Raw genomic sequence first — 72,089 nt, 5'->3', positions numbered from 1 at the left:
TATGTATGTATGTATGTATGTATGGTAGCGAGTATGTATGTAGAACAGAAGGGTAACTAGTGAAGTATAGATATGTATGTATGTGTATGTATTGTATGGCGTTCGATTAACTAGAACTCACTCAGCGTAGCTGACTTTTAGTATGCACGCAGGTGAGCTGATTATAGAGTTAGCATGAGGATGACACACGGCATGGATTGAACGGCTGGCATCTGAAGAAAGAAGTAAAGATGTTTTAAATATAAAGTTTTGTGTTATGGTATCAAAGAAAAGATTTAATGTTTTGTAACAAATGATTGATGTTTTATATTCCGCGAAAAGTTTTAATAAACTCTGATTTGAAGAACTGTGTTTATGAGTAAATCCGACGCTAAAGTAGGGTCACCGGGTTCGGGGCCTTACAATAAAAATTAAAAAAAATTACGTCATTGTGTCTTTTCTGTTTGTCATTGTGTTTTTTTGTCATTGTGTCTTTCAAATCATCATCGTGTTTTTTAAATGCTAATAATACGGTTGTGTAATAATAATACGTAAATATAATGATAAAATAACAACAAATTATCAAATACATAAAACACAATGATGAATACATATTACACAATTACATGAAACGTAAAACACAATGATGAATATATAACACAATGACCTGAAACGTAAAGCACAATGGTGAATACATATAACACAATGACCTGAAATATAAAACACAATGGAAACTATATATTACGCAATGACATGAACGTAATACACAATGACTAAAACACAATGATAAGTAGAAAGACAAATGATGAACAAAAAGACACAATGACGTATGACGTAGGTTGTCGCGGTCTACTCAAAACCAATTAATTAAAGACTTAAATACCTATAAACTAGTACGGGTAAGTAAGGTCGTCTCCACAGGGACTCAAGGAAAGTGCAAGTTTATATTTTTAACTAATTAATTATTAACTAAAGTGGACAGACGATGTCAAGCGGGTTTTAGAAAAATATTTAATTAAAACTAATTGTTACTTAAAAAGATTTGTAAACAATATTAATTAAAATATTCATTCTAGGTTCGGGTAATGTGACATTCAACTTAATCACATATTTACTTGTCTTGATTGCGCAGTAATTACTAGACCTAGTAGTTTGATTGTGATGACAAACGATACCCTAACCAGATTGTTGACACAATTGAACTCGATCTACACAATTACCAATTTATGTTTTATGACAACTAACTAAGTAGCATGAACCGATGATTATAAGTTCAATGACACAAGAGCCTAACCCTAAGCGTTGATGAACAAAACCAAACAAGTGATGCACTAATCAATAATCGCAAATATAAATTGTTTAAACAACCAAGTAATCAATTAAACAAGATGAAAGCAATAACTCAAATCAAGTTCATAACTTTAAGCATAGCAAATCTGGTCTTGAGATGAATTACACAAAACCCTAACCTAGAATGAACAAAGGACTTAGCCGAACATGATCATAATGTCAAAACACTTATCTTTGATGAACTTGCAAATCCGAGATGAACCAAAAGCATCGGGATGGCTGGAATCGTCTTAGCACAGCTCTTCTGCCTCTGGAAGTCGATATTAGCCGAATCGGGAGGTTAAGGGGTTTATATAAGGCAAACCTAAAATTATGGCCGACTTAAGCATCTTCGCGTATCGCGAAGATGTCCTGGCTTGCTCTTCGTGTATCGGGAAGGACAAAATAGTCGCGGCCGATTTTCTGCAACTTCGTGTATCGCGAAGTTGTCCTTCTTTGCATCTTCGCGTATCGCGAAGATGTAACTTTTCAGAATTTTTTATTTTCTTTTCTTGACTGCCTCGTGATGCGTGCACTTCCAATCTTTCACCTCTCGATCTTCATTCCAAGCCCGTAAATATCCTCGTTAAGCTCCAAAGCTTCCAATATCCTAAAACACGTAAACAATGCTTGAAGTACCAATGTTCATTCATTTATTTACCTAAATATAACTAATTAATATATAATAATAACTAACTTTTACCCAACCATCAACGTAATCTTTGTTTTAATTGTTATCTTTAATATGAGTACCAATTGATAGCACAATGACCAAAATCTATAACACAATGCATAGAAAAACCCAATTAAAAATCATAATGAACAACCAATGACAAAATATAAAAACCCACTATGTTTTTTATTTTTATATAACAATATAATACTCATATTAAAGATAAAAAAACACTTGTTATTATGGTGAAATTTAAAAAAAAAAATAATGTCGCATGAACAAGTTATGGACGTTTTAAAATATGGAGAATTGGCATGTGCCTTGCATGTGGAAAGAGAAAGTCAACAAAAATGGGTTATTACATTTATGCCATACTCATTAATTTATTTACTTAAATTAATCTCTACCATTCATATATAAGATCAATGGATTAGATTCTTTCTCACTCATCTCATTTTTGTTGTCCTTTGTATTTTAACTTTACTCCGCATATCGATACATATAAAATTAGATATAATTAAATTATACGGTCGGTCTAGTCTGGTTTCATACATTGATTTTTTATACAAACCGTAAATCAAACCGTTTGCTACGGTTTGAAATTATTGACACCGACCGGCTGAAACTTAAAAAAAACAACCGTATAACCGAACCGATGACCGGTTTTACGATTTTCAACCGAACCGTGAACACCCCTTATTAGGACTATATGAGTGTGAAGAGGAATATAGTATTGCTGCTATAAACATGTTTGCGTGATGATATTACTTGGATATTACTTGATAATCGAATGTAAATAGTCTAAACGAAGAATCAATGAGCAAGTATAAAACAAATAAAGATTTTGTCATTACTTTTGAATCAAAGCATTGAAACCCCCCTCCTTTTTCTTTTTTTTTTTTTAATTTTGCTCGTGTAAATTTAGCCATTTTCATCTATAGGTATCGAGATCCTATCGGGATGTTTTCGTGCAAACGTCGCCACTAGGTTCATGGAAAATTTTGGATAATTTGAAGACAAACTTTGTGTTATGAGTTATGACTAATCATAGATATTTTGAAATAATATATAGAAATCACAGCCGGATATGTTTGGGCCATGGTTTGATACTTTGATATTTTTGGTCCTTAACGGATAAAGTCAAAATAGTTGACTGCGTACATCCATTTATAGAAAAAATCTTTGCATAGTAACATGACACAATTCACAAACATGGTGACAACCACAGTACCCCATGATCGAGCAGCCGAACTGAAAGCTTTCGACGAAACAAAATCAGGCGTCCAAGGCCTCGTCAATGCCGGTATTCAACAAGTCCCTCGCATCTTCATCAATCAACCAGAAACGATTCCCAAATCTTCCACTCTTTTCGACTTTCCAGTCATAGACCTTGCATCCACCGATAGAGCATCAACGGTGGATAACATCCGTGCAGCCTCGGAAAACCTCGGGTTTTTTCAAATAGTGAATCATGGAATCCCGGTGACTGTGATGCATGAGATGCTTCAAGGAGTTCGTAGATTTCACTTTAAAAAAATGACCCAACTAACATTTAAAACCTGATTATTAATTAAATAAAATCTGAATTTTAAACATATAAATAAAAAAACAATCGGCCTTCAGGTTCCTTGTGAGCTCACTTCTGTTATGTTCGTTCGATCCTTACCCACTACGATCGACAATATTCAATATTTAGCTCGACATTCGATTTTGAATCCGTTTAAAACCGAATCCCACTTGACTCGGAAGTAGGGGTGTTCAGAGTTTAATTTGAGTTCGAATCATACAAAATTCGATTTGATTCGTATTCGATTATAATTATCAAATACGAACCGAATACGAATTTATGATTTATTATTCGATTCAATTCGAATTCAAAATGAATACTTATATATGTGTGTGTATTTTTTTTGTTTGGGCCAAATCCAAAAATAACAAGTGTCAATTACAAAATATTTAAACTCCAATAGCACATATTATTTTTTATCTCATACTATTTGTATTTTAATTTTGAACTTATTATCATATGGTTTTGTAGTTACTTTAAACTAGTATTTGTGTGTTTTACAACTATGATTTTGTTTTTTGAAATTTTAAGCATAAGTGAACTTGAATTAAATCGAATTTATTCGAACTCGGTTCGTATTTGATTTGAATTCGAATTTCAAATACGAATTAAACCGAATTCCGAATATGGCATATAGCCATATACTACGAATAAGAATTCGAATCGAATAATTCAACTTTTATTCGAATACGAATACGGATACTAGCAAAAAAATAAATTATTCGGATTATTTGATTCGGTTAACCTGAAAATTAGTTATTCGATGAACACCCCTACTTAGAAGTTACTAATCAATCCATTACGAATAATAAGGTTAGTTTTCCCTTTTTTTCATGTAGTATAGTTTCAAGCTTGTTTATTATTTATGATTTATGTACATTTTTCAAGATTACTTTGCTAGTTTACATAGGGCCGGTCCAACAATTTTGGTGGTCTAAAGTGAATTATAAAACGAGGCCTTTCGTGAAAAATAATTAATAATTTTGCTAAAAATCTAATAAGTTGAAACGTGGATCAATATTGGACAACGACCTGGGTTTGAGAGGGGGAGATCTTGATTCAAATCACAGACGATCGACAAGACTTGAAAAGAAATTCTCTTCTTCCTTTTTTTTATATTTATTTTTCTTTAATTTGTATGGCTGAGGAGCACTCTGGATATATGTTGAATGTTCAAATACATGCATTAAGTTATATATCAAATCAAACGTTAACTTTTTAATGTAAAAGAGTAAAAACTTAAGTTCTCTACCACATATATTTCATTTTTAATTAAGATTTGAACTAAGTTATTAAGTAAACACGTTCTAGATAACAAGAAAATATGGAATACATACTTCCTAACGAATTTTGAAGAGACGTGTATATGTGTGCAATGTATACTTTTTTATACGTGTAATACTTTTGTGTGACATTAACAAATTTATTTATATGCATATGCAATAGAGATGGGCGATTTAACGTTTTCAAGGTCTAAAGTGAAATAAAAGTTGGTATTCAAAGTTGATGTTTTCACAACAAGATTTCTAGTCGAGTTGACCATTGGACTGGTTAGATTGGTTTTAAATTTGAATGACATCAGTTTGAAGATTAAAACTAAATATATATAGCGGCGAAGGTTAGTGAGGGCCCAGGGTGGCCCTCCCCCCTGTTTTTTTACGCAGTTGTGTAAATTTATCTGTTTTCACCCGAAACTACTTCGTGTTTCTATGTAGAAATTAAAAAGAAATGCAATGCGGTTCAACTATATGCTTTGGTTCACTATTTTAGATAGGGACGGTTACTGATTGTGTAGTTGGTTATCGGTTTGACAGGATGGTCCACCTCCGGTTACAAGCCAATTTGTGATGATTTGAAAATTGAAAATGAAAGAAGAAAATATTTAACACGATACAAAAGTTTAGTGGAGACCATAGCTCTAGGGGTTAAATACTCATACTGAAAATAAACACAAATATTTTTTATAATTCAGAATTTTTGTTGATAAAATGCCAGAAACTACAAACTTGTTTGTGGCAGAATTACATATGATATGAGAACTTAATAAACACACTCTAAGATCAGATACATAAAGCCTAATTGATGATATGATACTCGTTGCCATTCAATTATATTTGGAACTTTTAATATATTGTTTGAACACATCGAACATGACTTGTCAATGCTAAAATAAAGTATGAATATTTATCTACATATGCATTCAATCATCTGATCTTTAAGATAGCACTAGTTGAACATTTCGGCCTGAGCAAATCTGTATCTTTATCAACTCGAGCTGCGGCTTGAGTTAAAATGCAGCTATATTAAGCATATATGAGCGTGCACTCGCTCTTGAATGTTTAACATGAGATAAAGAACTTGATTTTGGATCTCCACAATTGATGAAATATGGGTGTAAGTGTTCAACTATTAAAAATTTAGCTTGACAGCTCAACATCTTTTTAGCCACTGCCCCCAATGGTTGTTACCCATGCCTCATGATCGTAAAGTTGGGTTCACATCTTAATTTGTTATTTACGAAGTCTTTAAGCTTAATTTGTCATATCAGTTTCTACATAAAACTAATCATCAATACTATAATTATTAAAACGAGATACACCCCTTATATATTATATCTAATCGACTTGGTATTTGGTTTTTAGGCATCATACAAAATCGAAATTAAATCATAAGCTTTTTAAGTACGGTATCTTATGATTCAATTCTCCCACTCACTCTTCCTTGAGCAATTGAGGAAGCGAAGCGGGTTGCCTGTCTTGCCTCGAGCCCATAAGAGAAGTACTGCTCTGGACTAGCATGGTGTTGTTCTGCTTAAAACTAGGCTAGAAACCTTTGCCACTAAAATCATTTTTACTACGTTAATTTATAATTACCAATTTTTTATTTAATTAATTTTATGATGAGTAGTGATTACATCGAAATAGAATGCAAACGGGTAACAAGCTGTGCCGCTATCCATTTCGAATTGCGAAACCCAGGTTTTTTAAAAGCTACATTAGCTGATCTTAGAGTCATAACATTACTATGCATGACCCGTTAAACTCGGCTAAGTAACTTCACAGCTTCAGGCACGAGGAAAATAAAAGTGTCAAAAGCAAAATGAATAAATTCATATTGGTTGTCAAGACACGTCTTCTTATATTTAGTCACCTTACATAAAACAACATTTAAAGCTGTTTAACCGACTATAAAACTACTATTTCCTAGACCTACCAGAGTAGAAACACCCTGTAGATCCACACTTTTACTTTGTCATTCTGTTGGGGCAACATCACTTTTAGCGTGTGTTCTCAAGTTTTTTCTTTCTTTCTTTTTTTTTTGAAAGAAAGGAATGGAAAGTTAAAAACTTGTGTTCCCTAGTTTCATTTAAGAAGAGAAAGAAAAGAAATGGAAGGAAAATATGAGGTTTTAGAAGGTAAAATCTTTCTTTCCAATTTGAAAAGAATTAAAAGGAAAGAAAAGATGATTTGGATGCATAAAGCCATAAAGGAAAAAGAAACAAATGGAAAGGAAAAACAACTTCCTTTTCTTTCATTATGTTAACTCGAGAACACAGAGTCAAGTTTCAACTTGATAGCTAACACTAGGGGTATGTTTGGCAAAACTAGCTGGTGGCTGGTAGCTAGAAGCTGGTGACTGGTAGCTGGAAGCTGGTAGTTGGTAGCTGTAGCTAATAGATATATTTAAGTGTTTGGCAGAGTAGCTGAAGCTTTTAATAAAATGTATAAATGACCAAAATAGGCATAACTAAAAAAAATAATATTAAATTTAATTATTTTGAAAGGTTATTTAAGTAATTAAAATACTAAAAGCTTGTAGTTCATTCTAAACGCTATTAGTTGGAGCTTGAAGCTTTTAGATTATAAGAAAAAGCTTAAAGCTCCTAAAAGCTTATAAAAACTCCTTGCCAATCCTACCCTAAATTGATCACATGGTAGCTAACATTCACATTCAACATTTCAACTTGTGGTCAAACTTAAGTAATCAACAAACGCACAAAATACATTATCTTCAAAACTTTTATATCATTTTACTTGTCACCCAAATCCCAATTTAGACAATTAGATCACTACCATAACTTATGCGACTACACATTCTACGTGGCATATCCCCATTGGATAATAAATCAACATGCCACCGGCCAAATATCATTTATTCCAACTTTTTTGTTTAATTGCAAAAATCAGCAGAAAAATTCAACATAAAAATGGATCCTTTTGATTATACTAATTGGGATTTAATCGATTACAATGATCTAATTAACGACGTCGCATCCACTGATCTTTACTGGGCTGAACAGAGGTAATTAATTCTTTTTTTTTTTTAATGCAGATATAGGTATTTGATTTCTGGGTTCAGATTCTAAGGTTGAATTGTTGTTGAGTGAGTGCAAATTGTGAATTGCCAAATTGAGGATTTTGCAGGTGTTAATATGTGTATATGATAGTAAAATCTTGGATATTGTAGGTGACAGTTGGTTGTATGCTTATTTATTGAGATTCTTAGCTGGGTTAATTAGGGTAATATGTATGAACACCAAGTGTTTGATTAAATGCTGGTATGCTATTGCAGTGCTGCGGTCACGATTGACGGTTCGCTTGCACTACCGGAGAAGGAGAGTGCGGAGAAAGAATGTTCAAGGAAAAGGTATTTAATCATATAGTTAAACTCATGACTCAAACAATTGCTATGTTAGCATGTGATCATTTTTCCAAATTATCACATTATTTTGCAACTGCATATTTTGAGGTTTTGTTTATATCATGTATAAAAGCCAGTTTCTTCTTTTTCTCTGTTATTGTAATTATTTGATGTTAAATTGTTTCATACTGTTTGTTTACTTAACAGGGGACGTGGTAGCTCATGCAGCAAGGCCGAGAATAAAGCATGCCGCGAGAGGCAAAGCATAGACTATTTATATTTAGTTAGTCTATTTCTTGAGGTGCTTGAAAGCATAGACTAACAAAAATGTGTTTTGTAGAGGGGGCAAAGTTGACTAATTTACTTATAAATGAGTATATGCGTGTTGTATTGTATCTCTAATTTAAAGAAGCTACTTAGAAGTAAATGAGTTGAAAGTCACACAGAGCGTATTCCTTTGCACAAAACCTACTAAATCATTTTATTTGAAAGCGTTGTTTATTAGTCAAATAAGAAGTTTTTAATCATATTTTGACACTGACTGGTTTTAAAAACATTTATTTTGTTTTGTAAAAATAGTCTTTTTGGTCAACCCAACCTCACTGACCTGTAGGGGTGTGCATAAAACTGAATTAACCAACCAATAACCCAATTAACTGATGAACTGAACTGATATAATCGAACCTAACCAGGAACCGATTGGTCGGTTTAGAGTTGTTTTTTCTTAAAACCTAAATTAGTGGGTCGGTTATGGTTGATCATATTTCCATCTCCAACAAAACCAACCTGAGTCGAGATTTAGCTAAACCACGGTTAACGGAACCGACCCACTATGTACGAATTTAAAATGGCAACTCAAATTATTCAAGCCCAAATGTCTAATAGCAATTTATTAAGTGGTTAAAACGTTAAATGCCCAAACTTTCAGGGGAATCACATTGTTTTGGGCTGTTTTTAGTCAAGCCCAAACATATCCTGACCAAATCTAGTTCATGGTTAACCGACTCATAACTGAATCAAATCAACATGTAAAACAGATTAACCATAACCGATTGGTTATCATTTTGTGGTTAACCCAAAGTTCGGTTATTGTTATGGTTTTGGGCCAAAACTGAAAAGTTGGCCGCTTTAACCTTTTAACAAACCACCCATTTTGTCATCTCTAGATCTTAGAATCAGAATTTAAGTCTAGCCAGCGTGTAAATCAACAACCCAAGTACAAGAAATAATCGTTATCTGGTCTTTTTTATACTCGGTATATGCTTTAACAATAATATATTTTAGAGATAATATTCTCCCTCCAAAGAAATAATTCAAATTCAAATATTGTAACTCTTATTTTATATTTAGATAGTCTTAACTAGGTTTGATGATAGCTTATTTCTTTGGATTTATTCCCGCAGTTTTGATTTATATTTGTGTATATATTGATAATTGATCACTAAGTCGATGAAAATAATCAAGTTGATTTCCATTCTCTTATATAATAAAATGATTCATGATATGGTTTTATTGATGAAATATTATTATTTCTTTTCACAGGTTCATAGAATTAAGCTCTACTTTGGAACCCGATCGACCCGTCACTACTGATAAGTTAGCTATTCTTGGAGATGCTATCCGAGTGCTGAATCAGCTCAAATCTGAATCACAGGATTTCAAAGAAATGAATGATAAACTATCAGAAGAAATTAAAACATTAAAGGTTAGTATTAATTGACAGCAAACGAACTTTCTTAATGTTTTTTTAATTAATTTCTAACGATAGGCAGAGAAGAACGAGCTTCGAGAAGAGAAACTTGTTTTAAAGGCGGTAAAAGCAAAAATTGAGCAGCAGGTCAAAGCCATGGCCAATAACATTCCACCACCTGGATACATGGCACCGCATCCGGCTGCATTTCAGGCTGGGGCACACAAGATGCCCGTTTTTCCAGGATACGGTTACATTCCAATGTGGCAGTATATACCTCAATCGACGTGTGATACGTCTCATGATCATGAGCTCAGGCCACCTGCTGCTTAATAACTTGACCAATGAGAGCATTGTTAGCTCATTGTAGTTTGTAAATAAATGCGCTTTTGCTGTTATGTTTTTGGAGACAAATAGAGTGCTTTGTTGGATATAAGTAATATCCTTCTTTAATCTTATTGTCCCTATGAAATTTGAATTTCTTTTACGATTTGTTGTTTCCGTATGCTTTTAAAGATATAGAGTAAGAAAGCCATTTAGATATTAAGTACTAATGCGCTTCATGGAGGATCTGGCAGCATGATTACTAGTCAAACTGAAATATTGACCTGCTAAGATCCGATGTGATAATCAGGCCATGACAGAATCTTATTTGCTTTATGCTTGCTTCTTGATTCTTCTTTTAGAAATATATATTATTGTTTAGCTAAGTAATATCGTCACACAAACATGCTTATAATAATAACAACAACAACAACAACAACAACAACAACTACTGAAGCTAATAGACAACAAATTCACGAGTGAATGACAAAAAAAGGTAAATGAAATTGTGACAGAACGTCTGTGTGTAATGTCATTTTTCATCTTTGTCTCACATGCATTCTAGGTTTTTTACTGTATCATAAATTAATACAAACTAATTCACTTATGTACAAAAAGTGATGGAAGGAAAGTGCAAAAAGGTAGAAGATTGAGGACTAAGAATGATAGTTACACATATGCACGGAAGATTTTGCCTTCAACGTTAACACAATCAAGCTAGTGTCTGTGTGCAGTTCGATTTTACCATGGCTCGAAACAAAGAGAAATCTCAATAGGTTCATCACCATGTAGCATACTCTCGATTCAGGTGCGTTTTCTATTTATGAAATAGGGTCTATGCTTCGGGTTTTGATCTGATATGCATAAGATTAGTTCATTAGCTGTTAAACACAAATCAGGCCCATTAATAATATGTCCTGAACAAGTTGCTAGTAAAATGACTAGTGTGAAACAAACAAGGTCCACTTGAATATTATTGAGCAAGTTGCTAGTAAATGACTAGTGGGAAAATGTGACTGAGAGCCAATCTAGTTGTGCAAGTAATTTAGTTGTATTAATGAAATAAATCCTAAATTAGTTACTTCTATTTCTTATGAATCCTGATAATAGATTATCCTGCACAAATAATATTGGCTGGTTTTAAAAAGGCCAGAAGCACCACAAAAGCAATATGGTCTATAACTGAGGCGTTAAGCACAAGCTTTTCGTACACGAGGCGCAATGTGCTTACATAGTGCCATTCTGGTACATGTGTGTATTCATATATCATACTTGTATATTATAACACACATCTTATTATTTATATAAATGATCATTATAATAATAAAATACAATAATCATTCTTATTCTTTTTATAATCCATCAACAAAGCCTGCTTCAGTGTAGACTGTGGGTGTAAGTTAGATGTCCTTTTTCAATAATGCAGCTTCAACTTGTTTTTTGTTTTGTTTTATTTTTCCAATATGGTGGCTCCAGGATAAGGAAGCTAGGCTGGCCACCCTTCTTTATCATTAAAATAAAATATTACAATTGTTATTATTATTATTATTATTAATTAAAAACTATAATTAATTTTATTAAAAATGATTTGTTAATAAAAGATTATCAGCTTATGTGTCTTTGAAAGTGATAAAAGTAATACTTATTTTAGTGTGTTGCGTGTGCTATATATGTTTAGCTATATGCATGGTGTCTAATTATCGAATTTCATTTGAAATTATGTAAAAAATATGATAGTATTTTTAACATGCTATTAAATTTGTAATTATGTTATATTTGAATATAACTTATTATATTTATTATTAGCTACAAGAGAGTTATTTTAAGATAATATTGTAAAAAGAGAAATTAATTAAAACATATATGGGCAAGTTCATGGATGGTACCAAATCATTGGCTAAAGGAACTATAAACAGCAGCCTCTGAAACCCTGTCTTTCCTTCCATACCCTTATAATTCCATTAACATATATCTTTGTTATACAGAGTTTCCTTCATCACCAATCACCACAGATTAAACTAACAATGTCTGAAATCATTGCCATTGAACTCCTGAAATCTGTTTTACAGAAGCTGGCCTCTGAAGCCGTCAAGACATATGTTCGGTCCCAAGGAATTCATTCAGAGCTCAACAAGCTTGAGAAGACACTGACCCAGATCCAGTCTCTGCTTAATGATGCTTCTCAGAAGGAAATTACTGATGAAGCTGTTAAGCAGTGCTCCCGGAAGTAAAATTATAATGACAACTCGAAAGGAGCAACTGCTCAAAAAGATGGGTTACAATCATCTAAACCACCTGCAGACTCTATCACATGACGATGCGATGTCTTTATTTGCTCAACATGCGTTGGGTGAAATTAACTTTGATTCACATCCAATGCTCAGACCACATGGTGAAGGCATCGTGAAAAAATGTGATGGCTTGCCTTTAGCTTTAACAGTACTTGGAAGGTTATTGAGGACAAAGAACAAAGAAGAAGAAGAGTGGAAGGAGCTGTTGAATAGCGAGATTTGGAGGTTAGGAGAAAAATCTAAGGTTATACCGGCTCTTAGACTAAGCTATCATGACCTTTCTTCCTGTTTGAAACAGTTGTTTGCATACTGCTCCTTGTTCCCCAAGGACTATACGTTTGACAAAGACGATTTAATTTTACTTTGGATGGCGGAAGGTTATCTGAACCAGCCATCATCAAGCAAGTCAATGGAACGATTAGGTCTTGAATATTTTGAAGAGTTGTTCTCAAGGTCGTTGTTTCAACATGCACCTGATGACAAATCGTTATTCATGATGCATGATTTGCTAAATGACTTAGCCACATCTGTCGCTGGAGAATTCTTTCTAAGAGTAGGCAATGGGATGGTGATGGATGTTAGGAAGGAAGGTTTGGAAAAGTACCACCATATGTCATTTGTTCGTGAGGAATATGTAGCTTACTCGAAGTTCAAGGCATTGGAAGGAGCTAAAAGTTTGAGAACATTCTTAGCAGTGTCAATTGAAACGGAAGATAGTTGGGACTATGTCAACGTATCTAGTAAGATTTTAGTTGACTTGCTTCCCAAATTACCATTATTAAGGGTTCTATGTTTGAGTGGTTCTTTTATATATGAGGTACCACAAACCATTGGCATTTTGAAGCCCTTGCGGTATCTTAACTTATCTCGGACCTCAATCACAAATTTACCAGAAAATGTCAGTAATCTTTACAATTTACAGTCATTAATCCTTTATGAATGCATCATATTACATAAGTAGCCCAACAACTTTTCAAGGCTCAAAAACTTGCGGCATTTGGACATTAGGGGTACTCCGCTTTTGAATAAGATGCCCTTAGGGATTGACAGCTTGAAAAGCTTACAAACTCTCTCCAAGATCATTATTGGACGAGATGGCCTTGCGATTAAAGAGCTTAAAGACTTCACAAATCTTCACGGGAAGACTCATGTTAGGGGTTGGACAAAGTGGAAATGGCAATGCATGCACAGGAGGCAAACTTATCGCAAAAGAGGCTAACCGAGTTAGAGCTAGAATGGAGTGACGTATTTGATGGCTCTCGAAAAAAATTCTTGAAAAGGAGGTCATGGGTGCGTTGAAGCCTTGTAATGATAGTTTGACAAAACTTGGAATAGTGTCATATGGGGGTCTAGAGTTTCCTAATTGGGTTGGGGATCCGTCCTTTCTTCATTTGATTAATGTGTCTATACATGGCTGTAAAACCTGTACATCTGTACCACCACTTGGGCAGTTACCGTCACTTAAGGAGTTGTTTATTGAAGGCATGGATGATATAAAAAATGTGGGTTCGGATTTAACTGGGACTGATCTTCCATTCCCCTCACTTAAAATTCTTGAAATAAAAAACATGAAGAGGTTGGAAGTATGGTCAACCGATACTGGGGCTGCGTCATTTCCATGCCTTCAAAAACTTGTTATTAATAATTGTCCAGTTCTGGCTGAAGTGTCACTTACGGAACTACCTTCATTAAATGATTTAGAAATACAAGACTGTGATAGTGGTGTGCTGAGAAGGGTCGTTCAAGCAGCTTCATCAGTCCGCAAGTTGAAAATAGTATCCGTTCTAGGGCTTAATGATGTGGTGTGGAATGGTGTTATGGAGTACCTTCGGAAAGTTGAAGAATTAATCTTACATGACTGTAATGAAATAAGATACTTGGAAGTCAGGAATTGTCAAAAGTTGGTGAGATTAGGAGAGACAACTGAGGAAGAGGATTGTGGGAGCAACCTCATAACAACTCTAAGGACGTTAGAGATATTAAAATGTGATAGTATGGAGCATTGCAGGTGTCCAAATAACATTGAGTTCTTGCGGATCTCTTTTTGTCCTTCCATTACATCAGTTTCATTTCCAACAAAAGGGCAGAAGCTCAAGTCTCTCTTCATTTATTCATGTGACAAACTGTTAGACAAGGAGTTAGGAGGAGATAACAGTAGCGTGTTTATCAATAAACAAAGCATGCCAATGCTTCAATATGCATTGTTAATTGATTGGCCGAATCTGACAACCGTCATTGAATTGAGTCACTTCATCCATCTCACCTCTTTGGCAATAGACAAATGTCCAAATTTAGAGTCGTTTCCGGACCATGAATTGCCTAATCTCACCTCGTTAACAGATTTGGTAATAGCCAAATGCCCATGTATAGACGCTTCCTTTCCTCGTGGATTTTGGCCTCCAAAATTACATAACCTTGCAATAGGGGGTTTGAAGAAGCCCATCTTAGAGTGGGGCCCACAGAATTTCCCAACCTCACTTGCCAACCTAAGGTTATTTGGCGATCTGTCAGGAGAAGATGGTGTGAGCAGCAGTAATCAGTTGTCATGTCTTATTCCTTCATCTCTTTCTTCTCTTCAGATATCTGGGTTTAAGAAACTAAAATCACTCTCAGTGGGACTCCGACACCTCATCTCCCTCCAACATCTCTCTTTAAATGATTGCCCAAATATCAGGGATCTACCAGAATTTCTGCTGCCTGCACTTTTGAGGTTAAATATCGATGACTGCCCACGTCTAGAAGGAAGGTGTCGTAGAAGAGGCTCCTCCTATTGGTCCCGCATCTCTCATATCCCCTGCATCAGAATAAACACTGGAAGTTCTCCTATTTTTTAAACTACCAGAATGATATTGCTTGCATTCATCCAACAAACCAATGTAAGTATTATTCAATATGAGTACATTGTTACTTCAAAAAAGTGCAAAAAATAGTGCTGAAGAATCCCCTTTGATTACTTGATGTCTTAATTTGTATTACCATTTACCAATGCTAGTTAAACCCATATGTTAACCGGACTGGGATTTTCATTATATATCTGTGCAGTTGCTGAGAATAGAAATTCTATTTTCTCTCTCTGTTTACATTTGATATTTTAGTTTTTTGACAATATTTGATTTGAATTGGCGTCAACAGAATTCAGTTATCTATTACTTGATCCGAGTTACACTTTATTAAAATATCAATTCAATAAATCCAAACTGATCTGAAATTGTCAAATAAGTTAATCATCATGGCGTGCAGGTTGATGAATTTAATACTAACAGTAATTTTTTTTTCTTGTGTAGTCATTGCTTCCAAAAATTCACTCAAATCAAAGATGGATTGATCATAAGTAGACTAAACCTAGGATTTGGAACTGCCAGCTGTCATGATTTGTTTATGAGTGTTAAGAGGCCTATAAGTTGTGGACATGCATAACTAATCACCAAACTCATTCCATACTCGGTGTATGCAGGAAGTAAGACCTTTTACTAATCTTACCAAGTTTGTAGCCCCTCTTATTTGAGATAAATAATGGTTGGAGAACTAAGCCCATATGTCAGAATACATGGGCCTGCAGAAGTAATACATAAAAAAACACAAACTTAAAAACATTATTTTCTTTTCTATTAGTAAGCACCTACCACCTGTCTTGTCTTCTTTTCTAACATCTTAGTTTTGGGGCCTATTGATAATTTGGCAGGCTAGGTGTTATCAAACTTATAGAAAATAAGCTAAAGGGGCAAACTTCAGCTAAATGGGCAAACTTCAGGTTCCAAGGTAGTAAATAGTTAAAAAAGGATTGTTGGAGGCTTTGAGTGGTCAAGTTGTATAAAGTATTAGAAATCAGATTTTGGATATAATCATAACAGTGTTTTTTAAACCTGACTGCACTGCTGGTTATGCCTATTTAAGTCAAATTTTAATTGACCAATAACCAACAAGCTATTATAATATTCTGCCAACGGGCCATTTTTGTTTTAAGAAGCTTCTACTGGATTCTCTTCTTATATAACTTATAAGCACCATCAGTGCTTCCAGTTTACTTGATGTGGGACAGGAAAAAACAAGTTTTGTGGTTAGAAAATAACAACATTTACTCTTATTGTTGTGAAACTAGCCTAATAGCCAAACAATAAGAGAAAGACATGTAGGGAGAAAGATGAAGATTTCATTAATTATGTGTAGAATATAATGAGATACAATAGAATATTATATAGGGATGAGAAAACTTGAAGAAGAAGCCAAATCTATTTTAGGTGTTGATAACCATAATAATTATTATTCATAACACTCCCCCTTGGTTATCAACTTCATACGCTTCGGGATGCTGCCTCATTAAAAACCTTGCTAGGAAAACCCAGTGGGACAAAACCATAGCTAAGGGGAAAAGAGTGCAGCGCGTATTGTCTCCCCCTAATTTATATATTCGTTAAAATGGTAAATATCAATCTTCTGTGAAAGCTTCAAAACTTTTACTTAATCATTTGTGTCTTCGTCCCTTGACATACGAATTGTTAAGTTGAACAATGTTGCATGATCTTCGTCCCTTCACGTGAAACCTTCTTTTGTGTCATCTTGTAACCATATACTATTGTATTGATACCCTGTTGTGTTTCTCTGCATGACAAGACCAACAAAACTTGTTTTGATGGGTTAGTAAAATATAAACACATATCTTTCATACCTGAAATATATGTTTGAACCCATTCCGATGTCTCTTAGCCGGACACGTGCCGATAAATATATAAAAAAAATAATCACTTATAGCTAACAATATGATATAATGCACTTATGCATTTAATTGTGGTATTTCGGAACTAATAATAGTTCATATTCAGGTAGGAAATGATATTAGAGTGCATTGTTGGACATCCTTTAACGTACTCAAAGAATGAATCTTGTCTTCGGTAAAATGTCTCAACATCTTTAGATGTACTTTGGATTGGTAAACATATAATTACACATATACTCGAACTACAGGTCGAGTAATAATCACATCATGTCAAGGTGTTTCAAAATTCTCATTCTAAAAGTTCTGCAGCTTCTCTCGATGATGTATACATCATCACTGTAAACTGTGATTATATGAACTTTTAAGAGTAAAATTTTGATAAAAGCATGGCTAATGACGTCCAACTTATCTCCCTCCTTATCAAAATATTTCCTGATTGTACGTGCCACGCTGAATCCGACTATTTGGTCCATATGCAATATCTTAACCTTGTAGAACATTTATTGATGCTTTCATGCCGATGCTTAGGCGTTTTCAATCCATCACAAAACTCTTTCCATCTTAACCAATTATTGATGTGCATTCACTCCTCATGAGTTTTGCTACATGAACTTGCTCATTTGACACATCAATTTATATATCATATATCAAAACCCATATTGTACAATTCTTTGTTTATTAAGATAAGACAATCATTAGGTACAATTTCTTCTATGTATGCTTATTGGTGCACAAGAATTACATCCTTAAGATATTTCAATTAACATTTTAAGCATTCACGTGTTAGGAACTCTTCAGGAGTTCAGCTATATTTAACATATAAAGTAATCATAACGTATTCAAATATGAATCTGTATACAACATGAGTCATAGTGTTCTCGAGAACATAATTTACATGATTTGATAATTCAAATCCTTAATAGACTTTCATGTAAACTTTCATTATCAACTGAATCACAATATTTATTAGACGCATATCAATTCTCTTTTCGTATTATCAGACTATTTAGGTATCAGAAAGTAATTGCTTCCACCATTGGAGAATGTGTCTCCTCAAAATCAATCATGGATCTTTGCAAAATCCTTGTGCCATCAATTTTGTCTTATATCACTAAATTGATTTTCATAACTTGCATAAAAGACCCGTTCGTATCTAACACATTTTACAAGTTATGTTGTACGGACTACTGGTCCGAAAAACTTTCTGTTATTTAGAGAATTCAACTCTGCCATATTTGCGTCTTTCCACTTTGGCCAATCATTAACATATTTTATTCATAGGCAGATCTTAAATCATGATTCTCATTATTTTCAAGCGCTATCTTATATACAAAATTATAACGACGTCGACTTTATTTTGATTCCATATATATCTTGTAGACATGATAAAATACAATTTACTGAGAGCTCTTTGTTTTCAGGTACCTAAGGTTTTTTCAATAACCATCATGTCTAAGATCTCTCAAGAGACCTTTTTACCATACCTCGACTTGACCATCTTTATTACTTGCTCCAATTTTCGAGGAATCATTATTCTTGGAATCGACTAGTCTACCACGCTTCAGGCGTGCCTTAGACTCACTAGTCATTACCAATGTATGGTTGTCCTTCCGGGACGTTTATATTAATTGGAGCATAGGCAGTTGTTATAGGTGTCTTAGCTAGACACTTTGTTTTGGTCAGTGAATCGTCTGGTAATTGATTCGCTAATCTTTATACATGAATTATTGTTTGAACTTTTAGTTCATATATTTAATTTGAGGATCAATGATAATCAAACTAATTTCGTTTTCCAACTGCTTTATATTTCCCCCTAATGTTGAGAATGTTGCTTCACTAAAGTGAAAACCAATGCGCCATAAACAAATATCTTATTAATAGCTCTAACTCTTTAATCATAGATAATATATAATACCGACATAAATTCCCAACTTCCTTAATGGTCTCATCTTTGTGTCTTGTGGTGAATTAATTTCAATATATAAAACACACGGAATATTAGATGAAAGATACTTGGTTACTGACCAAAAAACCAATTGCAATGGGGAGGAAGTCTCATAATTTGTTGGCTCGATGTGAATGCATGTTAAATGATAAATACCCAAATAAAACATGAACTTTTGCTCTCATGATCATTATCATTGACGTTGCAACTAATTGTAGACGTTTGATGATCGTCTTAACAAAATCAATTCGTCTATTAATAGTGATTTACCAAAATAAATATGAAAATCTAGAATATTGTGCTTGCTATCTCATTAGCTAAGCCACAAATCACACAAACTTCATGTTGTGAAATTGATAACCATTTAGACGATGCATCGATTTAAAACACTAAATGGTGTCATGTTAGGATATGCGTATCCTTTTCTCATTCCATAATATTTAGGGATTCACACTCTCCATTAGTTGGTAAATAAATAATTCCCCTTGAGAGCAATATTACATGTATAATTACTAGAAAGAATCTTTTGGTTCTTCAATAAATTTCACATCATTGACTCGGTGTGGTCTAACCGGTCATGGCATTTGATAATCATGATCCATAAACTTTAGGTTTGTGATCGTTTATGTATTATACTTCTTTAATGCAAGACTATAAATATGAGATAACATTGTATTATCGTTTCGAACGATCATGTTATTTCACTTGGGTATTTCCGCATTTTGATCTCATATAGGATCAATCACTTTGCCACTTGTGGTATATCTCATTATTAGCATGACCATAATTATAATTCCGATGGCCAATCTCATTATTAATATAATCATAATCGATCTCACGATGACCATTATTACAATTTGCCCAATTATGGTGAAGATCAATATCTTTCCAATAATTAATATGTATCACATTCACTTCGCGGAATGAAGTAAAACCAAACAAGTTTCATGGTTTTATAACTTTCTTGAACTCAAGAATATGAAATCATTACAAAAATTCCATATTGCTACTTCAGGAGCTTGCTTGAGATTTGGTAAATGCAAATTGTTTTTTCTAGGCTGTCTTTATAAACAAATTTCTCTTCACATAATATAAAATGAATAAAATGAGACATAGTGACATGGTCGAGTCATATAAATCACGTGGGTCTTAAATTTTATTACTCTTTGTAAAACAATAATGAGATTTTGAAAATATGACATTTCGGGCGTCATAGCTAAGCATATTTCTACTCTTTTATGCGAATGATAAATAAACCATACATTTGGTTGGTTTAATAAGCCATACATTTCGTTTAATTATTCTATTCACTACTCCTATATACATAAATTACACATATAAATAAGAGGTCTGCATAACAAAAAGTTATATGACCCTATAATATGTCATCATATAAATGAGTTATTAATAACTAAATGAATATCTACCACTTGGAATAATAAAGCATATTAAAAGATAAGTTGAAAACACACATCGTATACACGATTAATAAGTGGGTATTAAACCCCCCACTTGTTAATTAGGAGTCTCAAACTATTATTCTAACTCTGTTGAAAATAATAATTACAAAACAATAAAATAGACCCATGTTTAAAATATATCCGTAACAAGAATACTAACACATGATTTTTAAAACTTCCATAAATACTCAATATTATATTCTTAATTAATTTATATATAAGTTCAATCATCCCCATAGAATAACCTCATAAATCAAAGCTTTAAAATTTTAAATCATAAAATAAGATAAAAATCAAAGTTTAGGTATATAGAAATCCCGCAAATATCTGATGAAAACAAATTCTATCATACCAATCAATCCATGAGAAAACATGATAAAAAAATAAGAACGATAAAAGTTTTCCTCACGGAAACAAAAATCTTAGTTTTGCTTTCTTTTTATTAATCAAATTTAGCATCAGTCAATATTTAATAATATATTTGGTTTGTTACAAGCATATCAAACGGGTAAATGCATATTTGGCTAACCACATATTTAAATACAAATATACAAATATATGTAGTATGGCAACAAATCTCATATATTAATCATGCATGATTAGATTTTAGAAACCAAATAATCATACTAATATATAAACAAATAAAGTATGTAAGAACAACACCATTTATTAAAATCATAAACCAATATAGAATATTAAGATGATTTTTCTTTTTTAACAAGATTATATTCATGACTATTGGGATAATTTAGAAACAAATTTACTATATATTTAGTTAGATTCTTTGAGTCCAATAATTGCACCCTGCATTCTATTGTAGGATTGTAGGGCCAATATTCTATGTTGTTTTTAGGATTGTATATGTCGTTTTAGTTTGCTTTTAGTCGGTGTAGTACATACTCGGTACGTTTAGTTTGTATGTTTATTTTGTAAGTTTTGAAGATATTGGGAGACCTACCCATTTCTCCACAACACAACTCTTTCACAACTCAAGAGAAACAACTCTTGGAAATAAAAAGAATTTCTCTCTCTCTATCTTCTTCTTCTTTCTTTCAAGCAAATAAACCAAACAAACTAAGATCCGAGATCCGAGTGTCGTTGGTGATTTCCGCTAACCAACAACACGGATTGATCCGAGTCAAGTCTTGAGATCCATTTAGAGGACCTACAAGTGGTATCAGAGCTTTCGGCTCGACTTTTTGTGGTTTTCGGGTCAAACTTTTCAGATTTTGATCTTAGTTTTTGTTGGATTTGAGGTTGATTTCGTGTTACTCATCTCTTTTGGAGTCCCTTACACCTTGGAAATACACGAAAATCACCAAATCTAAGTTTTTAGTGTTTTAAGTTTTTGTGTCCGAGCTCAGATTCGGTTTAAAAACTTAGATCTAGGCCTATTTATTGATTTTTAGACTAAAGTCTTTTTAACTTTTTGGAAGTTTGGGTGTTAAATTCTCAAAAAAAAAATTGCATCGGGTACTGTAGCAGTCGCTTCCGAGGTACTGTAGCAATCGCCGGGGGGGGGGGGGGGTGGTACTATAGCAATCGCATCGCCGAGGTACTGTAGCACTTTGCACGGGGGGGGGGGGGGGGTACTGTAGCAACTCGGCACTGTAGAAACTCATGCGAAAAAAGGGATTTCGCATGCACTGTTGCAACTCATGCAAAACACTGTAGCAACTCATGCGAAATACTGTAGCGGCTCGGCACTGTAGCAAAAAAAAAAAAAAAAAAAATTCTGGTTTTAAAAGTTGTTTCGCTTCGCACCAGATCATTTCGCTTAGCATCAAGAAAATTCGCTTCGCTTGAGACTGCTTCGCGTCTCATCAAAACGTTTCGCTTCGCTTGAGACTGTTTCGCGCGAAATTCTTGTTTTTGTTAAAAATCAAACTGTTTAAGGACTGTTAAGTGTTTGAGACTGTTGTGACCATGGCTAGTACTGATTCTGAGCTGTTGAAGGGGTGCTTGTTGCTTGAGAACCAAGTGGGAACCAATACTAAACCTCCAAAGTTTATGACCTTAGATGACAACTTTGCTGATTTCAAATGGAGGTTCATGAACTTTATTTCGTTGACTGACTCTGAGTTGATGAGATGTTTTGAGGTAGGTCCTCATGTTCCTGTGGTAGTCACTGCAAATGGGGGACAGGCAAAAGCCGTTGAAAATTATGATCAAAATGATAAGACATTAATAGAGCAAGATAAGAAGGCATACCTCACTTTAACTGTTTGTCTTTCAAATGAAATTACTGAAACTCTACGTGAACACAAAAGTGCAAAGGGTTTGTGGGATGCACTTGTTGAAAAAGTTGAGGGAAATGCTGAGATTAGAGAAAACAAGAAGGCTCTGCTGAAAGAAGAATTCAATATGTTCAACCATCGTCAAGGTGAAAATGTGTTGAACTTGGTAAAAAGGTTTGAAAAGTTGATGGTAAGAATCAGAGCTGCTAGTGTCAACATCACGAACTCTGAAATCAACTACAAGCTGTTGAATTCACTGCCTTATACATGGAGATCAATGTTGTTACCATAAAGAGAACCACACACCTGTATACCATGACACTCTCAGAGTTGGCTTCTACCATCAAATCTTTTGAAATAATGGAAGATAAGCTCCAAATGAACAATCAGTCCAAAGAAAATAAAGTTGGGACAAGTAATAAAGTTGGGACAAGTGCTGCAGGTGAAAGCAGTCGTGCATGTCCTATCATTCCCGACACATCACATGCTGATGAGGTATACAACAATTTATGTCCTCAAGCTTGCATTAACAAGGTCACATATTATAGATACCATCAGAATGAAGTTTTGAAAGAAAATGCAAAACTTCGTGAGTTAAATGCTGAATATGTAAAGGCTGACAAGATTTATGTTGAGAAGATTGAAACTCATCCTGATGATGTGGCAAATCTTAAACTTAAAATTTTTCAAAAGGAGCATGACATTATATATTATAAAAACATAATTAATGATTTAAAAGATGAAATTGAAAAGTTGAAACTTGATGCTTCTGATAAAAGGGAAAAAGAAAAATAAGTTGAAAGATTTGAAACATCATCTGAGAAATTGGATGATCTTATTGGAGCCCAGAGAAGTACTAAAGTGAAAGAGGGGCTGGGGTACGATTACATTGTCGTACCACCACCTTTTAATGATAACTACACCATTTTTCCCCACGTTAGCTATAATACTTCTCCCGATGAAGAAATGTCATATGGGGTTGGTAGAATACCAAAACCTGTGAAATTTGTTCCTGCAGTACCACAAGCTGTTGCTCTAGTTCAATCATCTGATAAATCTAACATCAATGTATCTTTTGAAGCTGGTTGTGTAGAAGAAAGTGGGTCGGTGGAAACGGACACGAGTTGTGATTATGAAACCGTTTGTGATGAAACTTTTGTTGAAAAATGTGTCAACGAAAGTAGGCCTGTTGAGGTGAACATATCAAGTTGTTCATCATCAAGTTGTGAGACTGAAGATAATTCAAGTAAAAGCAAAGTTTTTGAAAATGAAAAGACAAGTACTTCTTGTAAATATGTTCCACCAAATAAACGATCATTTTCTCAAACAACCAATCAATTTAGAAATCCTCAGCCATACAACTTCTGTGACAACAACTACTATGGTCATTATCAACAAAATTTTGTTGATCCATATTACACAAATGTGTTTTATAATCATGTTCCTTTCCAAGGATCACCTTTCCCACCACACCAACCACATTATAGTTCAGATGAGTTCTTTGGCACTCCCAGGAGAAAGTGTTGTTTTGTGTGTGGTCACTCTTCTCACCTTGCAAGACATTGCAAGCACTGGTTCAAGCAACAGCTTGATATTCAAAGGCAGCGTAGTCAGTTCCCAAAAGGAGCTTTTAGTAGCCTTGATTCAAGGACTGATCAAGCTGATAGTGAACCCAGTGAAATGGATGTGAGATCCAAAGTAAATAAAGTAAAACACAAAAAGAAACCTTTTAGGAAAACCAAGAAGGATAAAATAAAAAAGGATCCTAAGACTGTAAAGTCTGAGGATTCACCAAAAAAGTTTTAAAATCAAGAAAAGAAAAGTCTAAAATTTCCAAAACCAAGGAACAAGTTTTTGCTTGGATTCCTAAGGATTGTTCTTCATCAAGTGAGACTCCACCAAGAAATAAATGGTTTTCAGGAATTAAAATCAAGTTTGGTCGATTTACGATTGACCTTCCCGAGACAAAAGTATCCCGGGAACCCATGTCTATTTGAATGCTTAGTGCATGCAGGGGTCAATCAAGGAGGACTATCAATAGTATTAGGTACTTAGATAGTGATTGCACCAGGCTTATGATGGGAGACGAACCCTTGCTATTTGATGCTAAACCATTCGATAGCGGATTCGAGTCTTTCATAAGCGACATGGGAGGACAAAGTTCAAGGAAGGGAAGCGTTGTTTAAATGATTCAACAATAACTTTTCGAGCGTTTCTCAAACCAATCTCCTGCTTCTCTCAAGTGATGGATCCAGCATCAGCTGTTGGATCTCGGTTTGAATCTCTTCAACTTTGTTATACAATGTGATAATGCATGCTTATGATAGTCCATCTGACAACAACTTTGCTGACCTTTACACTAAAGCCATCGATCATACCCGATTTGAATTTCTGGTCGAATTGTTCGGCATGATCAATTTTGATTAAAACAACCTATCTATCTTTTTGTATATAAAATTGTAAATATTTTTCAAATATATCACAATTTTAGATGGAGAAAATTGAGTTAAGTTTAACTCACCAAAAAGATTTTCAGTTTGCTTTCAAGAAAAACTAAAACGAGTCATTTGACTTAACAAAAAGATTTTACTCCTATTAAAGAAAAATTTCAAAAATTCAAAAAGTATTATCCCGCTTAGAGGGAGCTTCTTCGTAGAGGGAGTCAGATGTTTAAAATTTTCAATTAAGAAATTGATCCTACCATGTGGAAAATGATAGTACATTGGTATGCAATGATCCTAGCGCATAAAAAGAGTAGATCAAAAGTCTATAAAATCACTCACAGATGTGTAGATAGGCTTGACAAACAAGTAAGTGTCAGGTGATATAAACCTAAATTTCTGCCGGTACTAGTGGATATACGTTTATGATGCAGTTACATGATTCCGTTAAAGTCATATCAATGAATGATAAAATGTAATTATACATGTCATACCCAAGGCTCTCTTTACCTGATCACAGTTGTCTTATGAAATATGTGTCAATTTTTAATTTTTCTTTGAGCCAAGAAAAGAAAAAGAAAAAGAAAAGAAAAAGAAAAAGACTCAAGAAACGAAAAAGAAAAACAGAAAAACAAAAGAAAAATCAAGAAAAAGAGTCGAAAAAGAGTTTATCTTAGGATTTTAACTTCTGCTTTATTTCTTCATTTATTTTGATTCAAGCCTTGGACTTTCTCTGTTTGTAGTCATACAAGACCTGATTGTTAAGGCCCTGAATCTTCTGCTTTCTTTTAATCTTTCTAGATTGAGTCAAGTGTGCAAAAATAAAGCATAAGGTGTTAAGTATGTTAATAAGGGTACTATGATCAAATAAGAAAGGTTTAAGTCAAGTTGAGGTGATATGTCAACACAAAGTAAGCCTGAGATATGATGGAATCAGTAACATGTCTGATTAAGTGGGGACCACATAAGCACCGTGCCTAATTGTACTTTAAATGTATCACTTTAGCATCAAAACACTTGTCAGGTTAAACAAATTGACGACATCTACAGTCGGTGATGAAATTGTGACATAATAATATCAAAATTGAAACGCGATCTAGGGCTTTGTAAATCAATTTGATTATGTTGCGATCTTTCTCACAAAAATATTAAAATCGTTAGAAAATTCTGTAAATATTATTGATATATAATATTAATTTCATCTTTACTCCTATCTTTTATTGTTTATTTTGATTTTGTTTTATTTTAGTTTCAACTTCAAAATATTATGTATATATTTTCGTAATATTAAAATATATGAAAATGCCAAAAAGATTTTAAGTTTTTATTATGTTCGTACATATTTTATTAAACCTTGTTTATTCAAAATCATGTGTTTTGTTGTCAAGGTCGTTCATGCAATGTTTGTTGGAAACCTGGGACTTAAACAAATCATTTACAAGTTGAGAGATTGAAAATAAAATTTCAGGTTATTCTGCAAACACTTCAAACCAAGAGCTTGTTTTGAAAAGGAAAATTCTTCTTTGACCCTTGAGAGAGTCTGTGAACGAATCTTATTCGTTCTAAGTTTTGTGCAGGTGTAGATGGGCAGGTAGATCAAGATCAAGTCTGCTTGGAGTTGCACATGCTGAAGCGCTTAAAAAAAGACGAGAACGTGAAAGTTGGCGGTTGAACCTAAAGATGAACTGATTGTGTCTGAAGATAAGGAATGAAACCAGCCGGCTCAAGAAAGTCAACAAGAGAAAATTAGATGTCGAGCTTCCCGCATCTAATGTTTCTAAAATTTGCTGTTGCCGATCCTTCCCAGAAAATAAGATTGAAATTCAAGTCTATAAGACTGGAAAATAAAGAACTGTTCAAGATCCAATCTGGTTCAAGATCCTGAATCAAGACAAGTACTAAGTTTCAAGAAATAAAGACGAAGCAAAGAACTTGACGAATGTTCCTCAACATACTCAATCCTAGAGGGAGATTGTAGGGCCAATATTCTATATTGTTTTTAGGATTGTATATGTCGTTTTAGTTGGCTTTTAGTCGGTGTAGTACGTACTTGGTACGTTTAGTTTGTACGTTTATTTTGTAAGTTTTGAAGAAATGGGGACCCTATAAAAGGTTACCTACCCATTTCTCCACAACACAACTCTTTCACAACTCAAGAGAAACAACTCTTGGAAATAAAAAGAATTTCTCTCTCTCTATCTTCTTCTTCTTTCTTTCAAGCAAATAAACCAAACAAACTAAGATCCGAGATCTGATTGTCGTTGGTGATTTCCGCTAACCAACAACACGGATTGATCCGAGTCAAGTCTTGAGATCCATTTAGAAGACCTACAATGATGATTTTATTAAAACAGAATAATTAGTCTTTACTATGGATATATTTTCACGGTTAAAGTTTCAAACAAAACTAGCAATTCAATAGCTCTCGAGAAGCAATATTTTGTTAAAAAAATCATCTCCATCTAGATGAAAAGAAACTTTAAATTTGATTATATTCTTGCCATTAAATTCTTTTTATTAGAAATAAATTGTGCATAGAGATTTATAGTTGTTTCGTAGGTTATGAAAAATTCTAGCATAAACAATTATATTCGTTGAGCAATACATAACTTATAATTGTATCAGAATAATAATTAATTAATATAAATCTCAATTTAACCCGAAGTTATATGAATTACAATATGGATTATTTTAAGAGATTTAAATATTTAATGGTTCAAGTTTCAAAGAATAAAGAATAATGGTATGTTAATTATATAATATTGACTTACCTTATGATGTGCGATCCAACTCCAAAAGCAAGTCGTGCTGATAACGTGTTGTGAAACTAGCTTAATAGCCAAACAATAAGAGAAAGACATGTAGAGAGGAAGATGAAGATATGTGTAGAATACAATAAGATACAATATAATATTATATAGGGATGGGAAAACTTGGAGAAGAAGTCAAATCTATTTTAGGTGTTGATAATAATAATAATTATTATTCATAACACTTATCAATTTGTTGTTTGAATTATTATTCCATCAAGCACGTCATCTATTTCGTAAGCAAAATGTTGGAGATCATTGAGCCACTGTTGAACAGCTTCATTGGTTATATGCTTCTGAGAAGCATCCTTAAGCAGAGACTGGATTTTGGTCAATGTTCTCTCTAAATTATTGATCTCTGAATGAATTCCCTGGGACCGAACATATGTCTTTATGGCTTCAGAGGCAAGCTTCTCAAAAACAGATTTCAGGATTTCAGAAGCAATGATTTCAGCCATTGTTAGTTTAATCTGAGCTGATTGGTGATGAAGGAAACTGTGTATAGCAAGGATATATGTTAATGGAATTATAAGTGTATGGAAGGAAAGACAGGGCTTTTGAGGCTGCTGTTTATAGTTCCTTCAGCCAAGGATTTGGTACCATCCATGAACTTGCCGACTATATGTTTTAATGATTTCTATTTTTTCACTACATTTTATAATAACTCTTTTTATTTAATAATAAATATAATAAATTGTATTCAAACATTACATTATTATAAATTTTTAAGGCATGATAAAAATACTATCTTATTTTAGATGTTAAATCATTTAAAATATAATGAAATTCCATAACTAGAATACACTGAAACAAATATATTACTTTTTAGATACCATATAGCTAAATATAGGATGCGACACACTAAAATAAGTATTACTTTCATAAATTTCAAAGATACATGAAACTGATTTAGTTTATTTACAAATGATTTTTAATAATTTAGTTATAGGTATTAATAAACTAGTTTTTCACCCGATGTGTTGCGCCGGGAACTCGGAGGGTGATAAAACTCAAGTGACGTTGTAGGTCTCAAGCGTTGAGCTGGTAATTTTACGTGAATTTAGTCAGTTTTGGTGACGTGTGCTATTGCACCCGAATTAAAACTAAATATAAAACAAAAAAACATAAAGGTTGAGGAGGACCAATAGGGTGTCGTCAGTAGGTAAAACTCGAGAATTGGTAAAAGCCGACCGTTGTCGATCCTTGAACTAAAACAAAAAAAACACAAAAAATTGACCTTCGGCGTTACGTTCGTTGCCATGACTGAACTATAGAAACAAAAACAAATTCTGCGGGTCATTGGGCCACTTGACGGCACCAAACTTTGTATTTGTTATATAGTAATAATAATAGAAATTGTAGCATTTTATTAAAGATCTAAGCATAGTAATGAAAAAGATGGGCGGCCAGCCTAGCCTCCTTATCCTGTAGCCACCGGATTTGAAGGATGTGTACAAAAAACTTTAACAAAACAAAAAACAAGTGGAAGCTGCATTATTAAAAAAGGACATATTGTTGCACATGGGCGCAATTTTTCATAGAAATTAAGCTTGAAAAATGAACCTTCAATTCTGGTTATGACCAGTTTTATATAAAGCTTATTTTAAGCTGAATGTTGAATAGGAGATGCTAAAAGCCTATAGAATGTATAGAAAATATGTGTAAGCACATTGCGCCTCGCATACGAAAGGCTTGCACTTTTGTGCTTCACGCTTAAATAGACCAAGTCACTTTTGTAAGCTTCTTGTTTTATAAAACCTAGCATACCAGTATTATCAGTATTATCAGGATTCATAAGAAAATAGAAGTAACTAGTTTAGGATTTATTTTATTAACAATAATAATACAGCAATTGGCCTTCCGGCTTAATTGCTTGGGAGTGATGGTCAGGGGCGGACCTATGCTTTGCCGTAGAGGGTCGGCCGACCCTGTGAAAAAAAAATAATTAGTGTCATATCTAAGATAAAATCCCGATAGACCTCTCTAAAATTTCAATACCGACCCCTATGAGATAATGAAAATGGAGGAAAAAAAGGATTACTGGAAAAAAAAAGGTTATCGGAGAATACGAAGTTGGGAACTAGTTATATGCTTTGAAAAAGAAAGAAGATAAAGTTTCTCTCTCTTACCACTATTATTTTTTTTATTAAACATTGGAAGAAGTACCTGACACATGTGGACTTCAGCATCTCCATTTTTTTTTAACTGCAAACTTCGTTAAAAGAACAACACAGAACCTCTCCTAACGAGAAGCTAGCGGAAGCCGCGCAAACAACGAACAATACAAGTTACAAAAACAACCCTTTCCATCTATTTCAATCTATATCTAAACATTTAGATCTATGTTTAATCCACAGAAAATTTAACACCTTGATATCTCCAAGTATGTTGTTGATTTTGATGGGTCGTTTGTTCTCGAAAATTCGCTTGTTCCAAGCTCTCCATTGCTAACCGAAAAAGCCTTCATTGCTAGAATGAACAAAAAGGGTAAAATCGGGTCACCTTGTTGTAAGCCTCTAAAACATTTGAATTCAAAAGTAGGAGAACCGTTTATTAAAACAGAAGATCGAGCAGAAGACACAACTCCATTAATCCATCTTCTCCACACTGTTGGAAACCCCTTGTTTTCCATAATGCTATCCAAGAACGTCCAATTTAGATGATCGTACGCCTTTTCAAAATCAACCTTAAATAAAAACCCAGCTTTTCTCTTTTTCCTCCACCAGGTTATAATCTCATTTATGATGAGTGGACCGTCCAAAATCGATCTGTCACTTAAAAAAGCTGACTGAGAATTTGAAATCACAGATTTCAGGACACCCATTAAGCGATTTGCAAGAACTTTAGATATTGTCTTTGATATAGCTCCAATTTAGTTAATTGGCCTAAAGTCCTGCAAAGAAATCGGGTCTCGACATTTGGGAACCAAAGTTATAAAAGAGGAGCAACATTTCTGATCAAGACAAGCTGAACCGTGGAAATAATTTAATAATTTAATCCATCTCCATTTAAAAATGATGTTATAAAACATACAAAAGTAAATTATGTATATTTTCTTTGTTGGTTTGTTTAATTTAGAATATGTCGAGATTTTACTTTCATTTGGTTTTTATATTATATCTTTTAATGTATGATGTTTTGCTTATTAAATAGTTATAATTTTTTCTTTGTTTCATTTTAATTATTTTTATAAACGCATTACATTTCATCCATATATAAGGTAGCGTTTGTTATGCAACAATGATAAGGGGAATGGAATGATTTATTGTGTGGGAATGAAAAAAGTAATGTTTGGTTGCTCAATGGATTGGAATCATCCATAACACATGGAATCACATTCCATCAAAACCATTCCTTCCTACCCTTTTTTTTTCATTTCATTCCTCCTTCACCCTACTTTCTCAACAACATCACCACTTAACAACAACAACCACTACTACCATCGCCACCACCACCACCACCTTACCACTAGTGCTACCGCCGCCACCATCGCAGCCGCCACCACCTTACAACCAGCGTTACCACCGCTGCCGCCACCATCGTTGCAGTAACCACCGCAACCATTGTCATCGCATCCGTTTGGTCATCACCGCCACCATCACCTGACCGGCGCCACCGTTTCCGCCAGCCTACTATCGCCATCACTACCAATGCTTGACCACCCCACCAACCCCCACCACCACCACAACCATCGCCCCTGCCGCCTGACCGCCACCACCACCGTCGCCACCGCCACCATCACCACCGTCGCCAATATATTTTTTTGGATACCAAACAACATGAGTAATAATTCATTTCATTCCTGTAGGTTAAACTAACAAGACAAAGGAATGGTAATGATCTATTTCATTCCCATTTTCATTCCATTCCTTCTCTCTTTTCATTCCCTCTTCATTCTATTACCTCCAACCAAACATACCCTAAATGTATACTTTTATAGCGGAGGGTTCATGTACAAAATAATTGTAACATAGAAACATAGGAAACAATATCAATCTATCGAAAAATAAGAACATAAGAAACAATACCAACTATAATACCAATCTACACAAGCAATGTTTTATAATAACAAAAAAATAAAATAAACTAAAAATAAAAATAAAAAAAACCTAATAATAACAATAAAAGAATCAAAATCAGCAACAAAATAATAACAACAAATACTTATAACAACCTAAGAAAACAATCTAATAATAACAACAAAATGTAAATCAACAAATACTTATAGTGTCTCATAATGGAAATCAGCAAATACGAACAAAAAATAACAACAATTATAAAAACAAACTTAATAATAGCAACAAATTGGTTCTCATTGTTTTCATGTTAAGAATAAAATGTATTTGATCCTGAAACTACTATTATATATACAAACATGGTTTATTTGTAATTTAATTTAGTTTTATCCGTTTATTATGCGACCTGACCCGACTGGAAACCAAAAAATTTTACTATATAGCGATAGACAACCAATACTTAAAAATTTTTGACCCCTGTAAAAAAAAATCTTGGATCCGTCACTAGTGATGGTTAAGGCTTGAAATCTTATGGTCTTAGGTTCAAAACCTAACTCAAATGGGTTTTTCCACAGTGGTGGGTTTCCTCCTTAATGGTGCTCCTAGATGAGTCAGCTAGACCGTCAAAATCAGTATAGGCGGTCGACATTCCGTCTCATAAAAACTCACTCGGGTCATGCATGGCCCCCGCATGGGGTGGTTCCAAAAGAAGTTGAAAAAAATATAATATTAATACAACTTAATTAATTAGTTGCTCTAGTAGATTGGCTCTCAATCACAGTTTAAATCCATGTGGACCTTGTTTGTTTCATAGTACTAGTCATTTTTACCATCTTGTTCATGACACTGGACATACTATTAATGGGCCTGGTTTGTTTTGATACAATACAACTAATGAACTAATTATCTAATGCATATCAGATCAAAACCCGACCCATAGACAAGCATAAACCCTAATTCATAAATAGAAAACGCAACTAAATCGTTATTGGTGAGCCCACGATGACCTAATACCGTTATCTCCAATTCCAAAAAAAACCCACCCACCCGAAGGCCCACTGGTGGTAAAACCCGGACGCCCTCATGATCGAATTGGTGATCACAAAGATCCCAGTCTTTCTTCATTGAGCCACCCATGCCCTCTCCAAGGTGTTGTTAGTGGGGTTTGAACTTAGGTCTCCATTGAGAAACACAAGTTTCTTACCACTACACCACATTGAAAATGACTAATAATGTTTGTTAGATCATCAAGGTTATAAAGTAACACTAAAATTACAAACAAGGTTCAAAATATTTAATAACAAAACCAAAACATTGGGATATGACTTATGGGTGTTCACGGTCCAATTTTCTCGTTTTTAGGTCAAACCGCGAATCAAACCGTTACTAACGATTTTTAACTCTTGTAAACCTAAACCAAACCGTTGAACTTTTAAACCAAACCGAACCAAACTGTTAGTTACGGTTTGGTTTCATGGTTTGAACATGTTGGTCTTTAAATAATTTGCAAAAGTTTAACTTATTTAATTACATTTATGTCTAGATCATAAAATATATATTGATTTAGGGTTTAATATTTTTTGAAAAAAATCTAAAGGCTGATGTATTACTGTGTTTGGAATTTGGGCTCAGCCCATTTTTCAATTACTATTTAGTTATTAATATTAATATTTTAAAATATATTACAATATTACACCATCAGTTTATTTAACGCATATCGAGGGTTGAGTTATTCTACAAATGCCAATAAAATGAGAAGTGTAAGAAACCATAGTTGATTAATATGTGTCAAGTGGGGACCAAAGGTAAAAGGGTATAAAAGTAATAGTATATATTTTCTCTCTTCACATGCAAGTCACATGTCAATTCCCTTATTATTTTAAAACGTTCATAACTTTTTCATGCAACATTAGCGTTTTTTTATCTTTAATATGAGTATGACTTTGTTATATAAAAATTAAAAAAAATTACGTCATTGTGTCTTTTCTGTTTGTCATTGTGTTTTTTTTGTCATTGTGTCTTTCAAATCATCATCGTGTTTTTTTAAATGCTAATAATACGGTTGTGTAATAATAATACGTAAATATAATGATAAAATAACAACAAATTATCAAATACATAAAACACAATGATGAATACATATTACACAATGACCTGAAACGTAAAGCACAATGGTGAATATATAACACAATGACCTGAAACGTAAAGCACAATGGTGAATACATATAACACAATGACCTGAAATATAAAACACAATAGAAACTATATATTACGCAATGACATGAACGTAATACACAATGACTAAAACACAATGATAAGTAGAAAGACAAATAATGAACACAAAGACACAATGACAAACAAAAAGACACAATGACGTATGACGTAGGTTGTCGCGGTCTACTCAAAACCAATTAATTAAAGACTTAAATACCTATAAACTAGTACGGGTAAGTAAGGTCGTCTCCACAGGGACTCAAGGAAAGTGCAAGTTTATATTTTTAACTAATTAATTATTAACTAAAGTGGACAGACGATGTCAAGCGGGTTTTAGAAAAATATTTAATTAAAACTAATTGTTACTTAAAAAGATTTGTAAACAATATTAATTAAAATATTCATTCTAGGTTCGGGTAATGTGACATTCAACTTAATCACATATTTACTTGTCTTGATTGCGCAGTAATTACTAGACCTAGTAGTTTGATTGTGATGACAAACGATACCCTAACCAGATTGTTGACACAATTGAACTCGATCTACACAATTACCAATTTATGTTTTATGACAACTAATTAAGTAGCATGAACCGATGATTATAAGTTCAATGACACAAGAGCCTAACCCTAAGCGTTGATGAACAAAACCAAACAAGTGATGCACTAATCAATAATCGCAAATATAAATTGTTTAAACAACCAAGTAATCAATTAAACAAGATGAAAGCAATAACTCAAATCAAGTTCATAACTTTAAGCATAGCAAATCTGGTCTTGAGATGAATTACACAAAACCCTAACCTAGAATGAACAAAGGACTTAGCCGAACATGATCATAATGTCAAAACACTTATCTTTGATGAACATGCAAATCCGAGATGAACCGGAAGCTTCGGGATGGCTGGAATCGTCTTAGCACAGCTCTTCTGCCTCTGGAAGTCGATATTAGCCGAATGGGGAGGTTAAGGGGTTTATACAAGGCAAACCTAAAATTTTGGCCGACTTAAGCATCTTCGCGTATCGCGAAAGTGTCCTGGCTTGCTCCTTCGTGTATCGGGAAGGACAAAATAGTCGCGGCCGATTTTCTGCAACTTCGTGTATCGCGAAGTTGTCCTTCTTTGCATCTTCGCGTATCGCGAAGATGTAACTTTTCAGAATTTTTTATTTTCTTTTCTTGACTGCCTCGTGATGCGTGCACTTCCAATCTTTCACCTCTCGATCTTCATTCCAAGCCCGTAAATATCCTCGTTAAGCTCCAAAGCTTCCAATATCCTGAAACACGTAAACAATGCTTGAAGTACCAATGTTCATTCATTTATTTACCTAAATATAACTAATTAATATATAATAATAACTAACTTTTACCCAACCATCAACGTAATCTTTGTTTTAATTGTTATCTTTAATATGAGTATCAATTGATAGCACAATGACCAAAATCTATAACACAATGCATAGAAAAACTCAATTAAAAATCATAATGAACAACCAATGACAAAATATAAAAACCCACTATGTTTTTTATTTTTATATAACAATATAATACTCAAATTAAAGATAAAAAAACGCTTGTTATTATGGTGAAATTTAAAAAAAAAAATAATGTCGCATGAACAAGTTATGGACGTTTTAAAATATGGAGAATTGGCATATGCCTTGCATGTGAAAAGAGAAAGTCAACAAAAATGGGTTATTACCTTTATGCCATACTCATTAATTTATTTACTTAAATTAATCTCTACCATTCAAATATAAGATCAATGGATTAGATTCTTTCTCACTCATCTCATTTTTGTTGTCCTTTGTATTTTAACTTTACTCCGCATATCGATACATATAAAATTAGATATAATTAAATTATACGGTCGGTCCAGTCTGGTTTCATACATTGATTTTTTATACAAACCGTAAATCAAACCGTTTGCTACGGTTTGAAATTATTGACACCGACCGGCCGAAACTTAAAAAAACAACCGTAAAACCGAACCGATGACCGGTTTTACGATTTTCAACCGAACCGTGAACACCCCTTATTAGGACTATATGAGTGTGAAGAGGAATATAGTATTGCTGCTATAAACATGTTTGCGTGATGATATTACTTGGATATTACTTGATAATCGAATGTAAATAGTCTAAACGAAGAATCAATGAGCAAGTATAAAACAAATAAAGATTTTGTCATTACTTTTGAATCAAAGCATTGAAACCCCCCTCCTTTTTCTTTTTTTTTTTTTAATTTTGCTCGTGTAAATTTAGCCATTTTCATCTATAGGTATCGAGATCCTATCGGGATGTTTTCGTGCAAACGTCGCCACTAGGTTCATGGAAAATTTTGGATAATTTGAAGACAAACTTTGTGTTATGAGTTATGACTAATCATAGATATTTTGAAATAATATATAGAAATCACAGCCGGATATGTTTGGGCCATGGTTTGATACTTTGATATTTTTGGTCCTTAACGGATAAAGTCAAAATAGTTGACTGCGTACATCCATTTATAGAAAAAATCTTTGCATAGTAACATGACACAATTCACAAACATGGTGACAACCACAGTACCCCATGATCGAGCAGCCGAACTGAAAGCTTTCGACGAAACAAAATCAGGCGTCCAAGGCCTCGTCAATGCCGGTATTCAACAAGTCCCTCGCATCTTCATCAATCAACCAGAAACGATTCCCAAATCTTCCACTCTTTTCGACTTTCCAGTCATAGACCTTGCATCCACCGATAGAGCATCAACGGTGGATAACATCCGTGCAGCCTCGGAAAACCTCGGGTTTTTTCAAATAGTGAATCATGGAATCCCGGTGACTGTGATGCATGAGATGCTTCAAGGAGTTCGTAGATTTCACGAACAAGACTTGGAAATAAAGAAAAGGTTTTACACGAGAGATAATACCAAAACAGTGGTGTATAATAGTAATTTCGATCTGTATACTTCCCCTGCTGCCAACTGGAGAGACACATTTCTTTCGTTCATGGCGCCCTCACCTCCGCCTCCAGAAGAATTGCCAGAGGTTTGCAGAGACATTCAAATCGAGTACTCGAATCATGTGTTGAAACTAGGCGGCTTACTATTTGGATTGATCTCGGAGGGCTTAGGTCTGAAACAAGATTACTTAGGAGATATGGGCTGTGACAAGGGGCTGGCGTTCTTAGGCCATTGTTATCCTGCATGTCCCCAACCAGATTTAACCATGGGCACAACCAAACACACCGACGCCGGTTTTCTCACGGTCCTTCTACAAGACCAAATTGGAGGGCTGCAAATACTTCATCAAAATCAGTGGATTGATGTTCCACCAACTCCTGGTGCTCTTGTGATCAATATCGGTGATCTCTTACAGGCAAGTTTTGTAAGATGATAAATCAAGGCCAACTATGAGGCAGGGCCGGGAGGTCGACGGACCCCGGCCCGATACCCTGATAGGCCCGATTTATTTATTTTTTAATATTGATTATATATATTTTTTTGGAAAAAAAAAGTATTCTTAGGAAGTGTTTGGGATTCCTTATTTTTACCTCCTTATGACTTATGGAAAAGCCATAAGTTACAACCTTGTGACTTATAACTTTTCCTCTCACATATTAAGCAAACCTAAACGCTTTTTTTAACTTTTTAATAAGTTACAAGTCATAAAAAGGCAAAAATATGTAATCCCAAACACCTCTTAATGTTTAAACCCAATTACTCAACTCAATAAGACCCAAAAAAATTTCACCTTCGGCAAAATAATTTTTCACGATTCTCAAAGAGACCCTGTGTAAAATCCTGAACTGATTAATTTCATTCAATAAAATAGTACAATATCTAAAGGTCATAATCATTGGATCTTGATTTTTTTTGAAATTCAGAACTATAGTCTAAAATTTTGTTAGGTTTCAGATGATCACGAATGACAAGTTGAAAAGTGTGGAGCACAGAGTGTTAGCAAACGTGAAAGGGCCGAGGGTGTCCGTGGCGTGTTTTTTCAGCACCTCCCTAGCGGCGTCGACAAAGGTTTACGGACCGATCAAGGAGTTGGTTTCTGATGAGAACCCAGCGAGGTACAGGGAGACCACCGCTCATGACTACATGCGGTATTCCTTCTCTAAGGGTCTTAATGGTGTTCCCCGTTTACTTCATTTTAAGCTTTAATGTCTACACAAGTTTAGATATGTACAAGCTTATAATTATATGTTTATTATGTCTACAAAAGTTTATATATGTAGTTATGTACAAGCTTATATTACTTGTATATGGAAAACTATATATATGTTAATCACACCCATGCTTACATTGATAATCAATATTAATATATGGTCAGCGAGGAATTTTGACCCTATAGCATTTGGTCTAGTACTTTAGTGATACAAACAAGTTCTATAAACCTTTGGTGGGAGAAGATAGTATAAATCTTTCTAGCTAAAGAAGACATTTTGGAATGGGTAAATATGTTTTTGTATTTTGTCATCATAACGTTAGGTTATCCTCGAGGTGTACAAAACCGGTTTGAGAGTACAAGCTGGTTCGAATTATAAACCAAACCAGTTTAGTCAATTGCTTATAAAAACCGTTTAGTTCAAACTAGTTTGTGTTATAAAATGGTTTATGAGGAAAAATGTTCAAACCTATCAAACTGATTCGGTCATTTGAAAAAAAATTAAAAAATGGGTCTTGATTATTCGAAGTCTGAACCATTATATGAACCTACGGGTTGGGTCAGTTTGGAAACCGGTTTGGCCCAAACTAGTTTTGGGTTGTTATTGGGCCGGGTTGGTTTTTTTGTCCATCTCTTGTTTATCCCAATAGCAAGTAGAGGTGTACAAAACTGGTTTTAAACCCAAACCGAACCAGTTTGGTCAACAGCAGGTCAAAACCGGTTTAACTCAAACCGGTTCGATTTATAAACCGGTTTAGAAGCAGCATAGGCCGCCCTGGTCACGTCGGTTCGGTCCGGTTTAAAAATCGGTTTAACCGGTTTTCCTCAAACCGGTTCGGTGTTAAAACCGGTTTGGTAGATCTTAAGGGGAACCGGTCCTGAAACTGTAGGTTTGGGTGAAACCGGTTTTCCTCAAACCCATTCGGTTCCGGTTTGGTAGATCTTAAGGGGAACCGGTCCTGAAACTGGCGGTGTGGGTCGGTTTGGGTGAAACCTATTTTAAACCCAAACCGGTTCGGTTCGGTTTGCCTAAAACCGGTCCCAAACCGGTTTTTTTAACACCTCTAATAGTAAGTGCTAATATTGGCCCAACAGAATATGGACTCATATTATCATATTATAATCTGGCCCAAATGCTATTAAATACAACACATTTTACCATCATGAGCTTTTCGATTACCCAACGGGCAAGTGGGCAACGACTACCATGAATAGTGCATATGACATTGGCCCGATATGACTTACGGCATACAGTCATGCACTATCATGGCCCAGTCCCACCAAGAATTTATCTCATACCAATACATCTTCCTGGGCTTATGATCTGTTCAATAATAACTTATCCTAGCCATGGGCCATGACTCAATATTTGAACTGCCCAAATATACCTCATAGGCTCTTATTTTACAAGGGAGCAGCCCATTATGTAACTTAGAAGATTATTCCAAGCCCAAATGGCCCAACCCAATATAACTATCAGTAGACCTCATCTTGCCTCTTGCGTGTACCAAAATCCCATCGTTGACACCCATTGACTTTTTGGTCAACATTGACAAATGGTCAACATTGGTGATCTGTTATAGGCAAGTTTCCATTGTTAGGTTTCAGATGATAAACTGAAAAAGTGTATAGCAAGAGTGGTGGCGAATGAGAAAGGGCAAAGGGTATCGATGGCCTGTTTGTTCAGCATCTTCCTAACACTGTCGACGAAGGTGTACATACCTATCACGGAGTTGGTTCCTCGTATACCTCATTTGAAGCTTTAAATAGTAACCAACTTATGAAATTTATAAACTTACAATTATTTGTTTATTGAGAACAATATATATATGTTAATCATACCCATGCTAACATATGAATAAAAGTGCGAAATTAACCACAGATAGAAGTTTATGACAACTATCCTAACAAATTCGAGGTTTTCCACTCTTGATAAAATTTTTATGTTTTTACAAGAAAATACATGTGTTATAAAAAAAAAATACAAGCTAACTCTTACTTTCAATTGAAAATGTCAACAATTCTTCCAAATAGTCAACTCCTAAATCCTCAAACACCACCTTCTTTTCTCCCATCATCTCTCTTCTTCTCTTCTTACCACCACCACCACCTCTCTTCCTCATCAAATGCCTCTTCTTCACCTCCAATGCCGGCGAACCACCACATTCCACCGCCATCTCTCGCAACGATTCCCTCACTCGGTCTACAGGAAAGTTCAAAATTGCCAAAGAGCCTCGCATGGATAAAGCAGCCTGATCATAAGCCAAAGCGGCTGCTTCCGCACTATCAAACGTGCCCAACCACACCCGCACCCCATTCCTCATTGAATCCCTTATCTCGGCCGCATACTTCCCCCACGGCCGACGCCTAACGCCTCTAAACTGGGTGATTTTGTCAGGTGCTTGCATTGAGGTGGCTTTGTCCGAAAATGAGCCGTTTGTTAGGATGCCGAATAAAAGCATTTCTTGCGAATCATTTTCGTTGAAAGGAAGGGAATTGGTTAACTCCGTTTCCGGTGAAAGAGAAGAATCCATTGAGTTTGATTTGTTTTGTTTGTCTCGTTGGCTTGTTTAAATACCATTAGGAAGAGGGAAGCTTGGAAATGTGTATTGGACTATTGGTGGTTTAAAATATATTAAAAGGAGATTTCAAATATGTTACAAAATTACCATTTGTATTTCTTTTAATACTATTAAAGTTAAATAAATAAATAAAAATAAAACAAGAGCAATCGAGTTCAAGTAATTTAAGCATAAATTCTAGCTCAATATGACAATATCTCACCATATTCATTTAAGCTAATTTTGAACATCAATGAATATAGATATAGAAAAAAGGTTTAAATACAATGCTTCTTTTATAATATAAGTAGAATTTTGGGTCATTGATTTAATTTAAAACCAATATGCGTTGATATAGTTGTAATTAAAAAACTTAAATCATGCACAATTTCTTATTTTTTTTGAAGTTTTCCCACTTTTTTTGAAATGTGGATAATATTCTTATAAAAAAAACTAACATATAAAATCAAACATTTTATTCTCTTTAATTTGAATACTTTATTGCTATACTTTAAAAAATCAACTTTTTTTTAAAACACTAAATGTGGTGTGCATATAACGTGCGTGATTATATTCATGCGAAATTAGATTGTGTAGTTATTTATACAAGTTACATAATTATATATGTTATATTGCATAATTACCATATAAGTGACGTAATTATGTATGTTTGCGTGATTGTGTAATTTATGTTTCATATTTATAATTATGTCACCACGTGGACTTTGTATGATAAGAAACTTTTATACAATATAATCACCTTAGTAGCTTGTAAATATAACACCAAAGCCATATGTATTGAAGTACTTCGGTGTGTGTGTATAGATATATATAGTTTAATCTTTATGCCATTTTAGTTGTCTTTGAAATAGACTTTTAAGTATTAACGATTAAAATTTAGATTCAATTGGTAAGAAGAACGTAACTGAAGTAAATGATGATATGTGAATATAAAAAAAGTTTATGAGTTTATAAACTCCAAATACTCTTATACTTAACGGTATAAATTGATTAATCTTTTACAATAACAAAACATAATATTACATCACTACATCATATTTAGCATTGGTCAAATAGAAGCAGCTGGCGTATGTTTACTCTTGAATGAACTAATTCAAATCTCCTACACATTAAATATATTAAGTGCTCTTGTTCAAATAGGGGCATCCAAGGATCTGATTGGTTAATTAAAAAACTTTTTTTATTCTGTGACTTTAGCTTTTAACATGTAAAAAAAACGGATTTATCATTTAAAACTTACGTGTTACTAAACAACGACGTCATTATCAGACGTATCACTATATCAGTCGAGTAAATATATCACGTTTACTTTTAAAAACCAACAAACCATGTTAATGTCAACTGAATAGTATATTGTTCGTGTATGTTCTTTTTACCAAATGTTGGCAAAAAAATACTTTTGCTTTTAACATGAAAAAATTGATTGGAAGAGCAATTTTTATCAATTATTTGGCACGTTAAGCTATGATTAGAAAAATAAAAATAAAAACATTAACACAAGTTGCCTTCTTAGCACTTACTTTACATAATTCGGCGCGCCGCAATAAAATGGCTATATTTCATGTAGAAATTCCAACACTAGGTAACAAAAACATACCCATCCCAAACGTAGTTGTTTAAAGGTTTTATATTTATCAATAGACCACCACCCCATTAGTGTCCCAAGACATACCTGAAATTAGAATAAATAAAACAAATCTTCTTAAAAAAGTCAATAACAATATAATATATAGAAGGAGAATTTGATTAAGACTTGCCTTTGTAGCTTGAATAAAGTTTTGTGTCATTTCGACCATCAACAAGATCAAACGATGATGTATTGTCTGATGAATTTTATGCACATGTAACATCTTAAATGTATAACAATTAAAAAGTATTAAATCGGTGTAATAAAAAATAAACATTTTTTTAATTTGTTATTGTGTATCTATGATAATGTTATAAAATACATTAATACTTTTATCATGACTAACTCAAACTTTCTATACTGTACTATTAGATCTACACATATTTGTCCATCACGAGACTTAAACAGTCACTACTTAAAAATAGACATTCTTTTAGCACACTGACACCACCGAATCAAAGGCCTTTAATGAAAAAGCTTAGATGACTTGAGACATTTAAGAGAAGTCGTTTTGACAATTTGACTCGATGACTCCTATCATCCCTATGATCCTGTCTATTTTACATGAATCCATTCAACAGTTATTTGACTTAACATTTTGTAATCTCAAATCTAGTTAGTCATAATATATTTATATTAAACTATGTATCATATGAATAGAGATAATATTTTTCTATAATTTGTTTCTTAATTATATAAAAAAGTTTTAAGACTAATTCTAGAAAGTTTGTGGTTATGCAAATTCAAATCAAAATCTAATTTGAAATGTGTAGATGGTCACCAACTTATATAGAAATATATTTATGATGGATCTTCACGTTACCATTTGAATTTCATCCAAAACCCTCCATTTAAGTTCAAATGTGTTTTTTAGGCTTAACGGTTAAGTTTATTATTATTGTTAATGTTAGGCTGTTTTTTTCTTAAACGGCGACTTTCTTAGTTTAGTGATAACGTGACCGCATTCACGGCCCCATCACCTTCGGTCCAGACTAGGTTGACATTATCGGGACCCACGCTGGAACCTAAGGATCATTTGGCATTCCCGGTAAAACCCCCGCTCACCCCACCCGAAGGCACGACAGGTTTTATGCATCAGGGAAAACCCGGTTGGCATCAGGGATCGAACCCGGGTCTCCCCTTGTCTTCCCATCCTTTGCCTGGTCAACTGGGCTGTTAGCATATTAAACGTTTTAGTATCAAAACTATTGATATTTGTATCAATAAAATCAAATAAAATCACCCATTGCCTTGCTAGCTTGTTGGCAGTATATACAATTGCAACTAACACCATGTTACGAACTAGTTTCTATTAACGAGATTTCCAAACGAGGTTTTGGACAGGATTTCCAATCTATTTGCGGTTTATTTAGAGCACATGATACAAACACACTCCTTTACAGCAATTGAACCCACGAAAATTTTAAACGCACTAATTATGAAACTTTTAATAAAAGTTTTTTTTAATGGATTCTTTAAAGAAATTACTAAAACTAGTAATGCCAAGTTAATTGCCCAAATCATTATTATATATTAATTAAAACATAGATAATGACGCCATTTTTTAACAACAAATTTATGTCTTTTAGTAGACTTGAACCCAAAACCTCCTAACGTCTTGATGTTTTAAATGGCTTTGTCTTTGTTAATGGGCTACCAACCCCATTAGTATATTGACTCATATCTTAAATCTTAAATATATATAAACGAAACCTTTAAAATCTCTCGGGTTGCTCCCATCCTCATCTCAAGCCATTAGATTGCTTTATTTTGTAAACGGAGCCTTCTCATACATTTGACTCGAATTCACTAGTATGAGTCTTACCAAACCCCGATATCCCTTAAACAGGTTATAATATCTCATTATATTAAAAATTAATCTACCTAATATTTGATTTGAAAATCCTATAAAATAGGGATATACTAAAAATTAATAACCAAATTTTTTTTAAAACAAGATATTATTTATAATTAAGAAACAATTTTAAAGTAAAAAAAATAAACGAGTCATCGGTCTCACCAAACCTAAATAGCTGTTAAACATGTTATAACATTCATTTATTTGTGAAACCCTTTCTTCATCAAACCCTAAGTATATTATTATTAACTTTTTTTTACAATAAATAAAATTAAAATTTAAAAAATATATATAAAGATTAGAAACGAAAATTATATAACAAACCTCGTAATACGGAGGATAAAAGCTAGTTAATTAATAAAGAGAGTGGCCTAGATAAATAAAAAAAATGGTATTTACTTTAAAAAAATGACCCAACTAACATTTAAAACCTGATTATTAATTAAATAAAATCTGAATTTTAAACATATAAATAAAAAAACAATCGGCCTTCAGGTTCCTTGTGAGCTCACTTCTGTTATGTTCGTTCGATCCTTACCCAATACGATCGACAATATTCAATATTTAGCTCGACATTCGATTTTGAATCCGTTTAAAACCGAATCCCACTTGACTCGGAAGTAGGGGTGTTCAGAGTTTAATTTGAGTTCGAATCATACAAAATTCGATTTGATTCGTATTCGATTATAATTATCAAATACGAACCGAATACGAATTTATGATTTATTATTCGATTCAATTCGAATTCAAAATGAATACTTATATATGTGTGTGTATTTTTTTTGTTTGGGCCAAATCCAAAAATAACAAGTGTCAATTACAAAATATTTAAACTCCAATAGCACATATTATTTTTTATCTCATACTATTTGTATTTTAATTTTGAACTTATTATCATATGGTTTTGTAGTTACTTTAAACTAATATTTGTGTGTTTTACAACTATGATTTTGTTTTTTGAAATTTTAAGCATAAGTGAACTTGAATTAAATCGAATTTATTCGAACTCGGTTCGTATTTGATTTGAATTCGAATTTCAAATACGAATTAAATCGAATTCCGAATATAGCATATAGCCATATACTACGAATAAGAATTCGAATCGAATAATTCAACTTTTATTCGAATACGAATACGGATACTAGCAAAAAAATAAATTATTCGGATTATTTGATTCGATTAACCTGAAAATTAGTTATTCGATGAACACCCCTACTTAGAAGTTACTAATCAATCCATTACGAATAATAAGGTTAGTTTTCCCTTTTTTTCATGTAGTATAGTTTCAAGCTTGTTTATTATTTATGATTTATGTACATTTTTCAAGATTACTTTGCTAGTTTACATAGGGCCGGTCCAACAATTTTGGTGGTCTAAAGTGAATTATAAAACGAGGCCTTTCGTGAAAAATAATTAATAATTTTGCTAAAAATCTAATAAGTTGAAACGTGGATCAATATTGGACAACGACCTGGGTTTGAATGGGGGAGATCTTGATTCAAATCACAGACGATCGACAAGACTTGAAAAGAAATTCTCTTCTTCCTTTTTTTTATATTTATTTTTCTTTAATTTGTATGGCTGAGGAGCACTCTGGATATATGTTGAATGTTCAAATACATGCATTAAGTTATATATCAAATCAAACGTTAACTTTTTAATGTAAAAGAGTAAAAACTTAAGTTCTCTACCACATATATTTCATTTTTAATTAAGATTTGAACTAAGTTATTAAGTAAACACGTTCTAGATAACAAGAAAATATGGAATACATACTTCCTAACGAATTTTGAAGAGACGTGTATATGTGTGCAATGTATACTTTTTTATACGTGTAATACTTTTGTGTGACATTAACAAATTTATTTATATGCATATGCAATAGAGATGGGCGATTTAACGTTTTCAAGGTCTAAAGTGAAATAAAAGTTGGTATTCAAAGTTAATGTTTTCACAACAAGATTTCTAGTCGAGTTGACCATTGGACTGGTTAGATTGGTTTTAAATTTGAATGACATCAGTTTGAAGATTAAAACTAAATATATATAGCGGCGAAGGTTAGTGAGGGCCCAGGGTGGCCCTCCCCCCTGTTTTTTTACGCAGTTGTGTAAATTTATCTGTTTTCACCCGAAACTACTTCGTGTTTCTATGTAGAAATTAAAAAGAAATGCAATGCGGTTCAACTATATGCTTTGGTTCACTATTTTAGATAGGGACGGTTACTGATTGTGTAGTTGGTTATCGGTTTGACAGGATGGTCCACCTCCGGTTACAAGCCAATTTGTGATGATTTGAAAATTGAAAATGAAAGAAGAAAATATTTAACACGATACAAAAGTTTAGTGGAGACCATAGCTCTAGGGGTTAAATACTCATACTGAAAATAAACACAAATATTTTTTATAATTCAGAATTTTTGTTGATAAAATGCCAGAAACTACAAACTTGTTTGTGGCAGAATTACATATGATATGAGAACTTAATAAACACACTCTAAGATCAGATACATAAAGCCTAATTGATGATATGATACTCGTTGCCATTCAATTATATTTGGAACTTTTAATATATTGTTTGAACACATCGAACATGACTTGTCAATGCTAAAATAAAGTATGAATATTTATCTACATATGCATTCAATCATCTGATCTTTAAGATAGCACTAGTTGAACATTTCGGCCTGAGCAAATCTGTATCTTTATCAACTCGAGCTGCGGCTTGAGTTGAAATGCAGCTATATTAAGCATATATGAGCGTGCACTCGCTCTTGAATGTTTAACATGAGATAAAGAACTTGATTTTGGATCTCCACAATTGATGAAATATGGGTGTAAGTGTTCAACTATTAAAAATTTAGCTTGACAGCTCAACATCTTTTTAGCCACTGCCCCCAATGGTTGTTACCCATGCCTCATGATCGTAAAGTTGGGTTCACATCTTAATTTGTTATTTACGAAGTCTTTAAGCTTAATTTGTCATATCAGTTTCTACATAAAACTAATCATCAATACTATAATTATTAAAACGAGATACACCCCTTATATGTTATATCTAATCGACTTGGTATTTGGTTTTTAGGCATCATACAAAATCGAAATTAAATCATAAGCTTTTTAAGTACGGTATCTTATGATTCAATTCTCCCACTCACTCTTCCTTGAGCAATTGAGGAAGCGAAGCGGGTTGCCTGTCTTGCCTCGAGCCCATAAGAGAAGTACTGCTCTGGACTAGCATGGTGTTGTTCTGCTTAAAACTAGGCTAGAAACCTTTGCCACTAAAATCATTTTTACTACGTTAATTTATAATTACCAATTTTTTATTTAATTAATTTTATGATGAGTAGTGATTACATCGAAATAGAATGCAAACGGGTAACAAGCTGTGCCGCTATCCATTTCGAATTGCGAAACCCAGGTTTTTTAAAAGCTACATTAGCTGATCTTAGAGTCATAACATTACTATGCATGACCCGTTAAACTCGGCTAAGTAACTTCACAGCTTCAGGCACGAGGAAAATAAAAGTGTCAAAAGCAAAATGAATAAATTCATATTGGTTGTCAAGACACGTCTTCTTATATTTAGTCACCTTACATAAAACAACATTTAAAGCTGTTTAACCGACTATAAAACTACTATTTCCTAGACCTACCAGAGTAGAAACACCCTGTAGATCCACACTTTTACTTTGTCATTCTGTTGGGGCAACATCACTTTTAGCGTGTGTTCTCAAGTTTTTTCTTTCTTTCTTTTTTTTTTGAAAGAAAGGAATGGAAAGTTAAAAACTTGTGTTCCCTAGTTTCATTTAAGAAGAGAAAGAAAAGAAATGGAAGGAAAATATGAGGTTTTAGAAGGTAAAATCTTTCTTTCCAATTTGAAAAGAATTAAAAGGAAAGAAAAGATGATTTGGATGCATAAAGCCATAAAGGAAAAAGAAACAAATGGAAAGGAAAAAAAACTTCCTTTTCTTTCATTATGTTAACTCGAGAACACAGAGTCAAGTTTCAACTTGATAGCTAACACTAGGGGTATGTTTGGCAAAACTAGCTGGTGGCTGGTAGCTAGAAGCTGGTGACTGGTAGCTGGAAGCTGGTAGTTGGTAGCTGTAGCTAATAGATATATTTAAGTGTTTGGCAGAGTAGCTGAAGCTTTTAATAAAATGTATAAATGACCAAAATAGGCATAACTAAAAAAAATAATATTAAATTTAATTATTTTGAAAGGTTATTTAAGTAATTAAAATACTAAAAGCTTGTAGTTCATTCTAAACGCTATTAGTTGGAGCTTGAAGCTTTTAGATTATAAGAAAAAGCTTAAAGCTCCTAAAAGCTTATAAAAACTCCTTGCCAATCCTACCCTAAATTGATCACATGGTAGCTAACATTCACATTCAACATTTCAACTTGTGGTCAAACTTAAGTAATCAACAAACGCACAAAATACATTATCTTCAAAACTTTTATATCATTTTACTTGTCACCCAAATCCCAATTTAGACAATTAGATCACTACCATAACTTATGCGACTACACATTCTACGTGGCATATCCCCATTGGATAATAAATCAACATGCCACCGGCCAAATATCATTTATTCCAACTTTTTTGTTTAATTGCAAAAATCAGCAGAAAAATTCAACATAAAAATGGATCCTTTTGATTATACTAATTGGGATTTAATCGATTACAATGATCTAATTAACGACGTCGCATCCACTGATCTTTACTGGGCTGAACAGAGGTAATTAATTCTTTTTTTTTTTTAATGCAGATATAGGTATTTGATTTCTGGGTTCAGATTCTAAGGTTGAATTGTTGTTGAGTGAGTGCAAATTGTGAATTGCCAAATTGAGGATTTTGCAGGTGTTAATATGTGTATATGATAGTAAAATCTTGGATATTGTAGGTGACAGTTGGTTGTATGCTTATTTATTGAGATTCTTAGCTGGGTTAATTAGGGTAATATGTATGAACACCAAGTGTTTGATTAAATGCTGGTATGCTATTGCAGTGCTGCGGTCACGATTGACGGTTCGCTTGCACTACCGGAGAAGGAGAGTGCGGAGAAAGAATGTTCAAGGAAAAGGTATTTAATCATATAGTTAAACTCATGACTCAAACAATTGCTATGTTAGCATGTGATCATTTTTCCAAATTATCACATTATTTTGCAACTGCATATTTTGAGGTTTTGTTTATATCATGTATAAAAGCCAGTTTCTTCTTTTTCTCTGTTATTGTAATTATTTGATGTTAAATTGTTTCATACTGTTTGTTTACTTAACAGGGGACGTGGTAGCTCATGCAGCAAGGCCGAGAATAAAGCATGCCGCGAGAGGCAAAGCATAGACTATTTATATTTAGTTAGTCTATTTCTTGAGGTGCTTGAAAGCATAGACTAACAAAAATGTGTTTTGTAGAGGGGGCAAAGTTGACTAATTTACTTATAAATGAGTATATGCGTGTTGTATTGTATCTCTAATTTAAAGAAGCTACTTAGAAGTAAATGAGTTGAAAGTCACACAGAGCGTATTCCTTTGCACAAAACCTACTAAATCATTTTATTTGAAAGCGTTGTTTATTAGTCAAATAAGAAGTTTTTAATCATATTTTGACACTGACTGGTTTTAAAAACATTTATTTTGTTTTGTAAAAATAGTCTTTTTGGTCAACCCAACCTCACTGACCTGTAGGGGTGTGCATAAAACTGAATTAACCAACCAATAACCCAATTAACTGATGAACTGAACTGATATAATCGAACCTAACCAGGAACCGATTGGTCGGTTTAGAGTTGTTTTTTCTTAAAACCTAAATTAGTGGGTCGGTTATGGTTGATCATATTTCCATCTCCAACAAAACCAACCTGAGTCGAGATTTAGCTAAACCACGGTTAACGGAACCGACCCAATATATACGAATTTAAAATGGCAACTCAAATTATTCAAGCCCAAATGTCTAATAGCAATTTATTAAGTGGTTAAAACGTTAAATGCCCAAACTTTCAGGGGAATCACATTGTTTTGGGCTGTTTTTAGTCAAGCCCAAACATATCCTGACCAAATCTAGTTCATGGTTAACTGACTCATAACTGAATCAAATCAACATGTAAAACAGATTAACCATAACCGATTGGTTATCATTTTGTGGTTAACCCAAAGTTCGGTTATTGTTATGGTTTTGGGCCAAAACTGAAAAGTTGGCCGCTTTAACCTTTTAACAAACCACCCATTTTGTCATCTCTAGATCTTAGAATCAGAATTTAAGTCTAGCCAGCGTGTAAATCAACAACCCAAGTACAAGAAATAATCGTTATCTGGTCTTTTTTATACTCGGTATATGCTTTAACAATAATATATTTTAGAGATAATATTCTCCCTCCAAAGAAATAATTCAAATTCAAATATTGTAACTCTTATTTTATATTTAGATAGTCTTAACTAGGTTTGATGATAGCTTATTTCTTTGGATTTATTCCCGCAGTTTTGATTTATATTTGTGTATATATTGATAATTGATCACTAAGTCGATGAAAATAATCAAGTTGATTTCCATTCTCTTATATAATAAAATGATTCATGATATGGTTTTATTGATGAAATATTATTATTTCTTTTCACAGGTTCATAGAATTAAGCTCTACTTTGGAACCCGATCGACCCGTCACTACTGATAAGTTAGCTATTCTTGGAGATGCTATCCGAGTGCTGAATCAGCTCAAATCTGAATCACAGGATTTCAAAGAAATGAATGATAAACTATCAGAAGAAATTAAAACATTAAAGGTTAGTATTAATTGACAGCAAACGAACTTTCTTAATGTTTTTTTAATTAATTTCTAACGATAGGCAGAGAAGAACGAGCTTCGAGAAGAGAAACTTGTTTTAAAGGCGGTAAAAGCAAAAATTGAGCAGCAGGTCAAAGCCATGGCCAATAACATTCCACCACCTGGATACATGGCACCGCATCCGGCTGCATTTCAGGCTGGGGCACACAAGATGCCCGTTTTTCCAGGATACGGTTACATTCCAATGTGGCAGTATATACCTCAATCGACGTGTGATACGTCTCATGATCATGAGCTCAGGCCACCTGCTGCTTAATAACTTGACCAATGAGAGCATTGTTAGCTCATTGTAGTTTGTAAATAAATGCGCTTTTGCTGTTATGTTTTTGGAGACAAATAGAGTGCTTTGTTGGATATAAGTAATATCCTTCTTTAATCTTATTGTCCCTATGAAATTTGAATTTCTTTTACGATTTGTTGTTTCCGTATGCTTTTAAAGATATAGAGTAAGAAAGCCATTTAGATATTAAGTACTAATGCGCTTCATGGAGGATCTGGCAGCATGATTACTAGTCAAACTGAAATATTGACCTGCTAAGATCCGATGTGATAATCAGGCCATGACAGAATCTTATTTGCTTTATGCTTGCTTCTTGATTCTTCTTTTAGAAATATATATTATTGTTTAGCTAAGTAATATCGTCACACAAACATGCTTATAATAATAACAACAACAACAACAACAACAACAACAACAACAACAACTACTGAAGCTAATAGACAACAAATTCACGAGTGAATGACAAAAAAAGGTAAATGAAATTGTGACAGAACGTCTGTGTGTAATGTCATTTTTCATCTTTGTCTCACATGCATTCTAGGTTTTTTACTGTATCATAAATTAATACAAACTAATTCACTTATGTACAAAAAGTGATGGAAGGAAAGTGCAAAAAGGTAGAAGATTGAGGACTAAGAATGATAGTTACACATATGCATGGAAGATTTTGCCTTCAACGTTAACACAATCAAGCTAGTGTCTGTGTGCAGTTCAATTTTACCATGGCTCGAAACAAAGAGAAATCTCAATAGGTTCATCACCATGTAGCATACTCTCGATTCAGGTGCGTTTTCTATTTATGAAATAGGGTCTATGCTTCGGGTTTTGATCTGATATGCATAAGATTAGTTCATTAGCTGTTAAACACAAATCAGGCCCATTAATAATATGTCCTGAACAAGTTGCTAGTAAAATGACTAGTGTGAAACAAACAAGGTCCACTTGAATATTATTGAGCAAGTTGCTAGTAAATGACTAGTGGGAAAATGTGACTGAGAGCCAATCTAGTTGTGCAAGTAATTTAGTTGTATTAATGAAATAAATCCTAAATTAGTTACTTCTATTTCTTATGAATCCTGATAATAGATTATCCTGCACAAATAATATTGGCTGGTTTTAAAAAGGCCAGAAGCACCACAAAAGCAATATGGTCTATAACTGAGGCGTTAAGCTCAAGCTTTTCGTACACGAGGCGCAATGTGCTTACATAGTGCCATTCTGGTACATGTGTGTATTCATATATCATACTTGTATATTATAACACACATCTTATTATTTATATAAATGATCATTATAATAATAAAATACAATAATCATTCTTATTCTTTTTATAATCCATCAACAAAGCCTGCTTCAGTGTAGACCGTGGGTGTAAGTTAGATGTCCTTTTTCAATAATGCAGCTTCAACTTGTTTTTTGTTTTGTTTTATTTTTCCAATATGGTGGCTCCAGGATAAGGAAGCTAGGCTGGCCACCCTTCTTTATCATTAAAATAAAATATTACAATTGTTATTATTATTATTATTATTAATTAAAAACTATAATTAATTTTATTAAAAATGATTTGTTAATAAAAGATTATCAGCTTATGTGTCTTTGAAAGTGATAAAAGTAATACTTATTTTAGTGTGTTGCGTGTGCTATATATGTTTAGCTATATGCATGGTGTCTAATTATCGAATTTCATTTGAAATTATGTAAAAAATATGATAGTATTTTTAACATGCTATTAAATTTGTAATTATGTTATATTTGAATATAACTTATTATATTTATTATTAGCTACAAGAGAGTTATTTTAAGATAATATTGTAAAAAGAGAAATTAATTAAAACATATATGGGCAAGTTCATGGATGGTACCAAATCATTGGCTAAAGGAACTATAAACAGCAGCCTCTGAAACCCTGTCTTTCCTTCCATACCCTTATAATTCCATTAACATATATCTTTGTTATACAGAGTTTCCTTCATCACCAATCACCACAGATTAAACTAACAATGTCTGAAATCATTGCCATTGAACTCCTGAAATCTGTTTTACAGAAGCTGGCCTCTGAAGCCGTCAAGACATATGTTCGGTCCCAAGGAATTCATTCAGAGCTCAACAAGCTTGAGAAGACACTGACCCAGATCCAGTCTCTGCTTAATGATGCTTCTCAGAAGGAAATTACTGATGAAGCTGTTAAGCAGTGGCTCAATGGTCTCCAACATCTGGCTTATGACATTGATGATGTACTTGATCACCTAGCAACTGAAGCTATGCGCCGTGAGTTAGGCCAGCAATCTGGAGCCATCACCAGCAAGGTAAGAAGGCTTGCTCCAACTTGTTTCACAAATTTATCACTAAGTCAGAGGATGCATCACAAGTTAGTTGATATTACAACCAAATTTGAAGACCTGTTAAACGAAAATGCGCGTCTAGGTTTGATTGTAAAAGGTGAAAAGCCAAAAAGAAGTTATCAGACCTCTTTGGTAGATACATCCGGTATTGTTGGCCGGCAAAAAGAAAAGAAGGAATTGCTCGTGACGCTATTTGAGGACGGGCCATCATGTGATCAGAACTTTAGCATCGTGCCCATAGTTGGTATGGGCGGGTTAGGCAAAACCACTCTAGCTAGACTTTTGTACGATGATGAGGAAGTTAAGAAGCACTTCAAACTCAAGGCCTGGGTTTGTGTGTCTGATCAGTTTGATATATTTAATATAAGCAAAGTGATCTTGCAATCTGTAAAGGGGGAAAACAAGGAATTCACAGATTTAAATCTACTTCAAGTAGATCTTAAAAATCAACTCAAGGAAAAACGATTTTTAATTGTACTAGATGATGTTTGGAGTGAAAGTTATGAAGACTGGGAGACACTAGTGAGCCCATTTCATGAGTGTATTCCCGGAAGTAAAATTATAATGACAACTCGAAAGGAGCAACTGCTCAAAAAGATGGGTTACAATCATCTAAACCACCTGCAGACTCTATCACATGACGATGTGATGTCTTTATTTGCTCAACATGCGTTGGGTGAAATTAACTTTGATTCACATCCAATGCTCAGACCACATGGTGAAGGCATCGTGAAAAAATGTGATGGCTTGCCTTTAGCTTTAACAGTACTTGGAAGGTTATTGAGGACAAAGAACAAAGAAGAAGAAGAGTGGAAGGAGCTGTTGAATAGCGAGATTTGGAGGTTAGGAGAAAAATCTAAGGTTATACCGGCTCTTAGACTAAGCTATCATGACCTTTCTTCCTGTTTGAAACAGTTGTTTGCATACTGCTCCTTGTTCCCCAAGGACTATATGTTTGACAAAGACGATTTAATTTTACTTTGGATGGCGGAAGGTTATCTGAACCAGCCATCATCAAGCAAGTCAATGGAACGATTAGGTGTTGAATATTTTGAAGAGTTGTTCTCAAGGTCGTTGTTTCAACATGCACCTGATGACAAATCGTTATTCATGATGCATGATTTGCTAAATGACTTAGCCACATCTGTCGCTGGAGAATTCTTTCTAAGAGTAGACAATGGGATGGTGATGGATGTTAGGAAGGAAGGTTTGGAAAAGTACCACCATATGTCATTTGTTCGTGAGGAATATGTAGCTTACTCGAAGTTCAAGGCATTGGAAGGAGCTAAAAGTTTGAGAACATTCTTAGCAGTGTCAATTGAAACGGAAGATAGTTGGGACTATGTCAACGTATCTAGTAAGATTTTAGTTGACTTGCTTCCCAAATTACCATTATTAAGGGTTCTATGTTTGAGTGGTTCTTTTATATATGAGGTACCACAAACCATTGGCATTTTGAAGCACTTGCGGTATCTTAACTTATCTCGGACCTCAATCACAAATTTACCAGAAAATGTCAGTAATCTTTACAATTTACAGTCATTAATCCTTTATGAATGCATCATATTACATAAGTAGCCCAACAACTTTTCAAGGCTCAAAAACTTGCGGCATTTGGACATTAGGGGTACTCCGCTTTTGAATAAGATGCCCTTAGGGATTGACAGCTTGAAAAGCTTACAAACTCTCTCCAAGATCATTATTGGACGAGATGGCCTTGCGATTAAAGAGCTTAAAGACTTCACAAATCTGCACGGGAAGACTCATGTTAGGGGTTGGACAAAGTGGAAATGGCAATGCATGCACAGGAGGCAAACTTATCGCAAAAGAGGCTAACCGAGTTAGAGCTAGAATGGAGTGACGTATTTGATGGCTCTCGAAAAAAAATTCTTGAAAAGGAGGTCATGGGTGCGTTGAAGCCTTGTAATGATAGTTTGACAAAACTTGGAATAGTGTCATATGGGGGTCTAGAGTTTCCTAATTGGGTTGGGGATCCGTCCTTTCTTCATTTGATTAATGTGTCTATACATGGCTGTAAAACCTGTACATCTGTACCACCACTTGGGCAGTTACCGTCACGTAAGGAGTTGTTTATTGAAGGCATGGATGATATAAAAAATGTGGGTTCGGATTTAACTGGGACTGATCTTCCATTCCCCTCACTTAAAATTCTTGAAATAAAAAACATGAAGAGGTTGGAAGTATGGTCAACCGATACTGGGGCTGCGTCATTTCCATGCCTTCAAAAACTTGTTATTAATAACTGTCCAGTTCTGGCTGAAGTGTCACTTACGGAACTACCTTCATTAAATGATTTAGAAATACAAGACTGTGATAGTGGTGTGCTGAGAAGGGTCGTTCAAGCAGCTTCATCAGTCCGCAAGTTGAAAATAGTATCCGTTCTAGGGCTTAATGATGTGGTGTGGAATGGTGTTATGGAGTACCTTCGGGAAGTTGAAGAATTAATCTTACATGACTGTAATGAAATAAGATACCTGAAAGTCAGGAATTGTCAAAAGTTGGTGAGATTAGGAGAGACAACAGAGGAAGAGGATTGTGGGAGCAACCTCATAACAACTCTAAGGACGTTAGAGATATTAAAATGTGATAGTATGGAGCATTGCAGGTGTCCAAATAACATTGAGTTCTTGCAGATCTCTTTTTGTCCTTCCATTACATCAGTTTCATTCCCAACAAAAGGGCAGAAGCTCAAGTCTCTCTTCATTTATTCATGTGACAAACTGTTAGACAAGGAGTTAGGAGGAGATAACAGTAGCGTGTTTATCAATAAACAAAGCATGCCAATGCTTCAATATGCATTGTTAATTGATTGGCCGAATCTGACAACCGTCATTGAATTGAGTCACTTCATCCATCTCACCTCTTTGGCAATAGACAAATGTCCAAATTTAGAGTCGTTTCCGGACCATGAATTGCCTAATCTCACCTCGTTAACAGATTTGGTAATAGCCAAATGCCCATGTATAGACGCTTCCTTTCCTCGTGGATTTTGGCCTCCAAAATTACATAACCTTGCAATAGGGGGTTTGAAGAAGCCCATCTTAGAGTGGGGCCCACAGAATTTCCCAACCTCACTTGCCAACCTAAGGTTATTTGGCGATCTGTCAGGAGAAGATGGTGTGAGCAGTAGTAATCAGTTGTCATGTCTTATTCCTTCATCTCTTTCTTCTCTTCAGATATCTGGGTTTAAGAAACTAAAATCACTCTCAGTGGGACTCCGACACCTCATCTCCCTCCAACATCTCTCTTTAAATGATTGCCCAAATATCAGGGATCTACCAGAATTTCTGCTGCCTGCACTTTTGAGGTTAAATATCGATGACTGCCCACGTCTAGAAGGAAGGTGTCGTAGAAGAGGCTCCTCCTATTGGTCCCGCATCTCTCATATCCCCTGCATCAGAATAAACACAGGAAGTTCTCCTATTTTTTAAACTACCAGAATGATATTGCTTGCATTCATCCAACAAACCAATGTAAGTATTATTCAATATGAGTACATTGTTACTTCAAAAAAGTGCAAAAAATAGTGCTAAAGAATCCCCTTTGATTACTTGATGTCTTAATTTGTATTACCATTTACCAATGCTAGTTAAACCCATATGTTAACCGGACTGGGATTTTCATTATATATCTGTGCAGTTGCTGAGAATAGAAATTCTATTTTCTCTCTCTGTTTACATTTGATATTTTAGTTTTTTGACAATATTTGATTTGAATTGGCGTCAACTGAATTCAGTTATCTATTACTTGATCCGAGTTACACTTTATTAGAATATCAATTCAATAAATCCAAACTGATCTGAAATTGTCAAATAAGTTAATCATCATGGCGTGCAGGTTGATGAATTTAATACTAACAGTATTTTTTTTTTCTTGTGTAGTCATTGCTTCCAAAAATTCACTCAAATCAAAGATGGATTGATCATAAGTAGACTAAACCTAGGATTTGGAACTGCCAGATGTCATGATTTGTTTATGAGTGCTAAGAGGCCTATAAGTTGTGGACATGCATAACTAATCACCAAACTCATTCCATACTCGGTGTATGCAGGAAGTAAGACCTTTTACTAATCTTACCAAGTTTGTAGCCCCTCTTATTTGAGATAAATAATGGTTGGAGAACTAAGCCCATATGTCAGAATACATGGGCCTGCAGAAGTAATACATAAAAAAACACAAACTTAAAAACATTATTTTCTTTTCTATTAGTAAGCACCTACCACCTGTCTTGTCTTCTTTTCTAACATCTTAGTTTTGGGGCTTATTGATAATTTGGCAGGCTAGGTGTTATCAAACTTATAGAAAATAAGCTAAAGGGGCAAACTTCAGCTAAATGGGCAAACTTCAGGTTCCAAGGTAGTAAATAGTTAAAAAAGGATTGTTGGAGGCTTTGAGTGGTCAAGTTGTATAAAGTATTAGAAATCAGATTTTGGATATAATCATAACAGTGTTTTTTAAACCTGACTGCACTGCTGGTTATGCCTATTTAAGTCAAATTTTAATTGACCAATAACCAACAAGCTATTATAATATTCTGCCAATGGGCCATTTTTGTTTTAAGAAGCTTCTACTGGATTCTCTTCTAATATAACTTATAAGCACCATCAGTGCTTCCAGTTTACTTGATGTGGGACAGGAAAAAACAAGTTTTGTGGTTAGAAAATAACAACATTTACTCTTATTGTTGTGAAACTAGCCTAATAGCCAAACAATAAGAGAAAGACATGTAGGGAGAAAGATGAAGATTTCATTAATTATGTGTAGAATATAATGAGATACAATAGAATATTATATAGGGATGAGAAAACTTGAAGAAGAAGCCAAATCTATTTTAGGTGTTGATAACCATAATAATTATTATTCATAACACTCCCCCTTGGTTATCAACTTCATACGCTTCGGGATGCTGCCTCGTTAAAAACCTTGCTAGGAAAACCCAGTGGGACAAAACCATAGCTAAGGGAAAAAGAGTGCAGCGCGTATTGTCTCCCCCTAATTTATATATTCGTTAAAATGGTAAATATCAATCTTCTGTGAAAGCTTCAAAACTTTTACTTAATCATTTGTGTCTTCGTCCCTTGACATACGAATTGTTAAGTTGAACAATGTTGCATGATCTTCGTCCCTTCACGTGAAACCTTCTTTTGTGTCATCTTGTAACCATATACTATTGTATTGATACCCTGTTGTGTTTCTCTGCATGACAAGACTAACAAAACTTGTTTTGATGAGTTAGTAAAATATAAACACATATCTTTCATACCTGAAATATATGTTTGAACCCATTCCGATGTCTCTTAGCCGGACACGTGCCGATAAATATATAAAAAAAATAATCACTTATAGCTAACAATATGATATAATGCACTTATGCATTTAATTGTGGTATTTCGGAACTAATAATAGTTCATATTCAGGTAGGAAATGATATTAGAGTGCATTGTTGGACATCCTTTAACGTACTCAAAGAATGAATCTTGTCTTCGGTAAAATGTCTCAACATCTTTAGATGTACTTTGGATTGGTAAACATATAATTACACATATACTCGAACTACAGGTCGAGTAATAATCGCATCATGTCAAGGTATTTCAAAATTCTCATTCTAAAAGTTCTGCAGCTTCTCTCGATGATGTATACATCATCACTGTAAACTGTGATTATATGAACTTTTAAGAGTAAAATTTTGATAAAAGCATGGCTAATGACGTCCAACTTATCTCCCTCCTTATCAAAATATTTCCTGATTGTACGTGCCACGCTGAATCCGACTATTTGGTCCATATGCAATATCTTAACCTTGTAGAACATTTATTGATGCTTTCATGCCGATGCTTAGGCGTTTTCAATCCATCACAAAACTCTTTCCATCTTAACCAATTATTGATGTGCATTCACTCCTCATGAGTTTTGCTACATGAACTTGCTCATTTGACACATCAATTTATATATCATATATCAAAACCCATATTGTACAATTCTTTGTTTATTAAGATAAGACAATCATTAGGTACAATTTCTTCTATGTATGCTTATTGGTGCACAAGAATTACATCCTTAAGATATTTCAATTAACATTTTAAGCATTCACGTGTTAGGAACTCTTCAGGAGTTCAACTATATTTAACATATAAAGTAATCATAACGTATTCAAATATGGATCTGTATACAACATGAGTCATAGTGTTCTCGAGAACATAATTTACATGATTTGATAATTCAAATCCTTAATAGACTTTCATGTAAACTTTCATTATCAACTGAATCACAATATTTATTAGACGCATATCAATTCTCTTTTCGTATTATCAGACTATTTAGGTATCAGAAAGTAATTGCTTCGACCATTGGAGAATGTGTCTCCTCAAAATCAATCATGGATCTTTGCAAAATCCTTGTGCCATCAATTTTGTCTTATATCACTAAATTGATTTTCATAACTTGCATAAAAGACCCGTTCGTATCTAACACATTTTACAAGTTATGTTGTACGGACTACTGGTCCGAAAAACTTTCTGTTATTTAGAGAATTCAACTCTGCCATATTTGCGTCTTTCCACTTTGGCCAATCATTAACATATTTTATTCATAGGCAGATCTTAAATCATGATTCTCATTATTTTCAAGCGCTATCTTATATACAAAATTATAACGACGTCGACTTTATTTTGATTCCATATATATCTAGTAGACATGATAAAATACAATTTACTGAGAGCTCTTTGTTTTCAGGTACCTAAGGTTTTTTCAATAACCATCATGTCTAAGATCTCTCAAGAGACCTTTTTACCATACCTCGACTTGACCATCTTTATTACTTGCTCCAATTTTCGAGGAATCATTATTCTTGGAATCGACTAGTCTACCACGCTTCAGGCGTGCCTTAGACTCACTAGTCATTACCAATGTATGGTTGTCCTTCCGGGACGTTTATATTAATTGGAGCTTAGGCAGTTGTTATAGGTGTCTTAGCTAGACACTTTGTTTTGGTCAGTGAATCGTCTGGTAATTGATTCGCTAATCTTTATACATGAATTATTGTTTGAACTTTTAGTTCATATAATTTAATTTGAGGATCAATGATAATCAAACTAATTTCGTTTTCCAACTGCTTTATATTTCCCCCTAATGTTGGGAATGTTGCTTCACTAAAGTGAAAACCAATGCGCCATAAACAAATATCTCATTAATAGCTCTAACTCTTTAATCATAGATAATATATAATACCGACATAAATTCCCAACTTCCTTAATGGTCTCATCTTTGTGTCTTGTGGTGGATTAATTTCAATATATAAAACACACGGAATATTAGATGAAAGATACTTGGTTACTGACCAAAAACCAATTGCAATGGGGAGGAAGTCTCATAATTTGTTGGCTCGATGTGAATGCATGTTAAATTCTCATAATTTGTTGGCTCGATGTGAATGCATGTTAAATGATAAATACCCAAATAAAACATGAACTTTTGCTCTCATGATCATTATCATTGACGTTGCAACTAATTGTAGACGTTTGATGATCGTCTTAACAAAATCAATTCGTCTATTAATAGTGATTTACCAAAATAAATATGAAAATCTAGAATATTGTGCTTGCTATCTCATTAGCTAAGCCACAAATCACACAAACTTCATGTTGTGAAATTGATAACCATTTAGACGATGCATCGATTTAAAACACTAAATGGTGTCATGTTAGGATATGCGTATCCTTTTCTCATTCCATAATATTTAGGGATTCACACTCTCCATTAGTTGGTAAATAAATAATTCCCCTTGAGAGCAATATTACATGTATAATTACTAGAAAGAATCTTTTGGTTCTTCAATAAATTTCACATCATAGTTAAGCATATTTCTACTCTTTTATGCGAATGATAAACAAACCATACATTTGGTTGGTTTAATAAGCCATACATTTCGTTTAATTATTCTATTCACTACTCCTATATACATAAATTACACATATAAATAAGAGGTCTGCATAACAAAAAGTTATATGACCCTATAATATGTCATCATATAAATGAGTTATTAATAACTAAATGAATATCTACCACTTGGAATAATAAAGCATATTAAAAGATAAGTTGAAAACACACATCGTATACACGATTAATAAGTGGGTATTAAACCCCCCACTTGTTAATTAGGAGTCTCAAACTATTATTCTAACTCTGTTGAAAATAATAATTACAAAACAATAAAATAGACCCATGTTTAAAATATATCCGTAACAAGAATACTAACACATGATTTTTAAAACTTCCATAAATACTCAATATTATATTCTTAATTAATTTATATATAAGTTCAATCATCCCCATAGAATAACCTCATAAATCAAAGCTTTAAAATTTTAAATCATAAAATAAGATAAAAATCAAAGTTTAGGTATATAGAAATCCCGCAAATATCTGATGAAAACAAATTCTATCATACCAATCAATCCATGAGAAAACATGATAAAAAAATAAGAACGATAAAAGTTTTCCTCACGGAAACAAAACTCTTAGTTTTGCTTTCTTTTTATTAATCAAATTTAGCATCAGTCAATATTTAATAATATATTTGGTTTGTTACAAGCATATCAAACGGGTAAATGCATATTTGGCTAACCACATATTTAAATACAAATATACAAATATATGTAGTATGACAACAAATCTCATATATTAATCATGCATGATTAGATTTTAGAAACCAAATAATCATACTAATATATAAACAAATAAAGTATGTAAGAACAACACCATTTATTAAAATCATAAACCAATATAGAATATTAAGATGATTTTTCTTTTTTAACAAGATTATATTCATGACTATTGGGATAATTTAGGAACAAATTTACTATATATTTAGTTAGATTCTTTGAGTCCAATAATTGCACCATGCATTCTATTTAGGATTGTAGGGCCAATATTCTATATTGTTTTTAGGATTGTATATGTCGTTTTAGTTTGCTTTTAGTCGGTGTAGTACATACTCGGTACGTTTAGTTTGTATGTTTATTTTGTAAGTTTTGAAGATATTTGGAGACCTACCCATTTCTCCACAACACAACTCTTTCACAACTCAAGAGAAACAACTCTTGGAAATAAAAAGAATTTCTCTCTCTCTATCTTCTTCTTCTTTCTTTCAAGCAAATAAACCAAACAAACTAAGATCCGAGATCCGAGTGTCGTTGGTGATTTCCGCTAACCAACAACACGGATTGATCCGAGTCAAGTCTTGAGATCCATTTAGAGGACCTACAAGTGGTATCAGAGCTTTCGGCTCGACTTTTTGTGGTTTTCGGGTCAAACTTTTCAGATTTTGATCTTAGTTTTTGTTGGATTTGAGGTTGATTTCGTGTTACTCATCTCTTTTGGAGTCCCTTACACCTTGGAAATACACGAAAATCACCAAATCTAAGTTTTTAGTGTTTTAAGTTTTTGTGTCCGAGCTCAGATTCGGTTTAAAAACTTAGATCTAGGCCTATTTATTGATTTTTAGACTAAAGTCTTTTTAACTTTTTGGAAGTTTGGGTGTTAAATTCTCAAAAAAAAAAAAAAATTGCATCGGGTACTGTAGCAGTCGCTTCCGAGGTACTGTAGCAATCGCCGGGGGGGGGGGGGGTACTATAGCAATCGCATCGCCGAGGTACTGTAGCACTTTGCACGGGGGGGGGGGGGGTACTGTAGCAACTCGGCACTGTAGCAACTCATGCGAAAAAAGGGATTTTGCATGCACTGTTGCAACTCATGCAAAACACTGTAGCAACTCATGCAAAATACTGTAGCGGCTCGGCACTGTAGCAAAAAAAAAAAAATTCTGGTTTTAAAAGTTGTTTCGCTTTGCACCAGATCATTTCGCTTAGCATCAAGAAAATTCGCTTCGCTTGAGACTGCTTCGCGTCTCATCAAAACGTTTCGCTTCGCTTGAGACTGTTTCGCGCGAAATTCTTGTTTTTGTTAAAAATCAAACTGTTTAAGGACTGTTAAGTGTTTGAGACTGTTGTGACCATGGCTAGTACTGATTCTGAGCTGTTGAAGGGGTGCTTGTTGCTTGAGAACCAAGTGGGAACCAATACTAAACCTCCAAAGTTTATGACCTTAGATGACAACTTTGCTGATTTCAAATGGAGGTTCATGAACTTTATTTCGTTGACTGACTCTGAGTTGATGAGATGTTTTGAGGTAGGTCCTCATGTTCCTGTGGTAGTCACTGCAAATGGGGGACAGGCAAAAGCCGTTGAAAATTATGATCAAAATGATAAGACATTAATAGAGCAAGATAAGAAGGCATACCTCACTTTAACTGTTTGTCTTTCAAATGAAATTACTGAAACTCTACGTGAACACAAAAGTGCAAAGGGTTTGTGGGATGCACTTGTTGAAAAAGTTGAGGGAAATGCTGAGATTAGAGAAAACAAGAAGGCTCTGCTGAAAGAAGAATTCAATATGTTCAACCATCGTCAAGGTGAAAATGTGTTGAACTTGGTAAAAAGGTTTGAAAAGTTAATGGTAAGAATCAGAGCTGCTAGTGTCAACATCACGAACTCTGAAATCAACTACAAGCTGTTGAATTCACTGCCTTATACATGGAGCATCAATGTTGTTACCATAAAGAAAACCACAAACCTGTATACCATGACACTCTCAGAGTTGGCTTCTACCATCAAATCTTTTGAAATAATGGAAGATAAGCTCCAAATGAACAATCAGTCCAAAGAAAATAAAGTTGGGACAAGTAATAAAGTTGGGACAAGTGCTGCAGGTGAAAGCAGTCGTGCATGTCCTATCATTCCCGACACATCACATGCTGATGAGGTATACAACAATTTATGTCCTCAAGCTTGCATTAACAAGGTCACATATTATAGATACCATCAGAATGAAGTTTTGAAAGAAAATGCAAAACTTCGTGAGTTAAATGCTGAATATGTAAAGGCTGACAAGATTTATGTTGAGAAGATTGAAACTCATCGTGATGATGTGGCAAATCTTAAACTTAAAATTTTTCAAAAGGAGCATGACATTATATATTATAAAAACATAATTAATGATTTAAAAGATGAAATTGAAAAGTTGAAACTTGATGCTTCTGATAAAAGGGAAAAAGAAAAATAAGTTGAAAGATTTGAAGCATCATCTGAGAAATTGGATGATCTTATTGGAGCCCAGAGAAGTACTAAAGTGAAAGCGGGGCTGGGGTACGATTACATTGCCGTACCACCACCTTTTAATGATAACTACACCATTTTTCCCCACTTTAGCTATAATACTTCTCCCGAGGAAGAAATGTCATATGGGGTTGGTAGAATACCAAAACCTGTGAAATTTGTTCCTGCAGTACCACAAGCTGTTGCTCTAGTTCAATCATCTGATAAATCTAACATCAATGTATCTTTTGAAGCTGGTTGTGTAGAAGAAAGTGGGTCGGTGGAAACGGACACGAGTTGTGATTATGAAACCGTTTGTGATGAAACTTTTGTTGAAAAATGTGTCAACGAAAGTAGGCCTGTTGAGGTGAACATATCAAGTTGTTCATCATCAAGTTGTGAGACTGAAGATAATTCAAGTAAAAGCAAAGTTTTTGAAAATGAAAAGACAAGTACTTCTTGTAAATATGTTCCACCAAATAAACGATCATTTTCTCAAACAACCAATCAATTTAGAAATCCTCAGCCATACAACTTCTGTGACAACAACTACTATGGTCATTATCAACAAAATTTTGTTGATCCATATTACAAATGTGTTTTATAATCATGTTCCTTTCCAAGGATCACCTTTCCCACCACACCAACCACATTATAGTTCAGATGAGTTCTTTGGCACTCCCAGGAGAAAGTGTTGTTTTGTGTGTGGTCACTCTTCTCACCTTGCAAGACATTGCAAGCACTGGTTCAAGCAACAGCTTGATATTCAAAGGCAGCTTAGTCAGTTCCCAAAAGGAGCTTTTAGTAGCCTTGATTCAAGGACTGATCAAGCTGATAGTGAACCCAGTGAAATGGATGTGAGATCCAAAGTAAATAAAGTAAAACACAAAAAGAAACCTTTTAGGAAAACCAAGAAGGATAAAATCAAAAAGGATCCTAAGACTGTAAAGTCTGAGGATTCACCAAAAAAGTTTTAAAATCAAGAAAAGAAAAGTCTAAAATTTCCAAAACCAAGGAACAAGTTTTTGCTTGGATTCCTAAGGATTGTTCTTCATCAAGTGAGACTCCACCAAGAAATAAATGGTTTTCAGGAAATAAAATCAAGTTTGGTCGATTTACGGTTGACCTTCCCGAGACAAAAGTATCCCGGGAACCCATGTCTATTTGAATGCTTAGTGCATGCAGGGGTCAATCAAGGAGGACTATCAATAGTATTAGGTACTTAGATAGTGATTGCACCAGGCTTATGATGGGAGACGAACCCTTGCTATTTGATGCTAAACCATTCGATAGCGGATTTGAGTCTTTCATAAGCGACATGGGAGGACAAAGTTCAAGGAAGGGAAGCGTTGTTTAAATGGTTCAACAACAACTTTTCGAGCGTTTCTCAAACCAATCTCCTGCTTCTCTCAAGTGATGGATCCAGCATCAGCTGTTGGATCTCGGTTTGAATCTCTTCAACTTTGTTATACAATGTGATAATGCATGCTTATGATAGTCCATCTGACAACAACTTTGCTGACCTTTACACTAAAGCCATCGATCATACCCGATTTGAATTTCTGGTCGAATCGTTCGGCATGATCAATTTTGATTAAAACAACCTATCTATCTTTTTGTATATAAAATTGTAAATATTTTTCAAATATATCACAATTTTAGATGGAGAAAATTGAGTTAAGTTTAACTCACCAAAAAGATTTTCAGTTTGCTTTCAAGAAAAACTAAAACGAGTCATTTGACTTAACAAAAAGATTTTACTCCTATTAAAGAAAAATTTCAAAAATTCAAAAAGTATTATCCCGCTTAGAGGGAGCTTCTTCGTAGAGGGAGTCAGATGTTTAAAATTTTCAATTAAGAAATTGATCCTACCATGTGGAAAATGATAGTACATTGGTATGCAATGATCCTAGCGCATAAAAAGAGTAGATCAAAAGTCTACAAAATCACTCACAGATGTGTAGATAGGCTTGACAAACAAGTAAGTGTCAGGTGATATAAACCTAAATTTCTGCCGGTACTAGTGGATATACGTTTATGATGCAGTTACATGATTCCGTTAAAGTCATATCAATGAAGGATAAAATGTAATTATACATGTCATACCCAAGGCTCTCTTTACCTGATCACAGTTGTCTTATGAAATATGTGTCAATTTTTAATTTTTCTTTGAGCCAAGAAAAGAAAAAGAAAAAGAAAAGAAAAAGAAAAAGACTCAAGAAACGAAAAAGAAAAACAGAAAAACAAAAGAAAAATCAAGAAAAAGAGTCGAAAAAGAGTTTATCTTAGGATTTTAACTTCTGCTTTATTTCTTCATTTATTTTGATTCAAGCCTTGGACTTTCTCTGTTTGTAGTCATACAAGACCTGATTGTTAAGGCTATGAATCTTCTGCTTTCTTTTAATCTTTCTAGATTGAGTCAAGTGTGCAAAAATAAAGCATAAGGTGTTAAGTATGTTAATAAGGGTACTATGATCAAATAAGAAAGGTTTAAGTCAAGTTGAGGTGATATGTCAACACAAAGTAAGCCTGAGATATGATGGAATCAGTAACATGTCTGATTAAGTAGGGACCACATAAGCACCGTGCCTAATTGTACTTTAAATGTATCACTTTAGCATCAAAACACTTTTCAGGTTTAACAAATTGACGACATCTACAGTCGGTGATGAAATTGTGACATAATAATATCAAAATGGAAACGCGATCTAGGGCTTTGTAAATCAATATGATTCAATGTTGTGATCTTTCTCACAAAAATATTAAAATCGTTAGAAAATTCTGTAAATATTATTGATATATAATATTAATTTCATCTTTACTCCTATCTTTTATTGTTTATTTTGATTTTGTTTTATTTTAGTTTCAACTTCAAAATATTATGTATATATTTTCGTAATATTAAAATATATGAAAATGCCAAAAAGATTTTAAGTTTTTATTATGTTCGTACATATTTTATCAAACCTTGTTTATTCAAAATCATGTGTTTTGTTGTCAAGGTCGTTCATGCAATGTTTGTTGGAAACCTGGGACTTAAACAAATCATTTACAAGTTGAGAGATTGAAAATAAAATTTCAGGTTATTCTGCAAACACTTCAAACCAAGAGCTTGTTTTGAAAAGGAAAATTCTTCTTTGACCCTTGAGAGAGTCTGTGAACGAATCTTATTCGTTCTAAGTTTTGTGCAGGTGTAGATGGGCAGGTAGATCAAAATCAAGTCTGCTTGGAGTTGCACATGCTGAAGCACTTAAAAAAAGACGAGAACGTGAAAGTTGGCGGTTGAACCTAAAGATGAACTGATTGTGTCTGAAGATAAGGAATGAAACCAGCCGGCTCAAGAAAGTCAACAAGAGAAAATTAGATGTCGAGCTTCCCGCATCTAATGTTTCTAAAATTTGCTGTTGCCGATCCTTCCCAGAAAATAAGATTAAAATTCAAGTCTATAAGACAGGAAAATAAAGAACTGTTCAAGATCCAATCTGGTTCAAGATCCTGAATCAAGACAAGTACTAAGTTTCAAGAAATAAAGTCGAAGCAAAGAACTTGACGAATGTTCCTCAACATACTCAATCCTAGAGGGAGATTGTAGGGCCAATATTCTATATTGTTTTTAGGATTGTATATGTCGTTTTAGTTGGCTTTTAGTCGGTGTAGTACGTACTCGGTACGTTTAGTTTGTACGTTTATTTTGTAAGTTTTGAAGAAATGGGGACCCTATAAAAGGTTACCTACCCATTTCTCCACAACACAACTCTTTCACAACTCAAGAGAAACAACTCTTGGAAATAAAAAGAATTTCTCTCTCTCTCTCTATCTTCTTCTTCTTTCTTTCAAGCAAATAAACCAAACAAACTAAGATCCGAGATCTGATTGTCGTTGGTGATTTCCGCTAACCAACAACACGGATTGATCCGAGTCAAGTCTTGAGATCCATTTAGAAGACCTACAATGATGATTTTATTAAAACAGAATAATTAGTCTTCACTATGGATATATTTTCACGGTTAAAGTTTCAAACAAAACTAGCAATTCAATAGCTCTCGAGAAGCAATATTTTGTTAAAAAAATCATCTCCATCTAGATGAAAAGAAACTTTAAATTTGATTATATTCTTGCCATTAAATTCTTTTTATTAGAAATAAATTGTGCATAGAGATTTATAGTTGTTTCGTAGGTTATGAAAAATTCTAGCATAAACAATTATATTCGTTGAGCAATACATAACTTATAATTGTATCAGAATAATAATTAATTAATATAAATCTCAATTTAACCCGAAGTTATATGAATTACAATATGGATTATTTTAAGAGATTTAAATATTTAATGGTTCAAGTTTCAAAGAATAAAGAATAATGGTATGTTAATTATATAATATTGACTTACCTTATGATGTGCGATCCAACTCCAAAAGCAAGTCGTGCTGATAACGTGTTGTGAAACTAGCTTAATAGCCAAACATTAAAAGAAAGACATGTAGAGAGGAAGATGAAGATTTCATTAATTATGTGTAGAATACAATAAGATACAATATAATATTATATAGGGATGAGAAAACTTGGAGAAGAAGTCAAATCTATTTTAGGTGTTGATAATAATAATAATTATTATTCATAACACTTATCAATTTGTTGTTTGAATTATTATTCCATCAAGCACGTCATCTATTTCGTAAGCAAAATGTTGGAGATCATTGAGCCACTGTTGAACAGCTTCATTGGTTATATGCTTCTGAGAAGCATCCTTAAGCAGAGACTGGATTTTGGTCAATGTTCTCTCTAAATTATTGATCTCTGAATGAATTCCCTGGGACCGAACATGTCTTTATGGCTTCAGAGGCAAGCTTCTCAAAAACAGATTTCAGGATTTCAGAAGCAATGATTTCAGCCATTGTTAGTTTAATCTGAGCTGATTGGTGATGAAGGAAACTATGTATAGCAAGGATATATGTTAATGGAATTATAAGTGTATGGAAGGAAAGACAGGGCTTCTGAGGCTGCTGTTTATAGTTCCTTCAGCCAAGGATTTGGTACCATCCATGAACTTGCCGACTATATGTTTTAATGATTTCTATTTTTTCACTATATTTTATAATAACTCTTTTTATTTAATAATAAATATAATAAATTGTATTCAAACATTACATTATTATAAATTTTTAAGGCATGATAAAAATACTATCTTATTTTAGATGTTAAATCATTTAAAATATAATGAAATTCCATAACTAGAATACACTGAAACAAATATATTACTTTTTAGATACCATATAGCTAAATATAGGATGCGACACACTAAAATAAGTATTACTTTCATAAATTTCAAAGATACATGAAACTGATTTAGTTTATTTACAAATGATTTTTAATAATTTAGTTATAGGTATTAATAAACTAGTTTTTCACCCGACGCGTTGCGCCGGGCAGGTTATAAAACTCGGAGGGTGATAAAACTCAAGTGACGTCGTAGGTCTCAAGCGTTGAGCTGGTAATTTTACGTGAATTTAGTCAGTTTTGGTGACGTGTGCTATTGCACCCGAATTAAAACTAAATATAAAACAAAAAAACATAAAGGTTGAGGAGGACCAATAGGGTGTCGTCAGTAGGTAAAACTTGAGAATTGGTAAAAGCCGACCGTTGTCGATCCTGGAACTAAAACAAAAAAAACACAAAAAATTGACCTTCGGCGTTACGTTCGTTGCCATGACTGAACTATAGAAACAAAAACAAATTCTGCGGGTCATTGGGCCACTTGACGGCACCAAACTTTGTATTTGTTATATAGTAATAAGAATAGAAATTGTAGCATTTTATTAAAGATCTAAGCATAGTAATGAAAAAGATGGGCGGCCAGCCTAGCCTCCTTATCCTGGAGCCACCGGATTTGAAGGATGTGTACAAAAAACTTTAACAAAACAAAAAACAAGTGGAAGCTGCATTATTAAAAAAGGACATATTGTTGCACATGGGCGCAATTTTTCATAGAAATTAAGCTTGAAAAATGAACCTTCAATTCTGGTTATGACCAGTTTTATATAAAGCTTATTTTAAGCTGAATGTTGAATAGGAGATGCTAAAAGCCTATAGAATGTATAGAAAATATGTGTAAGCACATTGCGCCTCGCATACGAAAGGCTTGCGCTTTTGTGCTTCACGCTTAAATAGACCAGGTCACCTTCTTGTTTTATAAAACCTAGCATACCAGTATTATCAGGATTCATAAGAAAATAGAAGTAACTAGTTTAGGATTTATTTTATTAACAATAATAATACAGCAATTGGCCTTCCGGCTTAATTGCTTGGGAGTGATGGTTAGGGGCGGACCTATGCTTTGCCGTAGAGGGTCGGCCGACCCTGTGAAAAAAAAAATAATTAGTGTCATATCTAAGATAAAATCCCGATAGACCTCTCTAAAATTTCAATACCAACCCCTATGAGATAATGAAAATGGAGGAAAAAAAGGATTACTGGGAAAAAAAAGGTTCCGGCAAGAGCAATCGGAGAATACGAAGTTGGGAACTAGTTATATGCTTTGAAAAAGAAAGAAGATAAAGTTTCTCTCTCTTACCACTATTATTTTTTTTATTAAACATTGGAAGAAGTACCTGACACATGTGGACTTCAGCATCTCCATTTTTTTTTAACTGCAAACTTCATTAAAAGAACAACACAGAATCTCTCCTAACGAGAAGCTAGCGGAAGCCGCGCAAACAACGAACAATACAAGTTACAAAAACAACCCTTTCCATCTATTTCAATCTATATCTAAACATTTAGATCTATGTTTAATCCACAGAAAACTTAACACCTTGATATCTCCAAGTATGTTGTTGATTTTGATGGGTCGTTTGTTCTCGAAAATTCGCTTGTTCCAAGCTCTCCATTGCTAACCGAAA

The 72,089-nt window shown here is 33.8% G+C and overlaps 3 protein-coding genes and 4 pseudogenes across 3 annotated transcripts; 6 read left to right on the top strand and 1 right to left on the bottom strand.

Moving 5' to 3' along the window:
* Nucleotides 1–3,193: 3,193 nt before the first annotated feature.
* LOC143566672 (1-aminocyclopropane-1-carboxylate oxidase homolog pseudogene) lies at nucleotides 3,194–3,544 on the top strand (annotated as a pseudogene).
* A 4,211-nt stretch (nucleotides 3,545–7,755) lies between these two features.
* LOC143566659 (transcription factor bHLH104-like) lies at nucleotides 7,756–10,372 on the top strand. The gene is made up of 5 exons (XM_077053297.1): nucleotides 7,756–7,850; nucleotides 8,121–8,195; nucleotides 8,397–8,468; nucleotides 9,726–9,894; nucleotides 9,958–10,372. The coding sequence occupies exons 1-5, from the start codon at nucleotides 7,756–7,758 to the stop codon at nucleotides 10,210–10,212; spliced, it is 666 nt and encodes a 221-aa protein (XP_076909412.1). The 3' UTR covers nucleotides 10,213–10,372.
* A 1,236-nt stretch (nucleotides 10,373–11,608) lies between these two features.
* On the top strand, nucleotides 11,609–15,328 carry LOC143566671 (putative disease resistance RPP13-like protein 1; annotated as a pseudogene).
* Nucleotides 15,329–36,854: 21,526 nt separating this feature from the next.
* LOC143566658 (1-aminocyclopropane-1-carboxylate oxidase homolog 1-like) lies at nucleotides 36,855–38,609 on the top strand. Its single transcript, XM_077053296.1, has 2 exons — nucleotides 36,855–37,689; nucleotides 38,229–38,609. Exons 1-2 carry the CDS (start codon nucleotides 36,862–36,864, stop codon nucleotides 38,478–38,480), a joined length of 1,080 nt encoding a protein of 359 aa, XP_076909411.1. The 5' UTR covers nucleotides 36,855–36,861; the 3' UTR covers nucleotides 38,481–38,609.
* Nucleotides 38,610–40,472: 1,863 nt separating this feature from the next.
* LOC143566670 (ethylene-response factor C3 pseudogene) lies at nucleotides 40,473–42,329 on the bottom strand (annotated as a pseudogene).
* Nucleotides 42,330–49,197: 6,868 nt separating this feature from the next.
* On the top strand, nucleotides 49,198–51,814 carry LOC143566650 (transcription factor bHLH104-like). The gene is made up of 5 exons (XM_077053290.1): nucleotides 49,198–49,292; nucleotides 49,563–49,637; nucleotides 49,839–49,910; nucleotides 51,168–51,336; nucleotides 51,400–51,814. Exons 1-5 carry the CDS (start codon nucleotides 49,198–49,200, stop codon nucleotides 51,652–51,654), a joined length of 666 nt encoding a protein of 221 aa, XP_076909405.1. The 3' UTR covers nucleotides 51,655–51,814.
* Nucleotides 51,815–53,346: 1,532 nt separating this feature from the next.
* On the top strand, nucleotides 53,347–57,472 carry LOC143566669 (putative disease resistance RPP13-like protein 1; annotated as a pseudogene).
* The last annotated feature ends 14,617 nt before the right edge of the window (nucleotides 57,473–72,089 follow it).

Source organism: Bidens hawaiensis, unplaced genomic scaffold (assembly GCF_021521415.1).
Source record: "Bidens hawaiensis isolate Kalapana, Puna unplaced genomic scaffold, B.hawaiensis_p1.1 tig00023035_1, whole genome shotgun sequence".
NCBI classification, from domain to species: Eukaryota; Viridiplantae; Streptophyta; class Magnoliopsida; order Asterales; family Asteraceae; genus Bidens; species Bidens hawaiensis.
This window is presented reverse-complemented; position numbering and strand designations above follow the sequence as displayed.

Excerpts from the sequence above, each read along its gene's own strand:
- LOC143566659 (XM_077053297.1), top strand. The coding sequence starts at position 7,756 with ATGGATCCTTTTGATTATACTAATTGGGATTTAATCGATTACAATGAT. Across the intron at positions 7,851-8,120 it reads CTTTACTGGGCTGAACAGAG|TGCTGCGGTCACGATTGACG; the intron begins GTAATTAATTCT and ends ATGCTATTGCAG. Across the intron at positions 8,469-9,725 it reads CAAAGCATAGACTATTTATA|TCACAGGTTCATAGAATTAA; the intron begins TTTAGTTAGTCT and ends TATTATTTCTTT.
- LOC143566650 (XM_077053290.1), top strand. The coding sequence starts at position 49,198 with ATGGATCCTTTTGATTATACTAATTGGGATTTAATCGATTACAATGAT. Across the intron at positions 49,293-49,562 it reads CTTTACTGGGCTGAACAGAG|TGCTGCGGTCACGATTGACG; the intron begins GTAATTAATTCT and ends ATGCTATTGCAG. Across the intron at positions 49,638-49,838 it reads AAAGAATGTTCAAGGAAAAG|GGGACGTGGTAGCTCATGCA; the intron begins GTATTTAATCAT and ends TTTACTTAACAG.
- LOC143566658 (XM_077053296.1), top strand. The coding sequence starts at position 36,862 with ATGACACAATTCACAAACATGGTGACAACCACAGTACCCCATGATCGA. Across the intron at positions 37,690-38,228 it reads ATATCGGTGATCTCTTACAG|ATGATCACGAATGACAAGTT; the intron begins GCAAGTTTTGTA and ends GTTAGGTTTCAG.